Here is a 72089-nt window from a genome sequence, read left to right as displayed (position 1 = left end):
AACTTTTCATTAGACACCCATATTGTTCTTATCGGTCCACTTTTGATTTTGGGTGGTGTTTTGGGGTAAGGGGGAGGGTCCGCCCACGTCCCAATATCAAAAATTTATGTAGCTTATGTTTCCTTCCAGACAAACGTACACAATAAACGAAAATTTGAAGGAAATCGGTTCATCCATTTTTGAGTCTATACGGAACAAACAAATAAACCGACAAACAAACAAATATATATATATCCGAGGTGGTGGGTATTAAAAGTTCGGCCTGGCCACATATATATGTTCGTCCGATTTTCAGTAATAATGCAATAAAATGGTCATTTGTTAACTGATTCTCTCGAAATTTGGCAGGAAAGATTTTCTAATGGCTCTCGACATTACTGGTGAATTTCTTAGAAATCTGTTCAGATTTAGATATCGCTGACATATATGTACATCGCCCGATTTTCACTTCTAGAGCCACTGAAAGCGCATCTATTGACCAATTTTGCCAAAATTTTGCACAACGCTTTCTTTGGTGACTACCACAATATCTGAGAAGCTTGCTCGAAATCGGTTCAGATTTAGATATAGCTCCCATATATATGTTAAGCCGATTTAGAGAAATATTGCAATAAAGTGCTCATTTGTTAGCCGATTCTCTCGAAGTTTGGCAGGAAGGGTTTATAGAAATCGGTTCGGATTTACATATAGCTCCCATATAAATATATACAGCTCGATTTTCACTCGTATAGCCACTGCAAGTGCATTTATTGACCAATCTTGCAAAAATTGTGCACAAAGCATTCCACGACTATAACGCACAATATCTGAGAAGTTTGCTCTAAATCGGTTCAGATTTAGATATACCTTCCATATATATGTTCATCAGATTTTGGCTTATTTGCAATAATGTTGTCATTTGTGAACCGTAGTTATTACAGTTTGAACATATTTGCTTGAAACTTGATACGGATTGTTCCATAACCCATCTGAAAACATCCGCCGATCCATTCGTCCATCAACATTGGTTTAGAAATTGATGTAGCTCAAACTTTGAATCTATAGATTAGGTGTAGAGTATTATAAATTCGGCACCACTCGACTTTTGCTTTCCTTACTGGTTTTTAATAGTTTTTGTACCTACCACCATAGGATGGGGGCATACTTATTTCGTCATTCCGTTTGTAACACCTCGAAATATGCATCTGAGACCCTATAAAGTATATATATTCTTGATCGTCATGTCATTTTAAGTCGATCTAGTCATGTCCGTCCTTCTGTCGAAAGCACGCTAACTTTCGAAGGAGTAAAGCTAGCAGCTTGAAATTTTGCACTTTTCATTAGTGTAGGTCGGTTTGGATTGTAAATGGGCCAAATCGGTCCATGTTTTGATATTACTGTCATATCAACCGATCTGGGGTCTTGACTATTTGAGCCTCTGTAGGGAGCATTTCTTTTGCGATTTGGCTAACATTTTGTATGAGGTATTTTGTTATGACTTTCAGCAACTGTGTTAAGTATAGTCAATATTGGTTTATAACCTTATATGTCATAGGTCGATTGGGATAGTAAATGGGCCATATCGGTCCATGTTTTGACAACTTGAGCCTCTAGATGGCTCAATTCTTATGCGATTTGGCTTAAATTTTATATGAAGTGTTTCGTAAAACTTCTATTTTAAGTGGTGCTACTCAGCGGCACGTTGTTTGTACTTTGTATTCCCTTATCATTGAGCTTAACTTTGAAAACCACAAAAAATCCACTAAAAATCCATTACATATTAAAACCCCATTGATTTGTATACTTAGTTAACTTGTTTCTTGCCTTAAAGATCTTTGCCTCTGAAATTCTTTTTTGTAAACTTTTCGTTGAAATTTACTTTCATATTTTTTGTCACTCTTATTCAGCACACCTTGCTTTAGTTACTGCCAGTACAATTTCATAATGAAAACTTGTTTTAACTTTTTTTTCCACATCATGTTTGTTTATAACATGTTTTACTTAAGGTATAAATGGCGGGAACACGCAAATTTTGAACTCACGAAAATGTTAAGGATTTTAAAGCGCGTATTATGACAAAGAACGACGTAATTGTACACCTTACAGCCAAATAATTGAGGACTAGGTTATTAACTGCCTCTTCAATACCCAATATTTAGAAACATTTAATTTCTTTACTTAAAAGTTTCACATTATAACGAACTTGGCATATTTCGGGGCATAAATATTTCAAAAAAATTTTACAACGTTGAATTATATTGAATTATATTTAAAAAAAAAATACACGCGTCAACTTCCGTTTCCTTGCAACCGTTTGCCGGCAAAGTTATCGTTAAACTGACTTCAGCTCAACACAATTTCTCATTCGTTGTCCCCATAAAGGCCAAAGGCATTCGTTAACAACAACAACAACAACTCAGCTTCGCTTTGGCACTCGGGCAACCAACACGAAGTGGTTTAGGTTTTGCTCAGCTTAAGCGAAATCATCACAAGAGAAGAGTGTGTAGAAGTTAGGTTGTTGGTGTGTGTCTATGTGTGTGTGTGTGTGTGTGTGCGTTTTGTTATTGAAAACAACAAAAATCCATCAAATCAAAGAAAACGAAGAAAAACTCTCTTCTTTTTGTTGAACAACAAATACCGCAGAAGGACGAATCACACAACTGTGATTTTTTGCTTAGAGCTTCATTATATTGTACAGTGTATAGGTGTGTGAGTGTTTGCATGAGTTTTTATGTGAGTTCACAAGTGTGCGTGAGAGCATTTGAGAACTCATTGAATGTTGTTTTTTTTTTTTTTTTTTTTTTTGCGGAATATAGCTCTAAGCACGTGCTGTGTATGATTGTGTGTTTTGATTTTTTGTTGGCTTTTACAGGCATGTGCCTTGTGTGTTTGTTGTTGTTGTTGTTTTCCTTTTGAGTATATAAGGTGAGATTTGTTTTGCTTATTTTCTTTTTTTTTGTGCTCTCTAATGAGCTTTGAGGCAATAACAAAATCTGTGGTGCTAGAAAGCAAAGAAATATATGGAACTTTGTTTTTGCCCCAAACACACAAACACACACACACACACATATATGTACATTTTAACTGTCTCATTGCCTTGGTTTTCGCCCTGTATGTTGGGGGTGGTTGTAACATTAATAAGATAACGATGAACAACGAATGAACACTCACCGTCTTGTGTGGTGAATATCTCGAATGTAGGTCGTTTGTTTTGATATGAAAAGGGGAAATGGCATTAAGGGGAAATGCTATGGGGAAATGAGGTATTTGGAATATACTTCAGAACACAATGCACAATAGACTAGCATAGGTATCATATTTTTACAAAATTGGTCTTAAAACCTAGATCTTTTTCTGAGTAGCAGAGCTTAAAATTAGAAAAATTGTGTAAGGGAGATAAAAAACAAGTAAAAAAGTGATAAGTTCGGCCGGGCAGAACCAACCACCATGGATTCTGCTAATATATGGAAGCACGTCTGTTTATAAACCGCGCCTTGTAAAGATCAAGAAGTCAAATCGGGAGATCGGCTTATATGGGAGCTATATCATGTTCTTGACCGATTTGGTCCGTACTCGGCACAGTTGTTGGAAGTTACAACAGAACACTATATGCAAAATTTCAGCCAAATTGCGCCTTGTAAAGCTTAAGAAGTCAGATCGGGAGATCGGTTTATATGGGAGCTATATCAGGTTATAGACCGATTTGGACCGTACATGGCACAGTTGTTGGAAGTCATAACAGAACACTATGTGCAGCTACATCGGACAAAAATTGGGGCTTCCAGGGGCTCAAGAAGTCAAATCGGGAGATCGGTTTATATGGGAGCTATATCATGTTCTTGACTGATTTGGACCGTACTCGGCACAGTTGTTGGAAGTCACAACAGAACACTATGCAAAAAAAATTCAGAGAAATCTGGGGAAAATTGAGGCTTCTAGGGGCTCAAGAAGTCAAATCGGGAGATCGGTTTATATGGGAGCTTTATCAGTTTATAGACCGATTTGGACCGTACTTAGCAGAGTTGTTGGAAGCCATAACAGAACAGTATGTGCAAAATTTCAGCAACATCGGATAAAAATTGGGGCTTCCAGGGGCTCAAGAAATCAAATCGGGAGATCGGTTTATGTGGGAGCTATATCAGGTTATAGACCGATTTGAAACGTACTTGGCGCAATTGTTGAAATTCGTAACAAAACACTACGTGCACAATTTCAGCCAAATTTCAGCCAACACGGATAAGAATTGCTCAATCTGGAGGCTGAAGAAGTCATGTTTCGAGATCGGTTTAAACGAGGGTTGTATTTCGCGATTGGACAACCCTTTTGTTGCAACTTGCCAACTGACATCTCTATCATAAGGCTTGACATCTTTGTGGTTATACGACTCAGAACATTTTGACACACGAGCGCTATTTGTGTTATTTACAGTAACTCTAAAGATTCATCTCACCCAAAAAATGCAATTAAATCGTGAACATTTTTGTGCGATTATTTTTTACAACTTTCGACATGGATTTACTCAACAACAGGGCAACGATGAACTTAATTCAATGTTTGGCGATGAAGCTCCTTCAAGGACCATCGATGGTATGGTCAATTCAACCGAGGTCGTAGTTCTGTCCAAGACGAATTTCGTGAAAGTCGTCCAAAATCAGTTGTTGTTCCAAAAACCATTGATGCTATGCGCCAACTGATATTGCAAGATCATCACATGACCTATCGTGAGATTGAGACAAACTTAGGCATTAGTCGGAACAAGCATCCATTCAATATTGCATGAGCATTTGAGTGTCAAAAAAATTTGTTCGCGTTGGATCCCACACAACTTGTCAATCGCTCAATAAAAGCTCATGACGATTGGTCGAAATAAATGCTCCAAAATTACGGTCGGGGTGCTTCGAAACAGTTCTATGACTTCGTGGCAGGTTATGAATCGTGAATTTACGCATATGAACCCGAAAGTGAACAGCAGTCGACTGTCTGGGTGTTTCAAGATCAGCCAAATCCAACACAATTTTCTCGCGCATGAAGCACTTCCAAGCAAATGATCGCCTGTTTTTTTCAGAAAAACTGGACATGTCGCAAGTCACTGGTACACAACTATTTGTTTGCCAGTTGTCTTCCAAGAAATCAGGAAAACCAACCGCCGAAGACGGATCACTCTTCACCACGACAATGCGAGCATTCAAAACATCGAATTGGTAATTCAACCGCCATATGGTCCTGACATGGCACCGAATGACTCCTTTCCCGTACGTAAAAAATAAAATGAGAGCGGTTGATGCATTCAGAATGCATATTTTGGAGATACCTCAATCCGAGTGGCAAAAGTGGTTCGACAATTGATATAAACGCATGCAAAAGTGAATAAATCTTAAAGGGGAATATTTTCAAAACAATGAAGAGATTTTCGATGCTTAATATTTGTTTTTGTGCGCTCTAATCCCGAAATATAAAAGGCTACCCTCGTATGACTTCCCACAATTGTGCCCAGTGTGGTTTAAATCAGACCATACATAACCTGATATTGCCGCCATATAAGCCGATCTCCCGATTAGACTTCTTGGGCTTATTTCGCATTTGTCGTTTTGGTATGACTTCCAACAACTTTTCTAAGTATGGTCTAAATTGGTTGATAACCTAATGAAGGTGCCATATAAACAGATCTCCCATTTTGACATTCCGAGCATCTGGAGGGTGCACTTATTACACCTTAAGTAGAACTTTTTCAGACTGTCAGCGCGGGACACATACAGAAGGTGTTCTTTAGTCTCTTCCTCTACGATGTTCTCACAGCTTCTGGAAAAGTCGTTGCTGGCAACCTTTAGTCTATCAACTTGTTTTCCGATTATACAGTGACCTGCCATGACGGACACAATGACTGAGACATCTGCTAAAGCCAGTGACAGCAAAGCGGTAGACCTCTGGAAGTCTAGGTTAGGCCACACAGTTTTGGAATGCTCACAGTGATCGCTCAGCAGTGGTCGCAGCAATTTTTATAGCCACAATATCCAGTGGCATTAGATGTAGCACTAAATTCAGTGCATCAGATGGTGTCGTGCTTAGTGTGGCCGTGATACACAAACAAGGCGTCAATTAGATCCGGTTGAGTATTGAACAGTAGGTGCACTTTTGAAGCGCCGTCCACCAGACCACAACACCATATAGCGTTATAGTCATACAAAGAACTTTACAAATGCGATCCATGGTGGAGGGTATATAAGATTCGTCCCGGCCGAACTTAGCACGCTTTTACTTGTTTTTTTTTTAGAATACTGCACTTAAGGGGCCTGCCAGGGGACGCCCTGACCACCGAGGCCAGCTGATCTCGATAACTATTCCAAAGATATCCCAACCCATTCTAATAGGACAAATATTTTACCAGTTTTTTTTTGTGATTTTCTCCCATTGTGCCTCATAGGAAAATCTATCAAAGTTCTATTCGATATCTCAATATGTGTGCAAAATTAAAGTCTGACTGGATTTGCAGATAAGTTCTATATATTTAAAGTAGTATGTAGACGCGTTGTTATCCGTCATTTGGCTTTTCTTACTGGTTCACGTTACAATTCTTATGAGACAATATTAATAAACGCCTAAAAGTATGCTTTACAAATGTAATTACCCAACTTTATTTAAATATGGCACAATGAATTTGGTCAGGACCCTCGACATCCTTGGCGGTTTTTATCGGACCATAATATAATACAGCTTTGTATTTCCCTACCTATCTCCTTAAAAAAAAATATGGGTTCATAAATGGCGAATAATTGGTTTGAGTAAGACGAAATAAGAGAGTTGAAATTAATAACCATGGTGGTGGGTATCCAAATTTGAACCCGGTCGAACTTAATGCATGATTGCTTTTTCTTTTGTAAAAGTAACTCCCATTTCAATTGAATCATACGACTTAACTCCTGACCACAAGGAGGAATGAATTTGCATTCCATTTGGTTTAACATGATTTGAATATGGTATTCTGTTCAGATAAACAATAACCGTGTAGCGGTCTAACCAGCCGGTTCATTGGATTTTAAATCTCTGGCTCCTCTACAGTAACTTTTTAAAAGTGTCAGTTGACTTAACCCATATCAGATCGTGAGAAGACAAGGCTTTTACTGAAAGGAAGCAAGAAGGAGGTCAGTATAGCTATTGGTATCATAACGGGACATATAGGACTACGAGCTCACTTATGTAACATCGGTGCGGCAAGTTATAGCATGTGTAGGGCATGCGGCGAAGATGATGAGACATTGGAGCATTTCCTTTGTCATTGCCCGGTTTTCGCGTACAACAGATACCGGCACTTAGGTGGAGACACAATACCAGACATGAACCAATTTAGGGGAGTGGTATTGAAAACAATTAAGTATTTTGTAAGTAGCAAGGGATTCCTAACTTTAAATTTTCTTTTTATACCCTCCACCATAGGATGGGGGGCATACTAATTTCGTCATTCTGTTTGTAACTACTCGAAATAATCGTCTGAGACCCCATAAATTATATATATTCTTGATCGTCGCGACATTTTATGTCGATCTAACCATGTCCGTCCGTCTGTCCGTCCGTCTGTCTGTCGAAAGCACGCTTACATCAGAAGGAGTAAAGCTAGCCGCTTGAAATTTTGCACAAATACTTCTTATTAGTGTAGGTCAGTTGGGATTGTAAATGGGCCATATCGGTTCATGTTTTGATATAGCTGCCATATTAACCGATCTTGGGTCTTGACTTCTTGAGCTTCTAGAAGGCGTAATTCTTATCCGATTGGAATAAAATTTTGCACGACGTGTTTTGTTATGATATTCAACAACTGTGCCAAGTATGGTTCAAATCGGTCCATAACCTGGTATAGCTGCCATATAAACCGATCTTGGGTCCTGACATCTTGAGGCTCTAGAGTGCGCAATTCTTATCTGATTGGAATGAAATTTTGCACCACGTGTTTTGTTGTGATATCCAACAACTGTGCCAAGTATGGTTCAAATCAGTTCATAACCTGATATAGCTGTTATATAAACAGATCTGGGGACTTGACTTCTTGAGCTTCTAGAAGGCGCAATTCCTATCCGATTTGGTAGAAATTTGAATGACGTATAAGGTTCAAATCGGTTCATAACCTGATATAGCTGCCATATAAACCGATCTGGGATTTTGACTTCTTGAGCCTCCATAGATCGCACTTATTATCCGATTTGCCAGAAATTTTGTACGACAGATCGTCTCATGGCCAACAACATACTTTTTTATTATGATCTGAATCGGTCTATAGCCCGATACAGCTCCCATAGTTATTGATCTCTCTATTTTATTTCTTGAGCCTCTAGAGGGCGCAATTCTTATTCAATTAGGCTGACATTTTACACAGGTCTCCAACATGTAATTTAATTGTGGTCCAAACCGGCCTATATCTTGATATCGCTCTAATAGCAGCGCAAATCTTTTCTTATGTTCTTTTCTGCCTAAGAAGAGATGCCGGGAAAAGTACTCAACAAATGCGATCCATGGTGGAGGGTATATAAGATTCGGCCCGGCCAAACTTAGCACGCTTTTACTCATTAGAGGTTACTTTATAGTTTTTAGAGCGCACAACAAGCCGATTACTGGCTTAGGTGTATGTCCATAGTGCCATGGATTGGATTAATAGCTGCACTCTTTTCAACCTAACCTAACCCAACCTAACCTAACCCAACCTAACCTAACCCATATGATAGTAATAAGGCTTGTTTAATACATTTACTATTCCCATGACATTGCAGATCCTTCTTCATACCTTGAATTAAAATTACAAGAAGTCTCTCTAAACTCTGGCATGAGGGTAGCTTTCCTTGCCAATCGTAGAATATTCTTGGGAACAACTACAAACATTTTCCAAAATTAATCACTTTTTTCGTAATGCGGTAACATTTGATTTGATATGTGCAATAAATCCTTCACATTTTCCTTTTTCTGTTTTTTATTTCGCATATTAATAAAACTAAATAAACAATCTGATATCATGTTATAATTCATGTAAATCTTTGTTATATTGTGTTTTTATTGTCACTCCGGGATACAACAAACTGAACTCTTCTACTTTTGTTTTTTCTCTTTTTTTATTTTCTAGCTAGGGTGAATGATTTTTCAAACGGGATTGCATGCATTGTCAAAATAACACATTTTCTAATAACTAAAAGCGAAACAAAAAAAAAGGAAACTTTTCGCCATAAAGCAAAACGAAACGATGAAAATTCTATTCACAGCCCTCCACACACACACACACACACACACACACACACACACTCAATATTCGGTAGCTAGTGCGGGTCTTTGTCTAACTGGTGCTTGAGGAAGAGCTCACATTAGTTCCGGTCTCCCATGGAGGGAAAAAAGCAATTATCAGGTGTCAAATTTCCAAACAATCAAAAGAAGTTCTTCAGCAAAGTGTACGATGGGGTATGGGTGTGGGTGTGATTATTCCTATCTCACAAGACACAAGCTGTGCGATATGAAAATTAACCCTTTTTCTGCCAACGCGAGTTGGTATGCACACGCAAGGAGTCGTTATTATATTCCTTAATATACAAAGGGGTTACGAGCACTCTTGACTTTGGGGAACCAAAGGCATGCCATGTCCTACCATCTGTTGGTATTACGCTTCCTTTTTTCCTCAGCGAGGGGTAAGAATAGTGTCGCATTGCTGGTATTTAAGGGGTCGAACCTAAGGTCAATACATTCACTAGGGAAACAAATTGCCTTACTATGAATTGGAATAAAACCGTTGGAAAGGACATTCAGATGTAAGGATATCAGACTGGATTGCGGCTGAAACCAAACTTCCCATCGTTCTCGCTAGGGTATACGCGAAAAGGATGGAAGACGCATCGCTGGTTTTTAAGGGGTAGAACCTAAGGTCAGTACACTCATTAGGAAAAGAAATTGCCTTACTATGAATTGGAATAAAACCATTGAAAAGGACATTCAGTTGTAAGGATATCAGACTAGATTGCGGCTGAAACCAAACTTCCCATCGTTCGAGTATCTCGCTAGGGTATACGCGTAAAGGATGGAAGACGGACTAGTAGAAATGGAAAGAGGGCCATAAACGCTCGCTGCAGTATCTGAAGACGATGAAAGGTTTAGAGCCATCCACTTTCAAATTCTGTGACAGGAGTCTAATGCATTAGCTTAGGTACCTGATCAGCAAGTATTCAAGGATGTAGGCGTCCAGCAACAGGCTTAGAAAAGGGCAAAACCGAGACCTTTCATGGAATCTGGTACTAAGAGTGCTCTTTGGGTTACGATATCTCACCCTTATGGCAAGACCTTGCCTGGAGGTAAAAAGACCGAGACCTTTCATGGAACCTGGTACAAAGAGTGTTCTTTGGGCTAGGATATCTCACCCTTATGGCAAGACCAAGCCTGGAGGTAAGAAGGCCGCGACCTTTTATGAAATCTGGTACTAAGAGTGCTCTTTGTGCTAGGATATCTCATCCCTATGGCAAGACCAAGCATGGAGGTAAAAAGACCGAGACCTTTCATGGAATCTGGTACTAAGAGTGCTCTTTGGGCTAAGATATCTCACCCCTATGGCAAGGCCAAGCCTGGAGGTAAAAAGACCGAGACCTTTCATGGAATCTGGTTCTAAGAGTGCTCTTTGGGCTAGGATATCTCACCCCTATGGCAAGACCAAGCCTGGAGGTAAAAAGACCGAGACCTTTCATGGAATCTGGTACTAAGAGTGCTCTTTGGCCTAGGATATCTCACCCTTATGGCAAGACCAAGCCTGGAGCTAAGAAGACCGAGACCTTTCATGGAATCTGGTACTTAGTGTGCTCTTTGGGCTACGATATCTCACCCTTATGGCAAGACCTAGCCTGGAGGCAAGAAGGTAAATGGTTCAGTTTGTTATCGACGCCTGAACTGCAAGTGACTATCCTGGATCAGAACAATGGTAATCGAAAAACGCCTCAAAGATCCATCGCGGAGTTTGATGTCTCAAAAGGGGCGTTTAAGCTTTTAAGCCATCCACTTTCATTCTCTATTCTATGACAGGAGTCTAATGCATTAGCATAGGTACCTGGTCAGCAAGTATTCAAGGATGTAGGCATCCAGCAACAAGCTTAGAAAAGGGCAAAACCGAGACCTTTCATGGTACTAATTGTGCTCTTTGGGCTAGGATATCTCTCCCTTATGACAAGACCAAGCTTGGAGGTAAGAAGACCGAGACCTTTTATGAAACCTGGTACTAAGAGTGCTCTTTGGGCTAGGATATCACACCCCTATGGCAAGACCAAGCCTGGAGGTAAGAAGACCGAGACCTTTCATGGAATCTGGTACTAAGAGTGCTCTTTGGCCTAGGATATCTCACCCTTATGGCAAGACCAAGCCTGGAGCTAAGAAGACCGAGACCTTTCATGGAACCTGGTACTAAGAGTGCTCTTTGGGCTACGATATCTCACCCTTATGGCAAGACCAAGCCTGGAGGTAAAAAGACCGAGACCTTTCATGGAATCTGGTACTAAGAGTGCTCTTTGGGCTAGGATATCTCACCCTTATGGCAAAACCAAGCCTGAAGGCAAGAAGCTAAATGGTTCAGTTTGTTATCGACGCCTGAACTGAAAGTGACTATCCTGGATCAGAACAAGGGTAATCGAAAAAGGCCTCAACGATCCTTCGCGGAGTTTGATGGCTCCAAAGGGGCGTTTAATCCATCCACTTTTATTCTCTATTCTATGACAGGAGCCTAATGCATTAGCATAGGTGCCTGGTCAGAAAGTATTCAAGGATGTAGGCGTCCAGCAACAGTTTCTTTACGAACAGCGTCTTCGTGCCAAAGTTGTTGATTCTCCGAGGGGAAGCAAGAGCTTTTGGTCATTCGTAAAAAGAGTAAAGGGCAACCCATCGGCAACTCTTGTTAAGGATGATCAGGTATTCACTGACCCGGTTGATAAGGCTAAATGTTTGCAGGAAATTCTTCCTTGCCGTTTAGCAATCAACCACTCCCCATGATTGATAGTGTACCCAATTCGATGCCTCAGATATTCTTTCGAACACGCGGAGTTAAAAGGGTCCTTGCGGATCTCGAAGTTAATAAATCTCCGTACCTGGACGGTATATCAACACTTGTCCATTGTAAGTGTTCTTCGACGCTTGCTCGTCAACTACGCAACCTTTTCAACCTTGCTTACCGAACGGAAGATCTCCCGGCGCTTTGGAAGGTTGCGAACGTTCAACCCATCCCCAAATTGCGATATGCCTCGCGCTCTCCAAGGTTATGGACAGTATGGTTAAACATCATCTTGTCAGATATTTAGAGTCCAATAGCCTTCTTAGCAACAGACAGTATGGGTTCCGCAAAAATCGCTCTATGGAAGACCTAATTGCATTTTTCTCGGAACGATGGAGTCGCTCTATTCACTAGTTTCACTCCAAATATCTCCAAAAGGGTCGGGCACGGTGCACTTTTATCAAAGCTTGTTGTTTTTGGAGTCGGTAATAACTTCGTTCGATTTATATCGAGCTTTCTCAGAGATCGCACTATACGAGTTGTTGTAGATGGGTTCTCATCAGATGAGTATACATTAACCACAGGTGTGTCACAAGGCTTTGTTCTTTCCCCTTCCCTTTTTCTTATTTTCATTGACGATTTATTGGGTCAGACTTCGAATCCAGTCTACTCATTTGCCAATGACTGTAGTCTGTCTTATTCATATTCATTTGACCATAGGCCCAGTCCTCAAAAATTTGGGGACAGGAGGCGTATTATGGATGAGACGCTCTCCCAGGATTGGATTTGTTGGCCATTTCAAAGTGGGATAGAATGAACAGAGTAGACTTTAACGCACAGAAGACGCAGTGCTGTTTTTTGTCTCACAAGCGATTCACCAACTCCATTGCTTCTCTTGAACATCGTCGGAATGTGGATAGCGTTGTATTGCTGTATCGTTATTTTCATGGCGTGTGTTCCAGGGATATTCGTCTTCTTATCCCTGACGTTAGGATGTTCACCAGGAATACAAGACATGCCAGGAACTCGCACCCGTTTGTAATCGATTGGCCAGTCGACCGAACCATGCATATTCGTATGTGGAATCGACTTTCGGCTAATGACGTTCAGAACATTGATGTTCAGAAATTAAGGAGAAATATCAATAAACACTACTCCCTCTTTCCCCCTCCAACAATTAACTTTCGTAATTGCCAACGCAATGCACTGCATATGTAGGGGACATCCCCTTCGTGTTGGTTCCATGAAAAAAAAAAAAAAATGAACTAACATCTGATTCGTGTGGTGAATGCATGTATGTGCAATCGAACTTGTGGTTGGTTCCAACATGTTCGTTGGCAGGAGTCATTGGCAACATACAACTGGCAACCTATAGCTCGATCATTACAAGCGTACAAGCATTCCCATTTAAATGTCTAATGTTAAGGTGTGTTTGATTGGAGATTCATCTTTTTTCCAGTGTGTTTTCAATTATTGAAGAGCTTGTTGGTAGTCATTCAGAGTTCTTCAAAATCTTCAGTGTGAAACAAATGACTGCCAATGATCAGCCCATGAATAGGAAATGAATGAACAGATTTTACGCAACCTGTTCCGGGCTTAAGGCATCAGAATTAACCCAAGAAGATCTAGAATGTCACGAGAGTTAAATCGTGAAATTGCAGATGTTTGGGGTCGGGTTAAACTTTACAAAAGGGAATCCACTCCTCTCAGTGAAGTGCCGGAAGGCAAGTGTGAGGTGTTAAAGAAACTTCATGTCGCCTCTACAGCCGACTGGTTCCTTAATCAGAGTTTTACCATTTCTGAAAGCTTCTTTCAATTCATCATAATTGCTCATCAATTCCTGCACAAAGAAATACCGAAAGTTTGGTGATCTAGGCTGTTCATTGAACAGCCCGCAACCAATGCAGATTAATCTACAACACTCTCAAGTAGATGCGGACAAGTTTCTGAGGACTACGAGAAGAGATGGCAATGAAGGGGTTTCATCAACGAACTGTGGTTAGGAGGTAACAAGGATTGTGGACTAAGTTCAGGTAATCTGAGTCTCATCTGTTCCCCTTGCAGCAGGTTAGATTAGAAGCTGTATCTTAGCCTGTAGTGATCTAAGCAAATGCAAATTTGCCCATGAACATTCCATTGGGGAACAGGGGCAAATTTCTGACTTATAAATGAATGCTGTCTGATTCAAGTTTAACCTCAATGATAAGCGGCCTCGAGTCCGAACGGCATGCTGCTGTATGAAACCTCTTTAGGGAGAAGTTTTTATATGGCAAAGTACCTCACAAATGTCGCCAGCATTAGGAGGGCATAACCACAGCTGCAAATTCTATGATGGTCTCGCCAGGATTTGAACCCAGGCGTTCAGCGTCATAGGCGGACATGCTAACCACTACGGCCGCATAGTTTAGGAGTTACAGTCAATTTAAATTTTTCATAGCTAAATTTCGATTTTTGATGGATTTTCGGCCAATTGTTGAATTTTTTGATGGAGTCTCGAATTAAGGCCCATCTCTCTTTAGGATGCATAGTTTAGGAGATACAGCCAATTTAAAGTATTCAATGTGAAATTTAGGTTTTTGATTGATTTTCGGTTAATTTTTGAATTTTTTGGTGGAGTCACGAATTAAGGCCCATATCTCTCTAGGACGCATAGTTTAGAAGACATAGTCAATTTTAAGTTTTCTCGAATAAAGGCTCATTTCCCTCTCGGACACATAGTTTAGAAGATACGGCCTGTATAATGTTTACATATTGAAATTTTGATTTCTGAGGGCTGATTTTGGAGCTTTTGACAAATTTTCGGCCCATTTACCTCTATGACCCAAAGTTTAGAAGAAACAGCCTATTTAAATTTTTTAAACTAAAATTTCGAACGTATTTTGAGTTTTACTGAGATTTTGATCTTTGAGGGATTTTCGTTATAAGTTTGAATTCTTCGATGGAGCCATACAATAAGGCATATTTATAGAAACTTGTTTTGCTAAAATTCCGATTTTTGATGGATTTTCGATGAAATTTTGCAATTTTTTTATACAGTCACGAATTAATAGCCGTTTGCACGCCCTAGAGTGTAGTTTAGGAGATACTTCCACTTTAAAGTTTTCATACTTCAAATTGTTTATATCCTCCACCATAGGTTGGGGGCATACTACTTTCGCCATTCTGTTTGTGACTCCTCGAAATATACGTCTCAGATGCCATAAAATATATATATTCTTAATCGTCATGACATTTTATGTCGACCTAGCCATGTCTGTCCTTCCGTCCGTCTGTCTGTCCGTCCGTCCGTCCGTCCGTCCGTCTGTCTGTCTGTCTGTCTGTCTGTCCGTCCGTCTGTCTGTCGAAAGCACGCTAACTTTCGAAGGAGTAAAGTTAGCCGCTTGAAATTTTTCACAAATACTTCTTATAGGTATAGGTCGGTGGGGATTGTAAATAGACCCTATCGGTCCATGTTTTGATTAAGCTGCCATATGAACCGATCTTGGGTCTTGACTTCTTGAGCCACTATAGGGCCCAATTTTTATCCGATTTGGCTGAAATTTTGCACATTGTGTTTTAGTATCACTTCCAACAACTGTGCTAAGTATGGTGGGTCGGTCGATTACCTGATATAGCTGCCATGTAAACGGATCTGGGATCTTGATTTCTTCAGCCTCTAGAGGGCGCAATTCTTATGCGAATGGAATGAAATTTTTCATGAGGTATTCCGTTGTGATTTCCATTAAGTGTGCCAATTATGGTTCAAATCGGTATGAACCTGATATAGCTGTCATATAAACCGATCTGGGGTCTTGACTTCTTGAGCCACTAGAGGACGCAATTCTTATCCGAATTGGCTGAAATTTTGCATGAGGTATTTTGTTATAACTTCTAACAGCTGTATTAAGAATGGTTCAAATCGGTCCGTAACCTGATATAGCGGCCATATAAACGGATCTGGGATCTTGACTTCTTGAGCCTCTTTAGGGCGCAAATTCTATCCGACTGGGCTAAAAATTTGCATGAGGTGTTTTGTTATGACTTCCAACAACTGTGCCAAATATGGTTTAAATCGATCTATAACTTGATATAGCTGCCATATAAACCGATCTGGGGTCTTGACTTCTTGAGCCTCTATAGGGCCCAATTATTATGCGGTTTTAGCTGGAATTTTGTACAAGGTCTTCTCCCATGACCTCCAACATACGTGCAAAATATCGTCTGAATTGGTTTAAAGCCTGATACAGCTTCCCTATAAACCGATCTCAATATTTTGCTTCTTGGGCCCCTAAAAGGCGCAATTCTTATTCGATTTGGGTTAAATTTTACACAATGACGTCTACTGTGGTCTCCAACATTCAGTTTAATTAGCATAGCTACTCTTTTCGTTTATCCCTTATTTGTCTAAAAAGAGATACCGGGAAAGAACTCGACAAATTCCGATCCATGGTGGAGGGTATATAGGATTCGGCCCAGCCGAACTTAGCACGCTTTTACTGGATATTGATTAAATTTCGATTTTTGGATTGATTTTCGATGAAGTTTTGCAATTTTTTATGGAGTCACGAATTAATACCCGTTTGCCCCTAGGACGAGTAGTTTAAGAGATACTTCCGGTTTAAAATTTCTCATAACTCACCGTAGCGAAGAGGTTAGCATGTGCACCTATGACGCTAAACGCCTTGGTTCGAATCCTGGCGAGAACATCGGAAAATTTTTCAGCGGCAACATATGTGAGGTACTATGCCATATAAAACTTCTCTCCAAAGTGATGTCGCACTGCGGCACGTCGTTCGGACTCTGCTATAAAAAGGAGGCCTCTTATCATTGAGCTTAAAACTTGAATCGGACTTGATATGTGAGAAGTTTGCCCCAGTTCCTAAGTGGAGAATGTTTATGGGCAAAATTTTTTAAGGATTTTAAATGAAAATTTAAATGTTCATTTCCCTGTAGGACTTATAGTTTAAGAGATACAGCCATTTAAAAGTTTTCATACTGAAATTTCGATTTTTGAGGAATTTTCAACAAAGTTTTTAAATTTTTATTGGAGTCATAATTTGTTCTACCCAATAGTTTTACTGGGCTACCTTTTTTTATACCTTGTGCAGCTTATCCACCAATAAAGTATTTGCCCTCAACACTTATTTGCAGTTTACAAAGGATAACCACCTGCTAAGAGTTGCTTCTAGTTTTAATGTTTTTTTTGGTTTTTGATATATTGACGCAATTATTGTATTAGTTTTTCCAAAACAAAATTCTGGATTTTGCTGCAGCAACAACATGAGCAAGGAAAACCTTAAACCCATAGCTCATCAAAGTTTGTACATGGTTGCAAGCGTTATGCGTGTCAACCACACACTGGTACGGATATTGGAAATTTATGGCACACCAAGAATTGCAAACGGAAAATGCCAAACTCCATAGACCACCAATAGGGGCCAAAGCGAAGAGACAACAACAAACACAAAAACAATGGAAGAACGGTTGTTAAATATTACATTCTATTGATTTTGTTAGAGTTTGATGAGAGGAGCTTTATTTGCTACAAGCCTTTAGAATTTAGGAGATTTTTCCACCGCCGCCTGCACCACCACCTTCATCATGACAATAACTATCATTAATTTGAAGCGAAACGCTTTCATGTTTTCATTAAAAAAAAAAATCATTTTTCAAAATTGTTATGATTCGAGAGCTGAGATTTTGAATGACATGCTCGACAAAAAAGGCTCATTAAATTTTGAATCTGTTTGCGGCTATAATTTTCGCGCAATCATAAAATCTATATGAGTTGGGCCACATTTATTTGTATGATAGGCCGACTTTGTCCCCCCCCAAACAAAAAACGATTGTTCTCTTTTCCTATGTGGTATTTTAACAACACAAATACGAGTACAACCTCATTCACATGCAATATTGCAATTTGCAATTTGAAAAGCTTTGTGATTTTGGTTTCGCAGTATGTTTAAAATTCTAATGATGACATTACATTCCTAATGTTGGGTTTACAAGTTTGACATGCATGTGTAAAACATTAGCCCTCTAATGATGTCCATTTCAAAAATTAATTATGTATACATTATGTCTGTTGAAGAAGAGGAATATCAAAATTTTGAGCGCTATTGTCATTTGATGAAAAATAATCATCATAGAACGAGCAAACTAAGCATTATGAACTTTTTAATAACTCTTAACCTAAACTTGGGCGATTGATATGCTGACGAAATTGAAGAGAAATGGGCCTTAATTCGTGACTCCTTCAAAAAATTCAAAAATAGACCAAAAATGCTTCAAAAATCGAAATTTTGCAAAAAATTTTAAATGGGCTATATCTCCTAAACTATGAGTCCTAGAGAGAAATGGGCCTTAATTCGTGACTCCACCAAAAAAATTAAAACATTTACAGAAAATCCATCATAAAGCCAAATTTCATTATGAAATTTCTAAACGGGCGGTATCTCCTTAACTAAGCATCCTAGAGAGAAATGGGCCTTAATTGGTGACTTCACCAAAAAAAATTAAAAATTACCCAAAAATCCATCAAAAATAGATATTTCACTATGAAAACTTTAAATTGACTGTATCTCCTAAACTAAGCCTCATAGAGAGGAATAGGCCCTAATTCGAGACTCCACCAAAAAATTCAAAAATTAGCCGAAAATCCATAAAAAATCAAAACTTCGCAATGAAAATTTTAAATTGGATATATCTCCTTAACTAAGAAAAATGGGCCCTAATTCGAGACTCCTCTGAAAAATTCAAAAATTTACCGAAAATTCATTAAAAATCGAAATTTTGCAACAAAAATTTTAAATTGGCTATATCTCTTAAACTATGAGTCCTAGAGATGAATAGACTTTAATTCGTGGCTCCCTGAAGAAATTCAAAAACTGGCCGAAAATCCATCAAAAGTCAAAATTTCACCATAAAAACTTTAAACGGGCCGTATCTCCTAAACTATGCGTCCTAGAGAGAAATGGGCCATAATTCGTGATTCCACCAATATATTCAAAAATTTACAGAAGATCCATCAAAAATAGAAATTTCACAATGAAAACTTTAAATTAGCTATATCTCCTAAACTAAATTACGTAGAGAAAAATGGATTCTAATTCGACCTCCACCAAAAAATTCAAAAATTTACCGAAAATCCATCAAAAGTCAAAATTTCACTATAAAAACTTTAAACGGGCGGTATCTCCTAAACTATGCGTCCTAGAGAGAAATAGGCCATAATTCGTGATTCCAACAAAAAAATTCAAAAATTTAGAGAAAATTCATCAAAAATCGAAATTTTGCAATGAAAACTTTAAATTGACTGTATCACCTAAACTAAGCCTCATAGAGAGAAAGGGGCCCTAATTCGTGACTCCACCAAAAAATTCAGAAAATCCATCAAAAATCAAAATTGCACTCTGAAAACTTTCAACGGGCGGTATCTCCTAAACTATGCATCCAGAGAGAAATGGACGTTTATTTGAGACTCCACCCTAAAATTCAAAAACCGGCCGAAAATCCATCAAAAATCAAAAATTTTACTATGAAAACTTTAAACGGGCGCAGTAAGCCTCATAGAGAGTAATGGGCTCTAATTCGAGACTCCACCAAAAAAAATCAAAAATTGACCGAAAATTTATTAAAAATCTAAATTTGACTATGAAAACTTTAAATTGGCTGTTTTTCCTAAACTAAGCCTCGTAGAGAGAAATGGGCTCTAATTCGACACTCCACCAAAAAATTCAAAAATTTACAGAAAATTCATCAAAAATCGAAATTTTGCAATGAAAATTTTAAATTGGCAGTATCTCCTAAACTATGAATCCTAAAGATGAATGAGCCTCAGTTCGTGGCTTCCTGTAAAAATTCAAAAACTGCCCGAAAATCCATCAAAAGTCAAAATTTCTAAACTATGCGTCCTAGAGAAATATGGGCCTCAATTCGTGGCTCCCTGCAAAAATTCAAAAACTGGCCGAAAATCCATCAAAAGTCAAAATTTCACTATGAAAACTTTAAACGGACGGTATCTCCTAAACTATGCGTCCTAGAGCGAAATGGGCCTTAATTCGTGACTCCACAAAAAAATTCAAAAATGTACAGAAAATCCATCAAAAATCTAAATTTTGCAAAGAAAATTTTAAATTGGCTATATCTCTTAAACTATGAGTCCTAGAGTTGAAAGAGCCTCCCTGCAAAAATTCAAAAACTGGCCGAAAATCTATAAAAATCAAAATTTTACTATGAAAACTTTAAACGGGCGGTATCTCTCTCTACTATGCGTCCTAGAGAAAAATGGGCCTTAATTCGAGACTCCACCAAAAAATTCAAAAATTTACCAAAAAATTTTTTTAAAATCGAAATTTCGCAATAAAAATTTTAAATTGGCTATATCTCCTAAACTATGCACCCTAGAGAAAAATGGACCTTTATTCGTGACTCCACCAAAAAATTCAGAAATTCCATCAAAAATCAAAATTGCACTATGAAAACTTTAAACGGGCAGTATCTCCTAAACTATGCGTCCTAGAGGGAATTGGGCCTTAGTTCGTGACTCCACCAAAAAAATTCAAAAATTTACAGAAAATCCCTTAAAAAATAGAAATTTCACTTTGAAAACTTTTAACGGGCCAATTCGGCCAAATCGGATAAGAATTGCGCCCTCTAGAGGCTCAAAAAGTCTATTCGGGAGATCGGTTTATATGGCGGCTATATCAGGTTATGAACTGATATAGACTATACTTGGCGCAGTTGTAGGAAGTCATACCAGAACACTTTATGCAAAATTTCACCCAAATCGGATAAGAATTTCGCCCTCTATATGGTCTAGAAGACAAGACCCAAGGTCGGTTTATTTGGCAGCTATATCAGGTTATGAACCAATTTTAACCATACTTCTCAAAGTTATTGGAAGTCAGCACGTCATGCAAAATTTCAAGTAAATCGGATAGGAATTGCGCCCTATTGAGGCTCAAAAAGTCTATTCGGAAGATCGGTTTATATGGCGGCTATATCAGGTTATGTACCGACTTGGACCATACATAGCACAGTTGTTGAAATTCATAACAAAACACTTCATGCAAAATTTAAGCCTAATCGGATAAGAATTGCGCCCTCTAGTAGCTCTAGAAGTCAAGACCCAAGGTTGGTTTATATGGCAGCTATATCAGTTTATGCGCTGATTTTGACCATACCTGGCACGATGTGACTCCAAAACACCACGTGCAAAATTTCAGCCAAATCGGCTAAAAAGTGCGCCTTCTAGAAGCTCAAGAAGTCAAGACCCAATATCGGTTTATATGGCAGCTATATCAAAACATGGACCGATTTGGCCCATTTACAATTCCAATCAACCTGCACTAATAAGAAAAATTTGTGGAAAATTTCAAGCGACTAGCTTAACTCCTTCGAAAGTTAGTGTGCTTTCGACAGACGGACGGACATGGCTAGTTCGACTTAAAATGTCATGGCGATCAAGAATATATATACTTTATGGGGTCTTAGGCAAATATTTCAAGAGTTACAAACAGAATGACGAAATTAGTATACCCCCATCATATGGTGGAGGGTATAAAAACAATAAATTGGCGGTATCTCCTAAACTATGGGTCTTATATGGAAAACCACCACCCCAAAACTTATACCCACCAACCCAATTCTAATTATTTTTTCACTTAATAGTAACAAATGAATAGTTGGGAATGGATATATGTGAAATACGACTTCATTTGGTTTCTAGCAAAAGGAGTTCTAACTCCTTTGTATGGTGTTTGCTGCAAATGGATATCCGTGTGAATTTTTCTCTCACACTGCCTTCCTTGTATCGTATATCTTCTCAACCGGCCACACTTAAACTTGTAAAACAATGTTGGTTGTAAGTGCCTTGACTCTTTTTACACCGCATTGCGTGCCAATGCATGTTTGCAACAAATCATTTTTACTCCCTTCAATTGGTTTTCATTTCAACATTGTTGTAAATTCCGCCATCATTTGTCCAGAAAATAAAAAATGGTTTTAAGGAACCTTATTAAGAATTGTTATGCGATTTTTATACCCACCACCGGAGGATGGGGGTATATTCATTTTGTCATTCCGTTTGCAACATATCGAAATATCCATTTCCGACTCTATAAAGTATATATATTCTTGATCAGCGCAAAAATCTAAGATGATCTAGCCGTGTCCGTCCGTCTGTCTGTCTGTCTGTTGAAATCACACTACAGTCTCTAAAAATATAGATATTAAGCTGAAATTTTGGACAGAATCTTTTTTTGTCCATCAGCAGGTTAAGTTCGAAGATGGGCAATATCGGACTATATCTTGATATAACCCCCTATATAGACCGATCCGCCGATTTAGGGTCTTAATCCCATAAAAGCCACATTTATTATCCGATTTTGCTGAAATTTGGGACAGTGAGTTGTGTTGGGCCCTTAGACATCTTTCTTCAAATTGGTCCAGATCGGTACAGATTTGTATATAGCTGTCATATAGACCGATCCGCCGATTTGGGGTTTTAGGCCAATAAAAGCCACATTTATTATCGGATTTTGCTGAAATTTTGGACAGTGAGTTGTGTTAGATCCTTAGACATCTTTCTTCAAATTGGCCTAGATCGGTCCAGATTTGTATATGGCTGCCATATAGACCGATTTCTCGATTTAGGGTTTTGGGCTCATAAAAGGCACATTTATTGTCCGATGTCTCCGAAATTTGGGACAGTGAGTTGTATTGGGCTCTTCGACATCCTTCTTCAATTTGGCTTAGAACGGTTCAGATTTGCATATAGCTGCCATATAGACCGATTTCTCGATTTAAGGTTTTGTGCCTATAAAAGGCGCATTTATTGTCCGATTTCGCCAAAATTTGAGACAGAGAGTTGCTTTAGGCCCTTTGACATTTTTCTGAAAATTGGCTCAAATCGGTGCAATTTTGCATATAGTTGCCATATAGACCGATATCTCGATTTAAGGTTTTGGACCCATAAAATGCGCATTTAAAATCCAATTTCACTGAAATTTGACACAGTGACTTATGTTAGGCTTTTCGAAATCCGTGTCGCATATGATTCAGATCGGTTTATTTTTTTATATAGCTACTAAAGTGACCAATATTTTGTTATACTCATGAAAAATGACTTGTAATTATAAGTGTTTGGTCCAAAGCAGAACATATTTCGATATAACTGCTATGGGACATAAGGTCTGCAATTTTCACCAGATTTTGATGAAAGCTGGTTTACATATATACCCGAGGTGGTGGGTATGCAAAGTTCGATCCGGCTGAACTTAATGCCTTTTTACTTGTTATGAACAAATTGGAGTCAACTCTTAAAAACCTTTTATTTGATACCCATATTGTGCCAATCGTTTAACATATCCGTTCGGGTTGGTTTTGGGATGGGGCGTACCGCCAGGTTTTATGACCCTAAAATTGTATACCAATTTTGTATTTTTGGGGTAACATTATGTGGTATACAAAACTTTGCTTAAATCGTTGCATCCATCTCCGAGATCTGGCGTTTTTGAAAATTTGGGTTAGGGGTAGGGTCCGCTCCCCCTTTGGATATCAAAAAACGTAGTACCCTAGTTTCACCGGCGGCTCAAACTCTACCGTCTGTGAAAATTTCATGAAAATCAGATCAGTCGTTTTTGAGTCTATACGGAACGGACAAACAAAGCGCAACAATTTCATTTTTTTATTAAACACACCAGCACCTTCTCTGTGTTTGTCCCACACTGGCAGTCAAAAGGAGTTCCACTTTAGGTTCTCATTTCTTTGAGAACCTGTCTGATTTAGCGGATGTGAACGTTCGCCAGCTGTTAGGCTTTTTAAAGTGATCTGAATGGTTCAACGGTAGCAACTAGAAGGCATCTTCCTTCTTCTGTTCCTGTGGTATCACAATGAACGAAAACTACTAAGTGAGTCTGATGGCAGACTGCCACTTAAACCTAACCTAACCTAAGCTATCAGCATACCTAAGAATTGTGTCATCTTACCTATGTTAACCAAATAAGTATTCCAAAAACCAAATTCTACATTATAAGAGATGCATACAAATTAATCGTGTCAATACCAAAACCTTTTTAAATGATTATATGTTGAATGTTTGTGCTACCTCCCCACCACCCCCCTTCACGTTATCCGACCACTACGAATGGTTTGATGGCAACGAGCTACTAGCAAGCAGAGTGCTTGGTATGACTTGGGGTGTGTTTGTTTGGTTGATTACTGTGTTTGTGCGACCACTTTCGTCTGAGGCATAATAAAAATTCTAACAAAACCGGTTGCCGGTAGTGAGATAATAGAGCCGCTATATGTTCATCAGTCGGTCAGCCGGCGTATGATAAGTAAATGCGTTTATTATAATTTTGGGCGCGAGAGCTTTTATGCATAAATAAAGGCTTAAGTATTCCAATTTAATGTAATTCATTTGTATGATACAGCTAAAAAATTAGAAAAAAAAAAAAAAAATACAGAACCATTAACTTATACAAATGGAAAATGTGGTTTGAAATATTTAGAAAAGTATATTGGTGAATATGCAAGTGTTTGTTGAGTGTTTTGGAATATTTAGAAAATTTTGTTTTGGAATATCCAAACACCAATTGATTTCTAATTGCCAAATTATTTGAATTCATCTTAGTTTTGTATATTGCGAAATTGCTTCAACAAAACAAGTGAAACGGCGTTAAGTTCGGCCGGGCCGAACTTTGGATACCCACCGCCTCGGCTATATATGGAAACCAGCTTTAATCAAAATCCGGTGAAAATTGCAGACCTTATGTCCCATAGCAGTTATATCGAAAGATCCGATTTCGACCAAATACTAATAAGTACAAGTCATTGTTCATATACAACATGGATGTAGAAAAGCCTAACATAAGTCAATGTGTCAAATTTCGGTTAAATCGGATTATAAATGCGCCTTTTTTGGGGCCAAGACCTTAAATGGAGATATCGGTCTATATGGCAGCTATATCCAAATCTGGACCGATCTGAGCCAAATTGAAGAAAGGTGTCGAATGACCCAACACAACTCACTGTCCCAAATTTCGGCGACATCGGACAATAAATGGGTCTTGTATGACCCTAAAACTTTAAATCGAGTGATCGGTCTATATAACAGCTATATGCAAATCTTGACCGATCTGAGCCATTTTGAAGAAGAATGTGTAAGGGCCTAACACAACTCACTGTCCCAAATCTCGGCGACATGGGACAATAAATGCGCCATTTTATGGACTCAAAACCTTATACCGAGAGATCGGTCTATATAGCAGCTATATCCAAATCTTAACCGATCTGTGCCAAATTGAAGAAGGCTGTCGAAGGGCCTAACACAACTCATCGGCCCAAATTTCAGCAAAATCGGATAATAGATGTGGCTTTTATGGGCCTATGACCCTAAATCGGAGGAACGATCTATATGGCAGCTATATCCAAATCTGGGCCGGTCTTAGCCAAATTGAAGAAGAATGTCGATGGGCCTAATACAACTCACTGTCCCAAATTTCAGCAAAATCGGATAATAAATGTGGCTTATATGGGCCCAGGACGCTAAATCGGCGGATCAGTCTATATGGGGGCTATATCAAGATATAGTCCGATATAGCCCATCTTCGAACTTAACCTGCTTTTGGACAAAAAAATAATCTGTGCAAAGTTTCAGCTCTATATCTCTATTTTTGAAGACTGTAGCGTGAATTCAACAGACAGAGAGACGGACGGAAGGACGGACATATCTGGATCGTCTTAGATTTTTATTCAAAAATCAAAAATATTTATACTTTATAGGATCGGAAATGGATATTTCGATATGTTGCAAACAGAATGACAAAATGAATATACCCCATCCTTCGGTGGTGGGTATAAAGATCGGTGCAGATTTTGATACAGCTGTCATATATATCCTCCAATATCCAATATGCCCTTTTGAAGCTGTGGAAGTCACAGTTCTGGTTGGATCTCTATAAAATTTATTATGATTTGTTTCGTTTGAAGTCTTAATACATGCGAAAAATTCCATTAAGATCGGGTCAGATTATGATATGACTCCCATATATGTCTTTAATCTGATTTGGCCTTTCAGGCTGTAGAAGCCGCAACTTTAGCCAGATCTTTTCAAAACCTTGCACGAGGTATTCTATTTGACGTACCATTCTGTGCGGAAAATTTCATCAGAATCGGATCAGATTTAAATATAGCCCCCATACATATCTTTCACCCGATATGGCCTTTTGAGGTTGTACAAGCCCGATCTTTACAAAACCTTGCACGAGGTATTCTGTCTGACGTACTATTCTGTGTGCAAAATTTCTTAAAAATCGGAACAGATTTATGTGTAGCTCCCATTATAGTGTAGAATAGCCTCTGGGGGTGGGCTAAGCTCCACCCAAAAAAGTTTTAGCCTCCCTCCTTTTGCCCCAGAGAGAGCTGGTCTTGCTTCGTTAATATCTCCCATATATATCTTTCATCCGATGTGGTCTTTTAATGCTGTAGAAGCCATATTTTTTTTTTATTTTATTTAACGTCCCAATGTAAAATTTTATAAAAAGCGGTTCAGATTTATATGAAGGTTAGGTAAGGTAAGTGTGACAGTCCTTAACAGACTCACTTAGACAAATTTTAGTCCATAGTGATACCACAGTAGCGACAGACCATGGCCTCTGGTGGGAATCGAACCCGAGACCCCCGCTTTGGTAATCCGAGCATTTTGCCAACTCGGCTACAGAGGCCGTTTGTACTTTCCATATTTATTAGCCCATATTTCCCTTTAAAACAGCTATAACTAGAATTTGAGTCCTTTTATTAAAACATCTTGTTGCTCCATTCTATAGTTCAGTAGGTCTACAAAATGAAAGTCTGGCAAGATTTAGACATAGGTTTTATTTATTAAAAGAAGTCGGTATATTCGGTGTATAGGGTGTTATACAGTCGGCTGAGCCCGAATTTGGCGTTTCCTTATTGGTTTTAAGTTGTTTTTTTTTTTCATCATCTACATTATCACAGCTTGTCCACCCTCAACCACACACCCTTTGCTGGAACCTGCGCCAGGCTATGTTTGGATATCTCCATTACTTGGGGGGTCTTTGGTGAAATGGAAAACTTATATTGCCTAAGCAAAGCTATGAGGCCAACTTTTACTTGCATACGACCAAAACGTAGGCCAATACAATTACGGGGTCCATCACCAAATCCCAAAAATGCTTGCGGATGACGATTTTGAATTTCTTCGGGCTCAAATCTTTCAGGCAGAAATTCGTGAGGGTTCTCATATATCTGCGGGTCATAGTGTATGGCTTTCACGGGTATAGCTACAATTGTACCCTTTTCCAAGGTGATATCTGTGCCGGGTACTTGATAGTCTTCCATGCAGATGCGTTGTAGTGTAACCAAAGCTGGGTAAAGACGAAGAGTTTCTGAAAATAAGAGACCTTTTTACATACTGTTTGGTAAAATTGTTAATTTTTTTTTTTTTTTTGTAAGATTTCATCTTCCTAGATACTTTTGTAGAACTTTGGCAAAAATTAAAATAAAAAAATTTTTTAAGACAAAAAAAAATTGTAAAATGAAAGAAAAACAAATAGAACCGTGCTAAGTTTGGCAGCGCCGAATCTTATATACCCTCCACCATGGATCGCATTTGTCGAGTTCTTTTCCCGGCAACCTTCTTAGGAAAAACAAGACCCAAGATCGGTTTATATTGCAGCTTTATCAGGTTATGGTCCGATTTGGACCATACTCGGCATAGTTGCTGGAAGTCATATTAAAACACTATGGGCAAAATTTCGCTCTTCAAAATTGCGCCCTTCAGAGGCTCAAGAAGTCAAGACCCAAGATCGGTTTATATGGCAGCTATATCAAAACATGATCCGATTTGGCCCATTTACAATTCAAACCGACCTACAACAATAGGAAGTTACTGTGCAAAATTTCAAACGGCTAGCTCTACTCCTTCAAAAGTTAGCGTCCTTTCGACAGACAGACGGGCGGACAGACGGAGGGACATGGGAGTTCGACTTAAAATGTCACGACGATCAAGAATATATTTACTTTATGGGGTCCTAGACGCATATTTCGAGGTGTTACAAACAGAATGACGAAATTAGTATAGCCCCATCCTATGGTGGAGGGTATAAAAAGGCATGAACCTCTGGATCAGGGTTGGTTCAGAATCCTTGGTTCATTCCTGATTTCCTCTCCGGGAGCTGGACCTCTCCCGGCTTAAACCATGTGAGAATGGTCCGGCCTGCCGATGATGACGACGCCATTCAGTGTACCAGGCATTGCTGGCGTTCGTTAAAAGGTCTATGAGTACCTTGACATGGATCATAACCGTTCACTGTGCTATAGGCCGCATGGCGGCGCGCATGGGGATACCGCACAATGACTTCTGAAGAAGTTACCTCGATGGGGATGAAAAGGAGATTATTGAGGACTTGTTGTGTTCATGTCCGGAAGTGCAGCGACGTTTCTGGGGAACCATTTCTTCTGTGATCTGGGTGAACTTACGAACGTACCTCTGGTAGGTCTCCATAGATTTGATGCAGGGACCGGATGGTTCCGTCCATCTGTCCGTCTGTCTGTAAGATCATCTGTCCGTCCGTCTTTCCGCCCGTTTGTCCGTCCGTCTGTCCGTCCGTCTGTCCGTCTGTCCGTCTATCCGTCCGTCCGTCCGTCCGTCTGTACGTCCGTCTGTCCGTCTGTCCGTCCGTCTGTCCGTCTGTCTGTCCGTCCGTCTGTCCGTCCGTCTGTCCGTCCGTCTGTCCGTCCGTCTGTCCGTCCGTCTGTCCGTCCGTCTGTCCGTACGTCTGTCCGTCCGTCTGTCCGTCCGTCTGTCCGTCCGTCTGTCCATCCGTGTGTCCTTCCGTCTTTCCATCCGTCCGTTCATCTGTCTGTCAAAAGCACGCTAACTTTTGGAGGAGCAAAGCCTTGCGCATGAAAATTTTCACAAAATCTGGACATGTCCGTCCGTCTGTCTGTTGAAATCACGCTACAGTCTTTAAAAATAGAGATATTGAGCTGAAGCTTTGCGCAGATTCTTTCTTAGTCCATAAGCAGGTTAAGTTCGAAGATGGGCTATATCGGACTATATCTTCATATAGCCCCCATATAGACCGATCCGCCGATTTAGGGTTTTGGGCCCGTAAAAGTCACATTTATTGTCCGATTGGGCCGAAATTTGGAGCAGTGAGTTGTGTTAGTCCCTTCGACATTCTCCATTAATTTGGCTCAGATCGGTCCAGATTTGGATATAGCTGCCATATAGTCCGATCTCTCGATTTAAGGTTTTGGGACCATAAAAGGCGCATTTATTGTCCGATTTTGCTGAAATTTGGGACAGTGGGTTGTGTTAGGCCCCATGACATCTTTCTGCAATTTGGCTCAGATCGGTCCAGATTTGGATATAGCTGCCATATAGTCCGATCTCTCGATTTAAGGTTTTGGGCCCATAAAAGGCGCATTTATTGTCCGATTGAGCCGAAATTTGGAATAGTGAGTTGTGTTAGGCCCTTCGACATTCTCCATCAATTTGGCTCAGATCGGTCCAGATTTGGATATAGCTGCCATATAGACCGATCTCTCGATTTAGGGTTTTGGGCCCATTAAAAGCGCATTTATTATCCGATTTCGCCGAAATTTGGGACAGTGAGTTGTGTTAGGCCCTTCGATATCCATATTTCGATATAGCGATGAAAGGTGGTTTACGTATATACCCGAGGTGGTAGGTATCCAAAGTTCGGCCCGGCCGAACCTTACTTATTTTTACTTGTTTTAGTATGATTTTCACAAAAAATTTGTTGAAAGTTTCATTTTAATACATGAAAATGTGAAAATTTTTTTTTTATCTCTTTCATCTCACCCGTTATGACTTCATGTAAGTATGTCATCTCCATCATGGCCTCATAGCTCAGCTCGTTGTTGTAGCGCTTCATGACTTGACAAATTTCCTCTCTCAATTTTTGCTGTTTATCTGGATTTTTGGCCAACTCAAAGAGGGCATAGCTCATATTACTCGATGAGGTTTCAAAGCCAGCCGCAAAGAACACAAACAATTGGGCGGCCATCAAGTCAATGCTAAGCAAAGGTTTGCCATTTTCATCTCGACGATTTTTCAATTCAATCAAAATGTCAATGAAATCATTGCGATGGATATTTCGACGCTCTCGCTCCAACACAGTGTCATTGACTATGCGTAGGAAAAAATTCTCCAGAACATGGGAAAAGCGACGAGCTCCTAAAAATCGAAAATATTTGATATAGACCTGTTTAAATAGACGCCATCTAATGCCGGAAGGACTAAATCCAAAGGTTCTTCGGCCAATTTTACGAAACTCCCCATTGGGGTCATTCAGGCTGTTGCAGTCTATGCCAAAGACACAGCTGCCAATGACGTCAGTGGTAAAGCGGCCATTCCAATCATATATATCCACACATCTATCGGGAATTTTTTGCAAGCCCTCTTCAAAAGTTGCTATGAATTTTTGGGACACCTCCACCATGGTGGGAAACATGAAACGCATTTTGCCTGTAGTAAATGTGGGTGTTAGCTTGCCCCTTAGACTCTTCCATAGCTTGGTGTCCGCACTGAAGAGATGTTGTGATAAAATATCCTTGGGGTTGCTATAGGCCGAACGATCGGAAAACATATGGAAATCCTTTATCAGTATAGTTTTCACCAAATCCAAATCCAGTATAAGGGCTATGGGTCGGGTAAAAATGTAAGTGCCAGCCAGTTGAACTTTTCCTTTGAGTTCATCGTAGATCTCCTGCCAAACCTCACTGTTGTTAACCGAGGTCAGTTTATCAAAGTTACCCCAAAGGCGACCGGGCACCATCTGTTTCACTCCCCTTAGGTCCCAGTAACTGAATTTCAGCTTAAAGAAGGCGTATACCGCGGATATGCATATCCAACCGATCAAAAGCCAATAATTCATGTTTTAACCAAATTTTAAGCTTAAAACTATTTTTTGTAATATTTTTATAAATTTTATTTAAATTCCGTTTTGTTTTATTGTGAAGCGCACAAGATGACTATCCCATTCGGAATGAGTTTTCATGTTATTTTGTGGAATAATGCATTTGCTATCTTATCTGCTCATGTTCCAAATGATAAATGATGTATAAACAGCCAATGGTTTAGAGATTTAAATATTCTGAAATTGTTGACCTGCTAAAGTTTCTAAAATAAAGAGTCATTAACTACACTAGTCCGGGTGACTGTTGTGACAATGAATCAGCAAATACTGCTGTAAACAAGTTTAGCAGGTGGCTATCAAAGCAAAATGCAGACTTGGCAAGGAAAGTGAGTCGTGGGAAAAATGAGAAAATGTTCGGCCGTTTCGAATCTTCAAGGAGATTATTTTGAATAGCCTTTTACAATCGTAACTGACCGTTGTTTAATAACCGCCCTAAAATATTTATAGCAACCCTCGTATTTTGCTTAAATTCTAAAACATAAAATTTTTCTTATTTTACTTAACCTTTTACAGTTGTTGTTGTTGTGTTGTTGTAGCAGTTTATTGTGTTCTGTCTTTCGTCTGCTTCATTCTGTTGAGTGTCAAGATGCAGGAACTCTGCGACTAAGATGGGGTGCGTCCACAGGGATCTGGGTCTGTCGAGTCGAGTAGGTTTGGCCGGGCAGTTAAACAGGTGACGTGTATCGTGCGGTCCCTGGTTACAATCGGGACATACATCTTGCACGTCGGCATCAATCCTAGCTCTGTAGGAATTGAGGCGGCTGCATCTGCCGTTACGTAATTGAGCCAGAACTACTCTGGTTTGCCGGTGGAGGTCGATTTCTTCAGGTGCAATGAGTGGCGGTCGTTCTCCAAGGACTACATTCACCCGGTAGCCGATTACCGCATCTGCTACCGTGTCTGCATGAATGTTGTTTAGACCAGCTTGATATGCCGCTTGATCTAGAGGTTCTCTCTTGTAGCGTTGGACCTCACGCTCTAGATCGTGTAGATCTACCTTAAGGCTTCTGGGCGGTGGATATCTATACACAAGATGATGATTTGGATGGTTTCTGCGATAACAGCCCAAAAGGGATTGCTTAGACAGCATGAAGTTATGTCTTCGCACTGGTAGGATCTTTGTCTCCTGATGAAGGTGGTCCACATGAGAACTTAGAGACCACACTGGCACTGCATAACTTACCACAGACCGGCCAATTGCTTTGTACGTGGTCAACAAGGTTTCTTTGTCTCCACCCCAAGTGCTGCCAGCAAGTGACTTGAGGACCTTGTTTCTACTTTTGACTTTATCGCAGATTGCTGTGGCATGTGAGGAGAATGTGTAAGAGCTGTCAAATGTGACGCCAAGTATTTTGGGACACTTGATGGTCGGAATCATTTCTCCATCGACCATCACAGTCAGCTCAGTATTCACCTCACGCTTATTTGTAATGAACAATGTGGCTGAAGATTTGGTGGCGGATATCTTCAGATTTCTTGCAGCAAAATATGAGGCAAGTTCGTTGAGGTAGAAGTTCAACCTATCGCAGATGTCATCTATGGGTGGGGGTCCTGATGCCATGATCGTACAATCGTCCGCCTATGATACGATCTTCATCCCATCTGGAAGGGGTGGAATGGAGGATAGGAAGAGGTTAAACAGTGCCGGAGATATCACCCCACCTTGGGGAACTCCCTGTTTCACTCTACGGCGCTCCGACTTCTTATCCCTAAATTCCACAAATGACTGGCGACCACACGGATAGTTCGCCTGGCTGGAAGGACGTGTTGGCGATGTCCTCAAATAATTTGGCATGGCTGACCGTGTCGAATGCCTTCAATAGATCCAGTGTCACGAGGACCGTCCTATCACATGGCCTGGGCTGATTAAAGCTACGACAAATGTGTGCAGTGATGCCATGCAAAGTTGTTGTTGTGCAAAGCAGTTTCCGAAATCCATGTTGATGCTCTTCGAATGGAAATTGTCCTACGAGCCTCGGGAGGAGTAATGCCTCGAGCGTTTTTGCCACTGCTGAGAGAAGGGAGATCGGTCTGTACGACTCCCCAAAACTCGGGTCTTTTCCAGGCTTCAGTAGCGGGATCACTCTGTCAATTTTCCAGACATCGGGAACTATAAGAGTGTTCAATGACAGGTTGAGGACAGTGGTAAGGTACTCAACTCCAGGTGAATCTAGATTCTTCAACAGCAATGTAGAGATTCCATCGGGGCCCAATGCCTTGGATGATTGGACGCCACGGATGACATTGGTAACTTCGGCCACGGTAAATTGTGATGGCTGTTCATCAGCTCGGAGACCACGGATACGGCGAATGGTTCTCCTCCTTGCCCTGTCGCTCTCGGGATGCGCAATAAATTGACGGTTGAACAACCTGGCGCATCTCTTTGAATCAGTCACGGTTATTTCGCCAAAAGTAACTGAGGTCCTGTCATCCCGTCTACCGGGTTTCGAGAGTGACTTAACAGTAGACCACAGTTTGCCTATGCCGGTACCTAAGTTACATTGCTCCAAGTGTTCCTGCCACAAATTTCGCTTATGTTCGTTGAGTACCCTGTTTATTTCCAGATTCAGCTCGCTGATTCTGGGTTTGGAGGGGTCCATAGCTCGAATTGCATCACACTCATCTGCGAGTACCACTGCTTGGGCCGGGAACTTGAGCTGCACCTGGGGCATTCGACCGGCTGGTATAAAGCAAGCGGCTGCTGCGTTAATGATGTCTCGGAATTTCCTCTCGGCCACAACCACATCAGAGGGGGGTGGCAGTTCACTGAAGCGGCGATTGGTATACTCTCTGAAGCCAGTCCAGTCGGCCTTCTTATGATTGATAAACGTCCAGCGCTCAGAGAAATCAGGTAGTCGGTCGATGGTGAGAATTATGGGTTGGTGGTCTGACCCCAAAGATATGAAGGCTTGCTAGGATACGTCACTTAGAAGATAAGGGGTTGCAATTGAGGTGTCTGGCGAGCTGCTGCACCTCCTCGTAATCCTAGTGGGGGGATCCTCATTCACCGTGCAAAACGTGAGCTTCCAATTTGCTCTGCCAAAGCTATGCCACGCTGGTCGTTACCTAGGGGAGAATGCCATGATGCGGATTAAAGTCCCCTAGAACCAGACGATTATGGCCAGATAGCAAACCACTCATGTCGGGGTTGTAAGCCTGGCCATTAATCGGGACACAGCTACCAACCGGCGTTATGTACACGTTCTAACCCATGCATTCCATGTAGGGGTCACTAGCGCCATGCGCAGGCGAGATAGGTCTATATTGCACGGAATGGTGTATTACGAAGGCCAATACCCCACCTCCATTCCTTAACGATCCTTACGTAGCATTGTTACGTAGTCCACAATCTTGCCACGAAGTCCGTTGCAGTTTAACTGCAAGAACGATACACTTCCCTGCACTGGCCAGGCAATATTTGGGCTGCGACCAATATGCTCTTCCGACTCATAAAGTCCACTATCTCATCGATCTTGCCACGAAGTCCGTTGCAGTTTTACTGCAAGAACGATACACTTCCCGACACTGGCCTGGCAATATTAGGGCTGGGATGCTGCCGTTGCGTAAATTGCCGTACGGGAGAGGTCGGGCGGGGGGTCACATAGTCCGACGACGAGGACGCAGAAGGCGACGACGACGACGCTTGTGACCCACTGCTGGCTATGTCCGCACAGCACCACTTGACATAGCCAGTATGACTATACTCCCGTAGTGAAGTGAGGCCAGAGCAAGATCGGAAATATACCCACTCCATGCACCGGTTACACCTCACCGACACCGACCGATCATGATGGCGATTCTGGCAAACCGAACAGAACCAGGGTCCGGGGTTCCGGACCAGAAGCGTGCGGAGAAGGCACTCCGGGATGTGCCTCTCCCATGACGAAAAAAGACGAACACGTATACTGAGGAGTCAGCCCTTGCCGATGAGAATTCCACCGGCCACCCACGTATTTAGCAAAAAAAAAAAAACAAGTAAAAAGGCGTTAAGTTCGGCCGGGCCGAACTTTGGATACCCACCACCTCGGGTATATATGTAAACCACCTTTCATCAAAATTCGGTGAAAATTTCATACCTTATACTTATATACCTCATACCGATCTGAACTATATACGACACGGATGTCGAAAAGCCGAACATAAGTCACTGCGTCAAATTTCAGTGAAATCGGATTATAAATGCGCCTTTTATGGGGCCAAGACTTTAAATCGAGATATCGGTCTACATGGCAGCTATATCCAAATCTGGACCGATTTGGGCCAAGTTGCATAAACATGTCGAAGAGCCTAACACTAAGCACTGTCCCAAATTTCGGCGAAATCGGACAATAAATGCCTCTTTTATGGGCCCTAAACCTTAAATCCAGAGATCGGTCTATATGGCAGCTATATTCAAATCTGGACCGATCTGGGCAAAATTGAAGAAGGACGTCGAAGAGCCTAACCAAACTCACTGTCTCAAATTTCAGCGACATCGGACAATAAATGCGTCTTTTATGGCCCCAAAACCTAAAACCTAGATATCGGTCTATATGACAGCTATATCCAAATCTGGACCGATCTGTGCGATATTGCAGAAGTATGTCAAGGGGCTTAACTTAACTCACTGTTCCAAATTTCGGGGACATCGGGCAATAAATGAGCATTTTAAGGGCCCAAAACAATATATCAAGAAATCGGTCTATATGGCAGCTATATCCAAATTTGAACCGATCTGGACCAAATTGAAGAAATATGTCAAAGGGCCTAACACATCTCACTGTCCCAAATTTCAGCAAAATCGGATAATGAATGTGGCTATTATGGGCCTTACACCATAAATCGGAGGATCGATCTATGTGGTAGCTCTATCCAAATCTGGACCGATCTAAACCAAATTGAAGAAATATGTCAAAGGGCTTTACACAACTCACTGTCCCAAATTTCAACAAAATCGGATAATAAATGTGGCTTTTATGGGTCTAAGACCCTAAATCGGCGGATCGGTCTATATGGCAGCTATATCCAAATCTGTACCGACCTGGTCCAAATTAACGAAGGAAGTTGAAGGGCCTAACACAACTCACTGCTTCAAATTTCAACAAAATCGGATAATAAATGTGGCTTTTATGGGCCTAAGACCCTAAATCGGCGGATCGGTCTATATGGCAGCTATATCCAAATCTGTACCGACCTGGCCCAAATTAACGAAGGAAGTTAAAGGGCCTAACACAAACCCCTGTCCCAAATTTCAGCGAAATCGGATAATAAATGTGGCTTTTATGGGCCTTAGACCCTAAATCGGAGGATCGGTCTATATGGCAGCTATATCCAAATCTGAACCGATCTGGACCAAATTAAAGAAGCATGTCAAAAGGCCTAAGACAATTCACTGTTCCAAATTTCAGCGAAATCGGACCATAAATCTGGCTTTTATGGGCCTAAGACCCTAAATCGGAGGATCGGTCTATATGGCAGCTATATCCAAATCTGGACCGATCTGAGCCAAATTGACAAAGGATGTCGAAGGGCCTAACGCAACTCACTGTCCCAAATTTCAACAAAATCGGATAATAAATGTAGCTTTTATGAGCCTAAGACCCTAAATCGGCGGATCGGTCTATATGGGGGCTATATCAAGATATAGTCCGATATAGCCCATCTTCGAACTTAACCTGCTTATGGACAAATAAAGAATCTGTGCAAAATTTCAGCTCAATATCTCTATTTTTAAGACTGTAGCGTGATTTCAACAGACAGACGGACGGACATGGCTAGATCGTCTTAGATTTTTACGCTGATCAAGAATATATATACTTTATAGGGTCGGAAATGGATATTTCGATGTGTTGCAAACGGAATGACAAAATGAATATACCCCCATCCTTCGGTGGTGGGTATAAAAATATCAGCATCGTGTCTACTTTCAAATTTCTTTCAATTGTGACGGTGGACATTTATGCCCGTTTTGAGGGTTTTTGGGGTTGGGGAGCCTCGTAGACACCTTGGACCAAATTCTTATAACAGATGTGTACTCAGCTTTGGAATGTCTTTCGTTCGATACGCATACTGTCCCAATTGTTAGATATGACCTGTTGACTCGATTTGGGGGGTGAGGAGGAGCCTCAGACACCGAAGAATACATTTTTATATCAGCATTGGGCTTACCTTTAATAGCTTTCATTTGATATCCATAATGTCCCAATCGTTTAATTTGTCGTGCTGGTGGGTTTTACCATACCCATATTGCTCAAAGTGGTGAAAGTGTCCTCTTGAAGCTTTTTTTGGGCTGGGGGACCCCCCGAAAATTAAGACTGAAATTTGTATACCACATTCGTACTCTACTCTTAAATACCTTTCATTTGATATCCATATTGTCCCAATCGGTACCCATGTCCTTTTAGGGGGGTTTTGGGATGGGGCGTCCCCCCAGGTTATTTGACTCCAAAATTGTTAAACAATTTTGTGTTTTTGGAGTGCCATAAAATGACATACAAAATTTCTCTTGAATCGGTGCACGCATCTCCGAGATCTGGCATTTTTAAAATTGGGGTACGAGGTAGGGTCCGCCCGCCCTTCGGATATCAAGAAATGTGGTACCCTATTTTTACCGGGGGCCCAAACTCGTCTGTGAAAATTACAATACAATTCAATTTCATTTTTATATAATAAGATGGATTACTTTATTGCTATTAAAAACAAAAACAAAATAATTTTAAACACTAATTTCCCTTCAACTTCTCCACTCGCAAATAGACATCATTCAAACATCTATTATTGAAGACATGATCGGAAAATTGGAAATTTGAAACCGACTTCTCACAAAGGTAAAATTTGAAGTTACTCAGCAGTACAATGAGAGCAATTGACATCTGTGATTGTCCCATACGCATACCAATGCAATTTCTTGGCCCAGCACCAAAACCCAAAAATGACATGGGATGTCGTTTGGCAACTTCGGCGGGATCAAAGTGTTCAGGTCGAAATTCATTGGGGCTCTCATAGACTTCCGGGTCGTAATGTATGCTGCATACGGGTATAAGTACTGAACTTCCTTTGTCTAGGGTTATTTTGGTATTCTCTATTTTATAGTCCTCCTGAGATGTGCGTTCCAAGAAGGGAAGAATGGGATAGCGGCGCATTGTTTCTGAAAATCAAAGAAGAAGAACATTGGATTAGTATGAAAAGAAATAATAAGGATAAGAATTGAGACCTATAGAGATAAAAACAAGTAAGAGCAAGTTCGGCGGGGCCGAATATTATGTACCCTCCACCATGGATCGCATTTGTCGAGTTCTATGCGCGGTATCTCTTTTTAGGGAAACCATGAATATTGAATAAGAATTGTTATGCTATTGTTATATTATTTTTATACCCTCCACCATAGGATGGGGGTATACTAATTTCATCATTCTGTTTGTAACACCTGGAAATATGCGTCTGAGATCCCATAAAGTATATATATACTTGAACGTCATGTCATTTTATGTCGATCTAGCCATGTCCGTCCGTCTGTCTGTCCGTCCGTCTGTCCGTCTGTCCGTCTGTCCGTCCGTCTGTCCGTCCGTCCGTCCGTCCGTCCGTCTGTCCGTCCGTCCGTCCGTCTGTCCGTCCATCTGTCGGTCGAAAGCACGCTAACTTTCGAAGGAGTAAAGCTAGCCGCTTGAAATTTTGCACAAGTACTTTTTATTAGTGTAGGTCGAATCGGCTTGTAAATGGGTCATATCGGTCCATGTTTTGATCTAGGTGCCATATAAACCGATCTTGGGTCTTTACTTCTGGAACCTCTAGAGGGCGCAATTCTCGCCCGATTAATTTGAAATTTTGCACGTGGTGTTTTGGTATTACTTCCAACAACTGTGCTAAGTATTGCGTAAATCGGTATAGAACCTAATATAGCTGCCATATAAACCGATCTGGGATCTTGACTTCCTAAGCCTGAAATTGTCTGATATATAGCTGCCATATAAACCGATCTGGGATCTTGACTTCCTAAGCCTGAAATTGTCTGAAATTTTGCATGAAGTGTGCTAAGTATAGCGTAAATCGGTATAGAACCTGATATAGCTGCCATATAAACCGATCTTGGATCTTGACTTCTTAAGGCTGTAGAGGGCGCAATTCTCGTCCGATTAAACTGAAATTTTGCACGTAGTGTTTTATTATGACTTCCAATAACTGTGCTAAGTATGGCGTAAATCGGTCAATGTTTTGATATAGCTGCCATATAAACCGATCTGGGATCTTGACTTCTTGAGCCTCTAGAGGGCGCAATTCTCATCTGATTTGACTGAAATTTTGCACGTAGTGTTTTGGTATCACTTTCAATAACTGTGCTAAGTATGATTCAAATCGGTTCATAATCTGGTATAGATGTCATATAAACCGATCTGGGATCTTGACTTCTTGAGCCTCCAGAGGGGGCAATTCTTGTCCGATTTGACTAAAATTTTGCATGAGGTGTTTCATTATGACTTCCAATAACTGTGCCAAGTATGGCGTAAATCGCTATAGAACCTGATATAGCTGTCATATAAACCGATCTGGGATCTTGACTTTTTGAGCCTCTAGAGGGCGCAATTCTCGCCCGATTTGATTGAAATTTTTCACGTAGTGTTTTGGTATCACGTCCAACAACTACGCTTAGTATGGTTTAAATCGGTCCATGTTTTGATATAGCTGCCATATAAACCGATCTGGGATATTGACTTCTTGAGCCAATAGAGGGCGCAATTCTCATCCGATTTGGCTGAAATTTTGTGTGAGGTGTTTCATTAGGACTTCCAATAACTGTTCTAAGTATGATTCAAATCGGTCAATGTTTTGATATAGCTGTTATATAAACCGATCTGGGATATTGACTTCTTGAGCCTCTAGAGGGCGCAATTCTCATCCGATTTGGTTGAAATTTTGCATGAGATGTTTCGTTATGACTTCCAATAACTGCGCTAGGTATGGGGTAAATCGGTATAGAACCTGATATAGCTGCCATATAAACCGATCTGGGATCTTGACTTCTTGAACCTCTAGAGGGCGCAATTTTCGCCCGATTTGAATGAAATTTTGCACGTAGAGTTTTGGTATCACTTCCAACAACTGAGCTAAGTATGGTTCAAATCGGTTCATGTTTTGATATTGCTGCCATATAAACCGATCTGGGATCTTGACTTCTTGAGCCTCTAGAGGGCGCAATTCTCATCCGATTTGGCACACATTTTGAACAACGACTTCTCTCATGACCTTCAACATACATGTTTAATATGGTCTGAATCGATCAATAGCTTGATACAGCTCCCATATAAACCTATCTCCCGATGTAGTTTCTTGAGTCCCTACAAGGCGCATTTCTTATCCGAATGAACTGAAATATTGCACCATGACTTCTACAATGTTCAGCATTCATTTATGATCCGAATCGGACTATAATTCGATATAGCCCCAATAGCATAACAGTTCTTATTCAATATTCTTTGTTTGCCTAAATGGAGATACTGCGCATAGAACTCGACAAATGCGATCCATGGTGGAGGGTATATGAGATTCAGCCCGGCCGAACTTAGCACGCTCCTACATGTTTAATCGGTAGTTCCCCAATTTTCAGTTCATTTCTGTTGCCAGTTGGTTGAAGGCAATTTAAATTATTCACACTTTTGGCTTGACTTACAATAACAAATTTTATTGAGTTAGCTTTGATTATTTCATTAGAAAAGATATTTTTTAGTGCTAGCTGCTGCGTATGTTTAAAAAATCATTATTGCCTTATCAGCTCGAATGAATAGCCAGCTAATATCAGTGCGTGCACATATAGGCTTTGAAATAATCCAGCTGTGTTGGTTTTTTCTTTATGATTATCTATCTAGGTTTATTATAGATCACAATTTGTGTTGTCTTAGTTTTCTTAAATGCATATGATTAGAATCTTAATCAGATAAAAATTAGATAGGCTATTTAATTGATTGTGTCATTTTAATGGGGCACATGCCTACTGAATTAAAGAAAATATTAAAATTTTGTTTAGTGAGTTACCCATCCCAGTCTAGTACCCATTGTATGGGTACTAGACTGGGATGGGCTTATATCACTCAATTAATAGGTTAATGGGACTGTACTAAGAATTGGTTGGACTGTATTAATATTTGGATGAGATGTGTATTGGACTATAACAGGTGAACATTTATAGCCTCAGAAAAATTGGATAACAAATGCATCTTTTATGGGCCAAAGACCCTTAACCGGGGAACCCGTATATATTGGATTGCCCAAAAAGTAATTGCGGATTTTTTAAAAGAAAGTAAATGCATTTTTTATAAAACTTAGAATGAACTTTAATCAAATATAATTTTTTTACACCCTTTTTCTTTAGCAAGCTAAAAGTAACAGCCGATAACTGACGGAAGAAAGAATGCAATTACAGAGTCACAAGCTGTGAAAAAATTTGTCAACGCCGACTATATGAAAAATCCGCAATTACTTTTTGGGCAACTCAATATGATACTGCATCGATCTGCATCATAGTCAGAAAGGATATGTAGGAGTCTATTATAACGCTTTAGTCTTTATTTCAATGAAATCGTATAATAAATGCGTTCTTTTTGGGCCCTTATTCCCTCAGTGCGCCGAAACCCATGCAGAGATATATCTACAGCCCCACCCACCTTGCAAAGATTTGTAGGCCGCTCTGGTCTCACTCAAAAAAAGCCAAAACAACCGGCCGTGACAACGCACCTGCAGTACTGTTCCGGTATAGAGCACACCCCAATCATCAGCAAAGGCTGTATAGGAGTGCAAAAGTTTAAATCCGTTTCAAAGGAAAAGATAGCCAACCTTTGGGCCCTTATTCCCCCATTGCGCCGAAACACATGCAGAGATATATCTACAGCCCCACCCACCTTGCGAAGATTTTAGGCCGCTTTGGTCTCACTCAAAAAATGGCAAATCAACCGGCCGTGACAACGCACCTGCAGTACTGTTCCGGCATGGAGCACACCCCAATCATCAGCAAAAGGCTGTATAGGAGTGCTAAAGTTTAAATCCGATTCAAAGGAAAACAGAGCCAACCTTTGGGCCCTTATTCCCCCACTGAGCCGAAACACATGCAGAGATATGTCTACAGCCCCATCCACCTTGCGAAAATTTGTAGGCCGCTTTGGTCTCACTCAAAAAAAGCCAAAACAACCGGCCGTGACAACGCACCTACAGTACTGTTCCGGTATGGAGCACACCCCAATCATCAGCAAAGGCTGTATAGGAATGCTAAAGTTTAAATCCGTTTCAAGGGAAAAGATAGCCGACCTTTCGGGACCGTTAAAGGAGTAAGCTGGATTGCATCCTATCGCTAATGATATTTTTTATACCGCCCACCATAGGATGGGGGTATACCAGCATCGTCATCCCGCTTGTAAAACATCGAAATATTGGTCTAAGGACCGATAATCTATACATGTATATTAGGGTGGGGCAATTAAAATGGAAGGAAAAAAATCTTAATGGAACCTTCGCATTTCTGATTCCTGGGATTGCACTGACCAAAAAAATTCACTAGAACATACGTCTACTATGAAAATCGAGCCTCCATAGTTTGATGAAAGGTGATTGGAAGTAGAATACTACTTTCACTATATTCCCATACTGTCCCGTTTGGTATACAGGTCCATTTGGGGCATAATTTTAGGGTGGGGTAACTTGCAGGGGAAGAGACCTTAAATTTTTATATAAATTTCGTATTCTACTCTCAAGTACCTTTAGTTTCAATCCCATATGGTCGCGATCGGCCTTCATGTCCGTTTGGGTTGACTTTTGGATACCCACCACCTCGGGTATATATGTGAACAACCTTTCGTCAAAATCCAGTGAAAAATGCATACCTTATACCCCATAGCAGCTATATAGACATATCAAACGATTTAGACCAAATGCTTATAAGTCCAAGTCATTGTTCAACCGAGAGATCGGTCTATATGGCAGCTATATCCAAATCTGGTTCGATCTGAGCCAAATTTAAGATCAACATCGAAGAGCCCAATACACCTCATTGTCCCAAATTTCGGCGACATCGGACAATAAATGCGCTTTTTATGGGCCCAAAACTTTAAATCGAGAGATCGGTCTATATGGCAGCTATATCCAAATCTGAACCCATCAGAGCCAAATTAAAGAAAGATGTCGTAGGGTCTAAGGCAACTCACTGACCCAAATTTCAGCAAAATCGGATAATAAATGCGGCTTTAATGGTCCTAAGACCCTAAATCTGAGGATCGGTCTATATGGCAGCTATATCCAAATTTGGACCGATATGGGCCAAATTGACGGAAGATGTCGAAGGGCCTAACGCAACTCACTGTCCCAAATTTCAGCAAAATCGGATAATAAATGAGGCTATTATGGGCTTAAGACCCTAAATCGACGGATCGGTCTATATGGCAGCTATATCCAAATCTGGACCGATCTGGGCCAAAATGACGAACGATGTCGAAGGGCTCAACACAACTCACTGTCCTAAATTTCAGCAAAATCGGATAATGAATGAGGCTTTAATGGGCCTAAGACCTTAAATCGGAGGATCGGTCTATATGGCAGCTATATCCAAATCTAGACCGATCTGGGCCAAATTGACGAAGGATGTCGAACGGCCTAATGCAACTCACTGGCCCAAAATTCAGCAAAATCGGATAATAAATGTGGCTTTTATGGGCCCAAAACCTTAAATCGAGAGATCGGTCTATATGGCAGCTATATCCAAATTTGAACTGATCAGTGCCAAATTGACGAAGGATGTCGAAGGGTCTAACACAACTCACTGTCCAAAATTTAAGCAAAATCAGATAATAAATGTGGCTTTTATGGGCCTTAGGCCCTAAATCGGAGGATCGGTCTATATGGCAGCTATATCCAAATTTGGACCGATCTGGGCCAAATTGACGAAGGATGTCGAAGGGTCTAACACAACTCACTGTCCAAAATTTAAGCAAAATCGGATAATAAATGAGGCTATTATGGGCCTAAGACCCTAAATCGGCGGATCGGTCTATATGGGGGCTATATCAAGATATAGTCCGATATAGCCCATCTTCGAACTTAACCTGCTTATGGACAAAATTTCAGCTCAATAGCTCTATTTTTAAAGACTGTAGCGTGATTTCAACAGACAGACGGACAGACGGACGGACATGTCTAGATCGTCTTAGATTTTTACGCTGATCAAGAATATATATACTTTATAGGGTCGGAAATGGATATTTCGATGTGTTGCAAACGGAATGACAAAATGAATATACCTCCTTCGGTGGTGGGTATAAAAAAGTAAAATCGAAAAAGAAATTCCTTGCTGGAGGACGCAAGGGAACTGGAGACCGTAGTCGATCTGGTCACGAGATGAATGAACGAGGCCTTTTTAAAGGCATTTCCCGAAAGAGTACCGCCAGGCATAACCAGCCAGTAGTGGTGCTCACCGGAACTGAAGGTGCTCAGGTGGGAGAGCAGAAGACTTTTTAACAAGGCCAAGAGAGAGAGAGAGAGAGAGAGAAAACACGGCAGTGGGCTGGGACGAGTATCGTGACGCCCTTGGTAAGTTCAAAAAGGAGACGAGAAAGGCGAAGAGGAATTCCTGGGCGTAATTTTGTGGGGAATTGGAAAGCACTAGTGAGACATCTAAGTTCCGCAGAGTGCTTTCAAAGGATGCCATCACGCCTAGCTGCCTGAGGAGGGAGGACGGGACTTGCACTGAGAATGGGCAAGAGACGGTGGAATTCCTGTTGGAGGCTCATTTCCCAGGTGGCCAGGAAGAGGTCGGCAATGAGGACATCGCAATACCTACACATGTGGCCTTAACGCATGACCTCATCAGGGACATCGTGGACGAGGAGAAGATAGTGTGGGTGGTTCGCACTTTCCGGCCATTTAAGTCGGCCAGTCCTGACGGAATTATCCCGGCACTGGTGCAGGAGGCCACCGTAGCGCAGAGGTCAGCTGAACGCCTGGGTTCAAGTCCTGGAGAGACCATTAGAAAAAAATTTTCAGCTGTATTTTGTACCCTCCTAATGCTGGCCATGGCCACTATGCCATCTAAAACTTCTCTCCAAAGAGGTGTCGTACTGCGGCACGCCGTTCGGACTATCATTGAGCTTAAACTTGAATCGGACTGCACTCATTGCTATGTGAGAAGTTTGTCCCTGTTCCTTAGTGGAATTTTTATGGGTAAAGTTAGCATTTTATTTGCTGCAGGAGTCCCTTGGAGTCACCCTGCCATGGCTTGAGCAGATCTTAAGGGCGAGCCTGGCATTGTCTTGCATACCGAGCGCATGGAGGGAAGTCAAGGTGGTCTCTATCCCTAAGGCGGGAAGAATAAACCTCAGTACGACGAAGGATTATAGGCCTATTAGTCTGTCATCGTTTTTGCTGAAAACACTGGAAAGACTGATTGACCTGAAGGTGAGAGGGGGACTAACGCCGGAGAACTTCAGTGGGGCACAAAACGCATACCTCAAAGGCACGTCGGTTGATATGGCCCTTCACGAGGTGGTACAGGAGGTCGAGACGTCTCTCCTAAAGCGAATGATATGCTTTATTGCAGGATTATTAATGCGAACCTGGGAGATTATGTGGTCAGAAGGCAGGTGACCAGAGGAATCTCACCGATTCTATGCAACCTCGTGATTAATGAAATCCTGATGGATCTCAGTGGGGACGGCACGAGGTTTATCGCTTATGCGGACGACGTAGAGCTGCTGGTCCCAGGCAGGTTTCTCGCGACGATCAGCGAGATCATAGAAGGGTCTCTAAGGAGATTGTCAAGATGGGCTACCAGAAATGGATTGAGGACCAACCCAGGAAAGACGGAGCTGGTGCTATGGTTGCCCAAAAAGTAATTGCGGATTTTTCATATAGTCGGCGTTGACAAATTTTTTCACAGCTTGTGACTATGTAATTGCATTCTTTCTTCTGTCAGTTATCAGCTGTTACTTTTAGTTGCTTTTGAAAAAAAGTATATTTGATTAAAGTTCATTCTTAGTTTTATTAAAAATGCATTTACTTTCTTTTAAAAAATCCGCAATTACTTTTTGGGCAACCCAATATTTACGCGTAGATATAAGATACCGGAGTTCAGACTCCCGTCCTTGGACTGGATCACCCTGCCGCTGTCGAAGGAGGCGAAGTACCCAGGCATAGTCCTCGATTCGAAACTGTCCTGGAGAGGAACACCGAGGAAAGAAGTCGTAAGGAACTGTGCGCTTTTTACTCCTGTAGGAGGATTTTCTGTAGGAAGTGGGGGGGGTGACTCCCAAGATGATTTATTGGATCAGTGAGATCAGTGCTGGCCCTTGTTGCACTGGTATGGTGGGACGCCGTAAAGAAGAGGACTCCTGCGAGGGAGTTCGAGAAGGTCCAGAAACTGGCCTGCATCGGGGTCACAGGGGCACTGAGATCCACACCGCAGGCAAGCCTGGAGGCGATGCTGGATATGCAGACCATTGAGGCCTATATTAGGAAATTCGCTGGCAGGGTCGCCCTGAGGCTAAGGGAGCTCGGCATGCTTAAGGAGGATGGTTGTGGCCACAGTTCGATTCGATTGGGTGTTTTGGATAAGGAGGGTAGACTGAGGAGGATCTCGAAGTACCAGGCAACTGTGCCGATTGGAGTGGGGGCATTCGCGATTCGTTTTCCTGAGAGGGTCGAATGGAGGGCGAATGGTATACTTGAGGAGAATGAGACCTCGATCTACACAGATGTCTCTAAGATGGAGTCAGGGACTGGATTGGGGGTCTACTCCGATGCACTCAATATCAGTATGTCTCTGAGACTGCTGGAGTGTACGGTCTTTCAGCCAGAGGTCTGTGCCATTGCAGTAGCCGCAAGAGAAATTCTGGTAAGGGGCTTACGGCCCTCGAAACTCAGAATTTATGTTGACAGTATGGCGGCGCTCAAGGACTTTTGGTTGAGGATGGTGAGGTCCAGATGCGTGGTGGATTGTTTGGAATTCCTGAATAGGGTCCGGCCCCACGATGTGACGCTGACATGGGTTTCTGGGCATAAGGGGATTCCAGGGTATGAGAGGGAATCATGTATAACCTCTAGTACGAGATCTCATTTATTTTTTTTCTCTAGGTGAACTCACCTTTGGTGGATGACCCATTCAACCTAACCTAACCTAACAACAGAATTAAATATAGCTCCCATATATATGTTCGCCTGATTTTGGGTAATTTGCAATAATGGTGTCATTTGTCAACCGTAGTTATTATAGTTTGAACATATTTGCTAGAAATTTGATACGGATTGTTTAATAACACATCTCAAAACATCCGCCGAGGTCAATCAAGATTGGTTCAGAATTGGATATAGCTCACTATTGTACTTATAGGGTAGGTGTAGAGTATTATACCGGCGGCACCGCCCGACTTTTGCCCTTCCTTTGAAAAACTCATTCAAAGAACTTGATAAATGCCGAACTTTGTGAATCTCCGCCTGTCTGTCGTCCGTCACTCTGTCCATGTTAATTCTGTCTTCAAATTGAGATTGAACAAGTAAGAGCGTGCTAAGTTCGGCCGGGCCGAATCTTATATACCCTGCACCATGGATCGCATCTGTCGAGTTCTATGCGCGGTATCTCATTTTAGGCAAACAAAGAATTTGAATAAGAACTGTTATACTATTGGAGCTATATCAAGTTATAGTCCGATTCGGACCATACATGAATGCTGAACATTGTAGAAGTCATTGTGCGTTATTTCAGTTCATTCGGATAAGAATTGCGTCTTGTAGGAGCTCAAGAAGCTAAGTCGGCGAATCGGTCTATTTGGAGGCTGTATCAAACTATTGATCGATTCCGATCATATTAGACACGTATGTTGAAGGTCATGAGAGAAGACGTTGTACAAAATTTCTGCCAAATGGGATGAGGATTGCGCCCTCTAGAGGCTCAAGAAGTCAATAACGAGAATTGCGCCCTCTAGAGGTTCAAAAAGTTAAGATCCAAAATCGGTTTATATGACAGCTATACCAAATTATGAACTGATTTGAATCATGCTTCGCTCAGTTGTTGGAAGGGATACCAAAACACCACGTACAAAATTTCAGTCCAATCGAACGAGAACAACGCCCTCTAGAGGCTCAAAAAGTCAAAACCCAAGATCGGTTTATATGGTAGCTATATCAGGTTATGAACCGATTTGAACCATACTTAGCGCAGTTGTTGGAAGTGATACCAAAATACCACGTACAAAATTTCAGTCCAATCGAACGAGAATTGCGCCCTCTAGAGGTTCAAAAAGTTAAGACCCAAGATCGGTTTATATGGCAGCTATATTAGGTTATGAACCGATTTGAACCATACTTAGCTCAGTTGTTTGAAGTGATACCAAATCACCACCTCCAAAATTTCAGTCCAATCGAACGAGAATTGCGCCCTCTAGAGGCTCAAGAAGTCAAGACCCAAGATCGGTTTATATGGCAGCTATATCAAAATATGGACCTATTTGAACCATACTTAGCGCAGTTGTTGGAAGTGTTACCAAAACACTACGTGCAAAGTTTCAGTTAAATCGAACGAAAATTGCGCCCTCTAGAGGCTCAAGAAGTCAAAACCCAAGATCGGTTTATATGGCAGCTATATTAGGGTATGAACCGATTTGAACCATACTTAGCTCAGTTGTTGGAACTGATACCAAAACACCAGCTATTTCAAAACATGAACCGATTTGCACCATACTTAGCGCAGTTGTTGGAAGTGTTACCAAAACACCACGTACAAAATTTCAGTCAAATCGGACGAGAACTGCGCCCTCCAGAGGCTCAAGAAGTCAAAACCCAATATCGGTTTATATGGCAGCTATATCAGGTTATGAACCGATTTGAACCATACTTAGCGCAGTTGTTGGAAGTGATACCAAAACACCACGTACAAAATTTCAGTCCAATCGAACGAGAATTGCGCCCTCTAGAGGCTCAAAAAGTTAAGATCCACAATCGGTTTATATGACAGCTATACCACATTATGAACTGATTTGAATCATGCTTAGCAAAGTTGTTGGAAGTGCTACCAAAACACCACGTACAAAATTTCAGTTCAATCGAACGAGGATGGCGCCCTCTAGAGGCTCAAGAAGTCAAGACCCAAGATCGGTTTATATGACAGCTATTTCAAAACATGGAGCGATATGGCCCATTTACTATCCCAACCGACCTACACTATAAAGAAGTATTTGTGCAAAATGTCAAGCGGCTAGCTTTCCTCCTTCGACAGTTAGCGTGCTTTCGACAGACAGACGGACGGACATGGCTACATCGACATAAAATGTCACGACTATCAAGAACATATATACTTTATGGATTCTCTGACAAATATCTCGAGTAATTACAAACAGAATGACCTATGGTGGAGGGTATAAAAAGCAAAGGAAAAAATTTTTCAAAATTCTTAGGATTGAGATTTCTGGAACCCGTTTTTATGTCTTGTTGCATTTGATGGTTTCTATAAAATATAAATTTATGGCATAATCCTACGTCTTTTGACAGCAGGATCTATTTGATGCCAAAATCATTGAATCCTGCTTTCATCGCTACAAGGTCATAAAATATTAAGAAAATGATTTTTGACTCTAAGGAAATAGAGATAATTTTTTTTAAAAAATTGTAAGAATCAAAATATTTGAAAAAATTGCTACGTCAATAAAAATTCTCTAAATTATGAAGCTAGGTCGCTCCACTGCCCCTGATGGTACACTCGGGCCCGAGAGCCCCACCCCCTCCCCCCCCCCTGGCTACGTCCCTGGCTCCCATATAAACCGATCTCCCGATATGACTTCTTGAACCCATGGAAGCCGCAATTTTCATCCGATTTGGATATTATTTTGCACGCAGTATTCTATCATGACTTCCACCGACTGTGCCAAGTACCGTCTAAATTGGTCAAGAACCTTCTATAGCTCCCATATAAACCGAACTCTCGATCTGATTTCTTGAGCCCCTTGAAGCCGCATTTTTGGTCCGATTTGGCTGAAATTTCGCATCTAGTGTTCTGCATTTAACGTTCAATAACCGCACCAAGTACGGTCTAAATCGGTCAAGAACCTGATATAGCTCCCATATAAACCTATCTCCCGATTTGACTTCTTGAGCTCCTGGAAGCCACCATTTTCATCCGATGTGGCTAAAATTGTGTTTCATTATAAATTCCAACAACTGTGTTAAGTACGATTTTAATCGGTCTATAACCTGATATAGATCCGATATAAACTGATCGCCCGATTTGAATTCTTAAGCCCTTACAAGCCCCAGTTTTTCCGACTTGTTGCTGCTGATTTCCCATTTCTTTGCCAACTCACCTGATATAACTTGATCCAAATATGGCATCTTCATGCTAACCTCATGTGTTAACTCATTATTGTTCTCCTGCAACACCGTCTGGATTTCCTCTCTCAGCCTGTCCTGTATCTCAGGGTGGCGAGCCAATTCGTAAAGGGCAAAACCAACAGCAGCAGCGGCAGATTCGTGGCCGGCCAAAAAGAACATAAACAATTGGGCAGTCATTTCGTTGTAAGTGATCTCCGGCTTGCCCTCCGCCTTTTGGGAGCTGCGCAAATCAAACAAAAAGTCCACAAAATCATTGCGTCTTATACCCATTTTCTCACGTTCCAAAATGATTTGCTTAATGGAGCCCATAAAGAAATCCTCCACATATTTGGGGAAAATTTTCACATCGACTCCGAGGGGTTGAACCAAGTTGGCATAGCATTGCTTGAATAATTGCCAGCGTACACTAAAACTTGTGTCGGAGGTTATTTTCGAGGCAATTTGTCCACATTCGTTTTTGTGATCTTTCAGCGAACACATTTCGATGCCAAAAATGCAGGTGCCTATGGTATCGACGGTATACAGAACCAATAATTCGTTGACATTTATCACACTGTTGGTCTCCAAACACTGATCGAAGGCATCTTTGAGATTTAGGGAGGCGTTCTTAATGGGCGGGAACATGGATTTAATTTTTGCCGGCGTAAAAGAAGAAGTCAATTTACTTCTAAGGGGACGCCATCTTTCGGACTCCCAAAAGAAAATATTCGAGGTCAAGATGTCCTTTTCATTGTGATAGCCACCACGATCGGAAAATTTATGAAAGTCCTTGACCAATATGGACTTTGCCAATTCCAAGTCCAATACCACTGCCACCGGTCTGGTGTAGACATAGAAACCGGCAATTGGCTCATGACCCTTGAAACTATCGTAGATCGCTTTCAATGTGGAGGTGTGATGCATGCTCTTCAACTGCAGCCAATTGCCCAAGGGGGAGCCGTGCTGCAGTGTCTTAATGCCTTTGCGTTGCCAATATTTCTGCTGATGCATCAAATATAGGCCAAAGAGGCCAATCACTGCCGTTATCAATAGCAGTGCTATCACCATGATTGCGAATTGAAACCGAGCGGACAACCAAGCGACCGTTAATGTGAAGAGCTAAGCTAAGACTTAGTGCCGAAATTTCTATGCACATCTTTTATAAACTAAGTCATAGCATTTGAATTTTATTGGCCATTATTTTTTTTTTTTGGTTTTGGTGTTGTTTTCTTTCTTTGTGAATAGGTATAGAAAATATTGATAACTCGTCATTTTGCTCAAAGAGCCACATGAAATAATTGAGAGACTTGAGTTCATACTTCTTAAGAGAAAAAGGCAAAGAAGTCCCACACTTAGGTGCTAATTGGCAATGCGTGCCGTAGAAAGGCACTCTTCTACCTGAGGAAACCCCCTTGGCCAATAGAAAAATGCCTATAAAGAGTTTTGGCAAAAAAAAAAAGGCTTTGAATTAAAAATTTTCTATTACCTGTTTTTGGTTGCCTCAGAATGTTTGTTCTAACAATTTGCTCATTGCACATGCGAAATTTCAAATTCTATACAAAACGAGAAGTACCCCCTTTGTTGCTAAAGATATGCGGTATTATTTATTTTCTTATTTTGGTTTTTTATTATTTAAGCATATATAAACTCATTAAATCAGGTAAAAAGAAATAAAGAAAAATTGAGTCATTAGGCTTAGTCGAACTTGTACAACCTGTACTTAGTAGTGATAATGTGATGGTAAACAAGTAAAAAGGCGTTAAGTTCTGCCGGGCCAAACTTTGAATACCCACCACCATATCCATATCCAAATATAAACCGACCTGAAACATAAACGACAAAGATGCCGAAAAGCCGTATATAAGTCACTGTGTCAAATGTCAGCGAAATCGGATTAAAAATGGACCTTTTATGGGGTCAAGACTTTAAAGCGAGAGATCGGTCTATATGGCAGCTATAAACAAATCTGAACCGATCCGGGCCAAATTGGCGAAGGATGTCAAAGGGCTTAACAGAACTCACTGTCCAAAATTTCAGGAAAATCGGATAATAAATGTGGTTTTTATGGGCCTAAAACCCTAAATCGGAGGATGGGTTTATATGGCAGCTATATCCAAATCTAGACCGATCTGATCCAAATTAACGAAGAATGTCGAAGGGTCTAACACAACTCACTGTCTAAAATTTCAGCAAAATTGGATAATAAATGTGGTTTTTATGGGCCTAAGACCCTAAATCGGAGAATCGATTTATATGGCAGCTATATCCAAATCTGGACCGATCTGAGCCAAATTGAAGAAGGATGTCGAAGGGCCTAACACAACTCACTATCGCAAATTTCAGCAAAATTGGAAAATAAATGTGGCTTTTATGGGCCAAAGACCCTAAATCGGAGAATCGGTCTATATGGCAGCTATATCCAAATCTGGACCGATCTGGGCCAAATTGAAGAAAGATGTCGAAGGGCCTACTACAACTCACTGTCCAAAATTTCAGCAAAATTTGATAATAAATGAGGCTTTTATGGGTCAAAGACCTTAAATCGGAGAATCGGTCTATATGGTAGCTATATCCAAATCTGGACCGATCTGAACCAAATTGACGAAGGATGTTGAAGGGCCTAACACAGCTCACTGTCCCAAATTTCAGCAAAATTGGATAATAAATCAAGCTTTTATGGGCCAAAGACCCTAAATGGGAGGATCGGTCTATATGGCAGCTATATCCACATCTGATCCGATCAGGGCCAAATAGAAGAAGGATGCCGAAGGGCCTAACACAACTCACTATACCAAATTTCAGCAAAATTGGATAATAAATATGGCTTTTATGGGACCAAAACCTTATATCGAGCGATCGATCTATATGGCAGCTATATCCAAATCTGGATTGATCTGAGCCAAATTGACGAAGGATGTCGAGAGGGAATAACAGAAGTCACTGTCCCAAATTTCAGCAAAATCGTATAATAAATGTGGCTTTTATGGGCCAAAACCTTAAATCGGAGAATCGGTCTATATGGCAGCTATATCCAAATCTGGACCGATCTGGGCCAGATTGAAGAAAGATGTCAAAGGGCCTAACACAACTCTCTGACCCAAATTTCAGCAAAATTGGATAATAAATGTGGCTTTTATGGGCCTAAGACCCTAAATCTGCGGATCGGTCTATATGGCAGCTATATCCAAATCTGGACCGATCTGAGCCAAATTGAAGAAGGATATCAAAGGGCCTAACACAACTCACTGTCCCAAATTTCACCAAAATTGGATAATAAATGTGGCTTTTATGTGCTTAAGACCCTAAAATGGCGGATCGGTCTATATGGGGGCTATATCAAGATATAGTCCAATATAGCCCATCTTTAAACTTAACCTGCTTATGGACAAAAATGAATCTCTGCAAACTTTCAGCACAATATCTCTATTTTTGAAGACTGTAGCGTGATTTGAACAGACAGACGGACGGACATGTCTAGATCGTCTTAGATTTTTACTCTGATCAAGAATATATATATTTTATAGGGTCGGAAATGTATATTTCGATATGTTGCAAATGGAATGACAAAATTAATATACGCCCATCCTTCGGTGGATGGGTATAAAAATTTCTGCTGTGGTTATTCCCTCCTAATGCTGGCGACATTTGTGGGGTACTTAAGCATGTAAGTACTTCTCTCCCGGCTATAAAAACGAGTCCCCTTATCAATGAGCTTTAACTTGAATCGGATAGCAATCAGTGATATGTGAGAAGTTTGCCTCTATTCCATAATGGCGTAGTCTTGGGCAAATTTTCAATGTGCAATTGTTAAAAACCGTTCTACAAAATTTCATCAAAATCGGATAATAATAGCGGGCTTTAGAGGTTCAAGAAGTCATGATACCAAATCGGAATATATGACGGGTATCTCAGGTTGTGAACCGATTTGAAGCATACTTGGAACAGTTGTTGGAAGTCATGACGGGACACGTCATGCAAAATTTCAGCCAAATCGGATAAGAATTGCGCACTCTAGAGGCTCAAGAAGTCAAGACCCACGATCGGTTTATATGGCAGCTATATCAAAACATGGACCGATATGGCCCAGTTACAATCCCAATCGACCTACCCTAATAAGAAGTATTTGTGCAAAATTTCAAGCGGATAGCTTTACTCCTTCGAATGTTAGCGTGCTTTCGACAGACAGACAGACGGACGGACGGACAGACAGACGGACGGACGGACAGACGGACGGACATGGCTAGATCGACATAAAATGTGGCATAGTAGTTGGAAGTCCTAGCAGAACATCGCATACATATTTCGGACAAATCGCGGCTTGTAAGAGGTCAAGAAGTCAAATCAGGAGATCAGTTTATATGGGAGCTATATCAGTTTATAGACCGGTTCAGACCGTAATTGTTGGAAATCGTAACGGGACACTTCATGCAACAAACCCCAGTGATCTACATCGATATTAAGTATCTGTGCAAAATTTCAAGCTGCTAGCTTTACGCGTTCGACCTCTATCGTGATTTCGATAGACGGACGGATGTTCGGACGGATGAATGGACGGACATTGCCAGATCGATTCAGAACGACGAGACGATCAAGAATATATATACTTAATGGGGTCTTAGAAGAATATATCGAGGTTTTACAAACGGAATGACTAGATTAGTATATCCCCATCCTATGGTGGTGGGTATAAAAACGTGCCCTCTATCCTAAAATGGCAGATAGATGTTGTTGTAGCCACATTTGCATGTGGATATAGCGATATTTGTCAAGCTAATACAGATGAACAGCTCGTTCCGGTCTACAGGACTGATCGCCGATGGAATGTCGTATCCATTGATTAGTTAAAGGCATAAATAATTCGCCTTGTCATATCATCTATCATGAGAACTCAGTTATTAAGCACTGAGTGCCCATGAGAATCTTGGGTCTATACCGTTAATTGTTTTCCATACCACTCCCCTAAGTTGGTTTATATCTGGTATCGTATCCCCACCTAAGTACCGGTATCTGTTAGCTGCGCAAGCCGAACAATGACGTAGGAAATGCTCCAACATCTCATCATCTTCCCCACACTTGCCCAACACATGCTATCACTTGCCGCACCGATTTTGCACAAGTCAACTCGTAGCCCTATGTGTACCGTTATGAGGCAGAAAGCTATACGGACCTCCTTTTTACTTCCTTTCAGTAATAGCTTCCTCCTTTCACGATCCAGATCATCCCCATAGGATTTTCGCCATCCTACCGACCGTTTCGCTGTTCCGCAACGCTCCGTCGACCCGAAAGGCTTCGGCTTAACCAAGTTTATCGACGGCAGCTCGGAGGCCACCGTAGCGCAGAGGTTAACATGTCCGCCTATGACGCTGAACGCCTGGGTTCGAATCCTGGCGAGACCATCAGAAAAAATTTTCAACGGTGGTTTTTCCTTCCTAATGCTGGCAACATTTGTGAGGTACTATGCCATGTAAAACTTCTCTCCAAAGAGGTGTCGCACTGCGGCACGCCGTTCGGATTCGGCTATAAAAAGGAGGCCCCTTATCATTGAGCTTAAACTTGAATCGGATTGCACTCATTGATATAGGAGAAGTTTGCCTCTTTTCCTTAGTGGAATGTTCATGGGCAAAATTTGGTTTGTTGTTGTTATCGACGGCAGTTCTCTGGCCTTCACTGCCAAATCGTCTGCCCTTTCATTCCCCCTCACTCCGTTACGACCCGGCACCCAAACGTTGTGGATTGTGCCATCCTCGGAGAAGGCGTTAATCTCCTTCTTACACTGCAAGCCGGTTCGTGGCCTTACCGTACTGCTTGTTATTGCCCTTATGGCAATTTTACTGTCGGTGAAGATGTTTACAATCGACGTCATCGCGTTAGTACCACACCTCACGCATTCCGTGATCGCCCAGATCTCCACCTGCAGCGGCGTATAATGGTCAGGCAGTCAAAAACCGATCTCAGTCCTTGGGTTCGTAATGTAGACTTCCAGGCCCACTCTGTCACCTTGCTTTGATCAATCCGTATAACATGATCTTCCAGAGAGCAATACTAGAGTTCCGTGAGTCCTCGATTATGCCGCTGACAGCAGTGGCTTGCATCTCTCTGGATCTCCGACTGCAGGGGCGTATAATGGTCAGGCAGTCAAAAACCGATCTCAGTCCTTGGGTTCGTAATGTAGACCCCCAGGCCCACTCTGTCACCTTGCTTTGATCCATCCGTATAACATGATCTCCCAGAGGGCAATACTAGAGTTCCGTCAGTCCACGATTATGCCGCTGACAGCAGCGGCTCGCAAGTCGTGCACACATTCAATGAGTTGCTAAGGCCCTCATGTCGTCGCAGTGAGCTTATCAAGTTTTTGCCAGTTCAAACCACTTTTGCCAAAAAAACGAAAGAACAAACAAACGAGAAGAGAAGAAATTGCCAAATTCACAAAATTGTTACTGCATTTCATTCGTTATTCGATTGTTTCTGTTGATGGGGAGCTTTGCCATATGAATTTTTGCTTCGCTTGTTTGTTTGTTTGGAGAACTTATTGGCGGCTAGAATTCGAATTCAGATTACGAAGAATTATTGGGTTGCCCAAAAAGTAATTGCGGATTTTTTAAAAGAAAGTAAATGCATTTTTAATAAAATTTAGAATGAACTCTAATCAAATATACTTTTTTTACACTTTTTTTCTAAAGCAAGCTAAAAGTAACAGCCGATAACTGACAGAAGAAAGAATGCAATTACAGAGTCACAAGCTGTGAAAAAATTTGTCAACGCCGACTATATGAAAAATCCGCAATTACTTTTTGGGCAACCCAATATAATACAATGAACGAAATTTTAAAAATTATTATACCCACCACCATAGGATAGGGGGTATATTCATTTAGTCATTCCATTTGCAACACTTTGAAAAATCCATTTCCGACCCTACAAAGTTTATATATTTCGGATCGTGGTAAAATTCTTAGGCGATTTAACGGTGTCGTTGTATTTGTCCGTGTATCTGTCCGTCCATCTGTTGTATTCACTATACTGCCTTCATAAATTGAGATGTTGAGCTGAAATTTGGCACAGATACGTTTTATGCAGCATGCAGGTAAACTCTTTGAACGGGCCAAATCCGACTATGTTTGGATATAGCTGCCAGATAGACCGATATGCCGACTTAGGATCTGAAACCCATTAAAGCTGCATTTATTACCCGATTTCGCTGAAATTTGAAATGGTGAGATTTTTTAAACCTCCCCTTGGCAGAAATTTTACACAATGACTTTCACAATGGTCTCCATCATTTAAATCAAGTTTACCCCGAATCGGTCCATAACCTGATAAAGCTTCAATAGTGGTGGGTGGATATTTTATACCCACCACCATAGGATGGGGGTATACTAATCTAATCATTCCATTTGTACCACTTCGAAATATTGATCTATGACCCCATCTTATATATAAAAATCAATTTGTGTTTGTTTGTTTGTATGTTTGTGTGTTCCTTATAGACCCTCCCCCTTATCCTAATTTTCAGAAACGCCAGATCTCGGAGAAGGGTGTTGCGATTTAAGCGAAATTTTGTGTGCTCTCATATAATGCCCTTAAAAATAAAAATTTGGTATCCAAATTTCGGATGGGGTACCTAGGGGAGCTGCCCCACCCTAAAATCTACCAAACATATATTTAGACCAATCACGACAATATGGGACTCAAATGGAAGGTATTTAGGATAAGAAAACGTACCTGATATCCAATTGTCGGACTAAATGCTAAGGGGGGCGGACCCTCCCCCTTACCCTAATTTTCAGAAACGCCAGATATCGGAGATGGGTGGTGCGATTTAAGCCAAATTTTGTGTGCTCTCATATAGTACCCTTAAAAATAAAAATTTGGTATCCAAATTTCGGATGGGGTACCTAGGGGGGCTGCCCCACCCTAAAATCTACCAAACATATATTTAGACCAATCACGACAATATGGGACTCAAATGAAAGGTATTTAGCATAAGAAAACGTATCTGATATCCAATTGTCGGACCAAATGCTAAGGGGGGCGGTCCCTCCCCCTTACCCTAATTTTCAGAAATGCCAGATCTCGGAGATGGGTGGTGCAATTTAGGCGAAATTTTGTGTGCTCTCATTTAGTACCCTAAAACTAAAAATTTCTTTTCCATATTTCGGATGGGGTACCTAGGGGGGCTGCCCCACCCTTAAACCCACCAAACATATAATTATAACAATCATGACAATATGGGACTCAAATGGAAGGTATTTAGGATAAGAAAGCGTATCTGATATCCAATTGTCGGACCAAATGCTAAGGGGGGCGGACCCTCCCCCTTACCCTAATTTTCAGAAACGCCAGATATCGGAGATGGGTGGTGCGATTTAAGCCAAATTTTGTGTGCTCTCATATAGTACCCTTAAAAATAAAAATTTGGTATCCAAATTTCGGATGGGGTACCTAGGGGGGCTGCCCCACCCTAAAATCTACCAAACATATATTTTGACCAATCACAACAATATGGGACTCAAATGAAAGGTATTTAGCATAAGAAAACGTATCTGATATCCAATTGTCGGACCAAATGCTAAGGGGGGGCGGTCCTGCCCCCTTACCCTTATTTTCAGAAACGCCAGATATCGGAGATGGGTGGTGCGATTTAGGCGAAATTTTGTGTGCTCTCATTTAGTACCCTAAAACTAAAAATTTCTTTTCCATATTTCGGATGGGGTACCTAGGGGGGCTGCCCCACCCTTAAACCCACCAAACATATAATTATAACAATCACGACAATATGGGACTCAAATGAAAGGTATTTAGGATAAGAAAACGTATCTGATTTCCAATTGTCGGACCAAATGCTAAGGGGACCACCCCAAGCCCCAAAACACCCCTAAATCGGACATATTTATCGGCCATGGCAATGTGGGACTCAAATGAAAGGTTTTTGGGAGTAGTATACGAATCTGATATCTAAATGTGGGACCACGTCTCTGGGGGTCAACTTCTTTCCCAAAACACCCCCCAAGCATGACTTATTTACTGACCATGGGAATATGGGGCTTAAATAAAAGGTATTTGAATGTAGAATACGATTCTGATATCCAAATATGGGACCAAGTGTTTGGGGGGCCGCCTCTCACCAAAAACATTCCCCAAAGGCGAGAAATTTACCACCATAGCAATATGGAGCTCAACTGAAAGGTCTTTGGGAGTAAAGCACGAATTTGATATCAATATTGGGGAAAAGTGTCTATGGGGCCACCCCACCCCCACAATACCACCCAAATAGTAAGTATTTTCTGACTATAGCAATATCAGGCTCAAATAAGAGGGCTTTTAAAGTAGAATAGGAATCCGATATATATTTTCAAGGCAAACTTACTGAGTGGCCGCCCATCTCCCAAAACACCCCCAAGCCAGTCATGTTTGCCGACTATGGAAATATGGGGCTCAAATTAAATGTATTTGGGAGTAGACCATGAATCTGACATCAACATTCGGGACCAACTGTCTAGGGGACCACCCACCACCCTTACAACCCCCAAGTAGGACGCATTTCCTCACCAAGACAATTTGGGTCTTCAAGGCTGTGGAGCTCGATATTCATAGTTTTTAGGGCCCATACCCCAAACCGGACTTATATTCTGGCGTTATCATTAAGGGGTTTAAGTGAATGGTATTTGAGATTAGAAAACGAATTTCATATCCAATTTCGAGGCCAATGGCAATATGGGGTACAAATATATGAGAATAGAGCACATTGCTGATATATTTTCAGAGCTTAGGCTTTGGGGGACCACTTCACTCCCCAAAACACTCCTAAATCGTTTATATTTATCGACCATGTCAATGTGGAGTTTAAATGAAAGATATTGGGGGGTAGAGCAAGAATTGATACTCACTTTCGGGACCAGTTTTCTGGGGGTCTACCCCTTACCCTAAAAACCTCACAAGCAGCAATTTTTTACTGACCATCGCAATATGGGGCTCAAATAAAGGTATTTGGGAGTAGAATACGAATTTGATTTCCAAATGTAGGACCATGTATTTAGGGCATCACCCCTCCCTGTTGATTTCTTGAGCCTCTAGAGAGTTCAAATAACCCATTTGTGTAATATTTTCAGTAACTTTGATTACTCATTTGATACTTGATGCTAGCGAAAGACAGGCGGACGGACTTGGCTTAATCAATTTAAGGGGGTGATTTTCAATCGATCGCTGTAACTAAAGTTGGGTCAAGCTCTTTACCCTCTTAGCGTTAGAAACAAATGCACAAGATAACAAATAGCATATGCCCCAGTAGTAAGGCAGGTTAATAATAGCCATTTAACATTGTCTTTAGGCTGCTTATTAAAATTATTGCCCTTTGCGCTTAAGATTTGCTCGACTAAATCTTACATTATTATACCCTCCACCTTGGGATGGGGGTATACTAATTTCGTCATTCTGTTGGTAACACCTCGAAATATGCGTCTAAGACACCATAAAGTATATATATTCTTGGTCGTCATGACTTTTTAAGTCGAACTAGCCATGTCCGTCCGGCCGTCTTTCTATCGAAAGTACGCTTATTTTTGAAGGAGTAAAGTTATTCGCTTGAGATTTTGCACAAATAATTTTTTTCAGTGTAGGTTGTTTGGGATTGTAAATGGGCCATATCGGTCCATGTTTTGTTATAGCTGCCATATAAACCCATCTTGGGTCTTGACTTCTTGAGCCTCTAGAGGACGCAATTCTACTAAAACAATTTGACTAAAATTTTGCACGTGGTGTTTTGATATCACTTCCTAAAACTGCGCTAAATATGGTTCAACTCCCATATAAAGCGGGATTGTAAATGGGCCAAATCGATCTATGTTTTGATATAGCTACCATATAAACCCATCGTGGGTCTTGTCTTCTTGAGCCTCTAGAGTGCGCAATTCACATACGATTTAACTGAAATTTTGCACGTGGTGTTTTGGTATTTTTGCCAACATTTGTCCTAAATATGGTTAAAATCGGTTCATTATCTGATATAGCTGCCATATAAAACGATCTGGAATTTTGACTTCTTGAGACGCTAGAGGGCGCAATTCTTATCCTATTTGGCTGATAGTATGATTGAGGTGTTTTGTCATGACTTCCAACAACTGTGCTAAGTATGGCGCAAACCCGTACTTTACCTGGTATAGCTACCATATCCACCGATCTGGAATCTTGACTGCCCTCTTAACTTGACTTGGCTCTCTGTAGTTCTCGCTTTCATCCGATTTCTTCTAAATCGGATGAGAGCGCAATCCTTATCCGATTTAGAAGAAATTTTGTACAATAGCTTATCCCATTATCTTCAACATACGTATCCAATGTGGTCTGAACCGATCTATAGCCTAATACAGCTCCCATGTAAACCGATCCGCCGATTTTGCTGCTTGAGCCCCCACAAGGTGCAATTCTTATCCAAATGGGCTGAAATATTACACAATGACCTCTACAATGTTGAGCACCCAATTCATTTATGGTCCGAATCGGTCTATAACATGACATAGCTCGAACAGCATAACAGTTCTTGGTTAGCATTCTTTGTTTACCTAAAAAGTGATACCACAACAAGAACTTGACAAATGCGATCCAGGGTGGAGGGTATATAAGATTCAGCCCGGCCGAACTAAGCACGCTGTTACTTGTTTTTATACCCACCATCCAAGGATAGGGGTACCTTCATTCTGTCATTCCGTTTAAAATACATCAAAATATCCATTTCTGACCCTATAAGGTATATATATTCTTGATTAGGGTAAAAATCTAAGACGATCTAGCCATCTCCGTCCGTCTGTCTGTTGAAATCACGCTACAGTCTTAAAAATAGAGGTATTGAACTAAAACCTTCCTCAGATTCTTTCTCTGTCCATAAGCAGGTTAAGTTCGAAGATGGGCTATATCGGACTATATCTTGATATAGCCCCCATATAGACCAATCCGCCGATGTAGGGTCTTAGGCTCATAAAAGTCACATTTATTATCCGATTTAGCTGAAATTTTGGGAAAATGAGTTGTGTTAGACCCTTCAAGATCTGTTTTCAATTTGGCCCAGATCGGTTCAGATTGGAATATAGCTGTCATATAGACCGATCCGCCGATTTAGGGTCTTAGGCCCATAAAAGCCACATTTATTAACCGATATTGCTAAAATTTTGGGAAAATGAGTTGTATTAGACCATTCAAGATCTTTTTTCAATTTGGCCCAGATCCGTCAAGATTTGGATATAGCTGCTATATAGACCGATCCTCCGATTTGGGGTCTTAGACCCATAAAAGCCACATTTATCATCCGATTTTGATAAAATTTGGGAGAGTGAGTTGTGTTAGGCTCTTCAACATCCTTCACCATTTTGGCCCAGATTGGTCCAGATTTGGATATAGCTGCCATATAGACCGATCCTCCGATTTAGGGTCTTAAGCCCATAAAAGCCACATTTATTATCCGATTTTCCTGAAATTTGGGATAGTAAGTTTTGTTAGACCCTTCAACATCCTTTTTCAAATTGGCCCAGATCGGTTCAGATTGGGATATAGCTGCCATATATACCGATCCGCCGATTTAGGGTCTTAGGCCCATAAAAGCCTCATTTATTATCCGATCGTGCTGAAATTTGGAACAGTGAGTTGTCTTAGACCCTTCAAGATCTGTTTTCAATTTGGCCCAGATCGGTTCAGATTGGGATACAGCTGCCATATATACCGATCCGCCGATTTAGGGTCTTAGGCCCATAAAAGCCTCATTTATTATCCGATTTAGCTGAAATTTGGCACAGTGTGTTGTGTTAGGCCCTTCGGCATCCTTCTTCAATTTGGCACAAATCGGTTCAGATTGGGATATAGCTGCCATATAGACCGATCTCTCGATTTAAGGTTTTGGGCCCATAAATGGCGCATTTATAATGCAATTTCTCTGAAATATGACACAGTGACTTCTGTTAGGCATTTCGACATCCGTGTCGTATATGGTTCAGACCGGTATATTTTCAGATATAGCTACTAAAAAGACCAATGTTTTGTTATACACAATTGAACAATGACTAGTACTTTTTGGTATTTGGTCCAAATCGAAACATAATTCGATATAGCTGTTATGGGGCATAAGGTATGCATTTTTCACTGGATTTTGACGAAACGGTGTTTACATATATACCCGAGGTGGAGGGTATCCAAAGTTCGGCCTGGTCGAACTTACCGCCATTTTACTTCTTAATAATAGTTGTTATCTTGTAAACAAGACAAATTAACTGATGAAATTGTTTCTGCAATCTGTTAGAAGTATTAATTATTTCGAGTAGTTATATAGACAAAGTAAAAGTAATCAAGTAACAAGTAAAAGCGTTCCGAGGTCGGCCGGGCCGAATCTTGGGAAACCACCACCATGGTTTCTGTGAAAATATGGGAGCTATATGTGGTTATTGACCGATTTGGACCGTACTTGGCACTGTTGTTGAGAGTCATAACAGAAGACTATGTGCGAAATTTCAGCCAAATCGGATAAAAATCGCGGCTTGTAAGGATTCAAGAAGTCAAATTGGGGGATAGGTTTAAATGGGGGTCAAGAAGTGGTTCAAGAAGCCAAATCGGGAGATTGGTTTAAATGGGAGCTATATCATGTTCTTGACCGATTTGTGCAATACTTAGCACAGTTGTTGAGTGTCATAACAGAACACTATGTGCAAAAATTTCAGCCAAATCGGATAAAAATCGCGGCTTGTAAGGGCTCAAGAAGTCAAATCGGGAGATAGGCTTATTTGAGAGCCATATCAGGTTCTTGACCGATTTCGATGGTACTTGACACAGTTGTTGGAAGTTCTACCGGAACACTGCGTTCAAAATTTCAGCCCAATCGGAGAAAAATTGCGACTTCCAGTAACTCATGAAATCAAATCGGAAGATCGGTTTACATGGGAGCTATATCCAAATTTGAACCGATATGGCCCATTTGCAATCTCTAACGACTTAAGTGAATGTTAAGTATTTGTGCAAAATTTCAAGCGACTAGCTTTACGCGTTCGACCGCTATCGTGATTTCGACAGAAGGACGGAGAGACGGACATGGCTAGATCGAATCGGAATGACGAGACAATCCAGAATGTATATGTTGGGTTGCCCAAAAAGTAATTGCGGATTTTTTAAAAGAAAGTAAATGCATTTTTAATAAAACTTAGAATGAACTTTAATCAAATATACTTTCTTTACACTTTTTTCTAAAGCAAGCTAAAAGTAACAGCTGATAAATGACAGAAGAAAGAATGCAATTACAGAGTCAAAAGCTGTGAAAAAATTTGTCAACGCCGACTATATGAAAAATCCGCAATTACTTTTTGGGCAACCCATACTTTATGAGGTCCCAACATATCGATCAATATATCGAGGTGTTATAAAAGGAATGACTAGATTAGTACACCGCCATCCTATGGTAGTGGGTATAAAACTGTGTTGAGTCCTGCCGGGCCGAATCTTGGGAATCCACCACCATGAATTCTGCAAAAAAAAATTCCCAGGAGTACTCAGTTTTCAGTCACAAATTACAGTTTCTAGGGGCCATAGAAATTACTAAGCGTAAGATCGGTTTATATTGAAGCTATATTAGGTTGTAAACAAATTGGACCGTATTCGGTACAGTTGTTAAAATTCATTACAAAATACACCGTGCAAAATTTCAGCAAAATCGGATAACATTTGCGGCCCCCAGGGGCTAAAGATATCAAATCGGTAAACCGGTTTATATGGAATCCTTATCAGGTTCTTGGGAGATTTGTACCGTACTTGGCACAGTTCTTGAAAGTCATAGCAAAACACTTGGTGCCAAGTTTCAGCCATATCGGACAAAAATGTTCTGCTCTAATGGGCTCAAAAAGACAAGTCGGGAGATTAGTTTAAACGGGAGCTAAATCCAAACTTGAACCTATATGGCCCATTAGCAATTCATAAAGTCCTACATCACTAGAAAGATATCATCATCACTAGGCGGATATTTTTTTTTCGTTGAACTGCTATCGAGATTTCGACAGACGTAGCGACGGACGGACGAACATGGCTAGATCGACTAAGAATGGCACGATGATCAAGAACACATTTACTTTGTGGGGTCGCAGATCAATATTTCTTGGTGTTACAAACGGAATGGCTTGTTTGATATACCCTCATCCTATGGTGGTGGGTATGAAAAAAAAGCATTGTTCGATTTTATAATAACCCTGGTTTAATAAATTAATGTGTTTAGTTTGTATCAGTCAATTTGTGAGTTCAGTTGAGCGAAAAATATTAACCATGTTATCATGGTTGGGTTACATTTTGATCGTTATGTCCTTGATGGGGGCATTTTTGTACCACAAATTTCTATATTGGCAACGTAAAGGTGTTAAAACATACCGCAGCCATAGCATCTGGGGTAATTTTTTTCAATTGCAAAGCATTCATCACACAAACATAGTGGAAGAACTTTACAAGCGTTTCAAGGGTAAAGAGAAGATGGTGGGATTTTATGTCTTCACCCGACCGGTGGCCCTTATACTCGATCTGGACTTGGTGAGACAAATTTTGGCCAAGGATTTTGACCACTTTTCCAGTCGTGGCTCCTATCACAATGATAAGGATTTGCTGATGTCGAATATATTCTTTTGGGAAGCCGAAAGATGGAGACCTTTGAGAAATAACATGAGAACCTTATTTAAACCAGCAAAGATGAGATCCATGTTCAACAGCGTTCAAAAGTGTGCCAAGAATCTGATAGAGGCCTTCGATGAGGCTTTGCAATTGCAGGAGAATGTGCACATCAATAAACTGAGTGTTCTGTTTACAGTGGATACCATCACCCATTGTTTATTTGGCCTTGAGAACTCCGCTCTGAGGGACCAACAAAATGAGAGTGGCCGAATAGCTTCCACAATCACTGCAAGGACCAATTATTGTGTGATTAAGCAATTGCTGGGCTTAAATTATTATGGACTACTACAGGCTCTGGATATGGAGGTACGACTTTTTGGCAAAGAAGTTGAATTATTTTTTATGGGATTTTTAAAACAAATTTTCAATGATCGAGAAAGAAGTGGTATTAAAAGACATGATATGGTTGATCTCCTACTGGAGATGCGACATAACCAGGGGCAACCTAGCATGAGCAATAACGAGGTGATTGCCCAAATGTTTATATTTTTCCTGGTTAGCCATGAATCAGGAGCTGTGGCCATAGCCTTTGTCTTATATGAACTGGCCCATCATCCCCACATACAGGACAAGGTCAGAGAAGAAATTCTAGGAGTTCTAAAACAACACAATAACGAGCTTAGCTATGAGGCTAGCATGAAATTGCCTTACTTGGAGCAAGTAATAGCAGGTAGTTTGTAGAAAAACAAAAATTTAAGAAAAAAATTTCAAAGTTCCCCATTTTACAGAAACCAATCGTCGTTATCCCATTTTAAACTTTTTGGAGCGCACTGTTACCCAAGACTATCGTGTTGAGAACTCCAACATTGTCCTTGAAAAAGGATGCACCATCTATATACCACTTCAAAGCATACACTATGACCCGGGGTTTTATGAAAGTCCTCAGGAATTTCGCCCTCAACACTTTCATCCCAGCGAGGCAGCCTCCAGACATCCCATGGCATTTTTGGGTTTTGGTGAAGGTCCTAGAAATTGTATTGGCATGCGTATGGGTCAAATGCAAATGATTTTGGGCCTTGTGGCTCTGTTGTCGAAATTTAGATTTTCAGTTTGTGAAAAAACTGTTCAGAAATTTAAAATATCCGATCATGTATTTAATACCAGAGTTTTGGATGAGATCTGGCTGAAGGTGGAGAAGTTAGAAAAATTGTAAAAATAAACCTGTAAGGAAAGGCGAAAGTCGGGCGGAGCCGACTATATAATACCCTACACCTACCCTACAATTATAAATTCGGGCAATATATAAATATATATGTATATGAGAGCTATATCTAAATCTGAACCGATTTTGATGAAATCCAGCAGATATGTTAAGATCAGTAGCAAAAAAATCCGTGCCAAATTTTGTGCAGATCGGTTGAAAATTGTAGCTACTAGGGCCATTTAAGTGAAAATCGGGCGACAAATATATATGGGAGCTATATCTAAATCTGAACCGATTTTGATGAAATTTTGCAAATAAGTTAAAATCGGTATCGAAGTAATCTATGCCAAATTTTGTGCAGATCGGTTGAAAATTTTAGCTAGTAGGGCCATTTAAGAGCAAATCGGGCGATACATATATATGGGAGCTATATCTAAATCTGAACGGATTTTGATGAAATTTTGCAAGTATGTAAAGATCAGTAACAAAACAATCCATGCCAAATTTTGTGCACATCGGTGGAAAATTGTAGCTACTAGGGCCATTTAAGTGGCCCATATATATGGGAGCTATATCTAAATCTCAACCGATTTTGATAAAATTTTGTAAATATGTTAAAATCAGTAGCAGAACAATCCGTGCCCAATTTTGTGCACATCGGTGGAAAATTGTAGCTACTAGGGCCATTTAAGTGGAAATCGGGCGATACATATATATGGGAGCTATATCTAAATCTCAACCGATTTTGATAAAATTTTGCAAATATGTTAAAATCAGTAGCAGAACAATCCGTGCAAAATTTTGTGCAGATCGTTTGAAAATTGTCCTTACTATGGCAATTTAAGTGCAAATCGGGCGATACATATATATCGGTTATATGGCAGGTATATCGGGTTAGCTATATCAGGTTAGGGACCGATTTGAACCATTGTTAAAAGAGTTGTTGAAAGTCATAACAAAACACCTCATGCAATATTTCAGCCAAATCGGATAGGAATTGCTCCCAGTAGAGGCAAAATAAGTCATGACCCCAGATCGGTTTATATGGCAGCTATATCAGGTTATGGACCGATTTGAACTATTCTTAGCACAGTTATTGAAAGTCATAGCAAAACACCCCATGCAAAATTTCAGCCAAATCTGATAATAATTGCGTCCTCTAGAGGCAAAAGAAGTCAAGACCCCAGATCGGTTTATATGGTCCATATCAGGTTATGGACCGATTTGAACCATTCTTAATACAGTTGTTGGAAGTCATAACAAAATACGTCATGCAATATTTCAGCCAAATCGGATAGGAATTGCTCCCAGTAGAGGCAAAATAAGTCATGACCCCAGATCGGTTTATATGGCAGCTATATCAGGTTATGGACCGATTTGAACTATTCTTAGCACAGTTATTGAAAGTCATAGCAAAACACCTCATGCAAAATTTCAGCCAAATCTGATAATAATTGCGTCCTCTAGAGGCAAAAGAAGTCAAGACCCCAGATCGGTTTATATGGTCCATATCAGGTTATGGACCGATTTGAACCATTCTTAATACAGTTGTTGGAAGTCATAACAAAATACGTCATGCAATATTTCAGCCAAATCGGATAGGAATTGCTCCCTGTAGAGGCAAAAGAAGTCATGACCCCAGCTCGTTTTATATGGCAGCTATATCAGGTTATAGACCGATTCAGGCCTTACTTAACACAGCTGTTAGAATTCATAAGAGAACGCTATGTGCAAAATGTAAGCCAAATCGGATGAAAATTGTGGCTTCCAGGGGCTCAAGAAGTCAAATCGGGAGATCGGTTTATATGGGAGGTATATCCAAATCTGAACCGATATGGCCCATTTGCAATCCCTAACAACCTACATTAATATTAAGCATCTGTGCAAAATTTCAAGCCGGTAGCTTATGCGTTCGACCGCTGCCGTAATTTCGACAGACGGACGGACGGATGGACATGGCCAGATCGAATCTTTATGGGGTCTCAGATCAGTATTTCGAAGTGTTACAAACGGAATGACTAGATAAGTATACCCCCATCCTGTGGTGGTGGGTATAAAAACGTGTTAAGTTCGACCGTGCCGAACTTTGGATACCCACCACTAAAGATTTTATAATCATCTTACAATATTTTATTATAAATCCACTACTATGGTCCGCTTCGCTAGCCCCCTTTTTAATGCTGGCGACATTTGCAAAGTGCATTGCCATGTAAAAACTTCTCCCCAAAAGAGGTGTCGCTCTTTTCAGCTCGCCATTCGGACTCGGCTATAAAAAGAGATCCCTTATAATTGAGCTTAAAATTGAATAGGACAGGACTCATTGATTTGTAAGAAGTTTGCTCCAGTTCCTTAATGAAATGTTCATGGGCAAATTTGCATTTGCATAGATCGGTCTGCCGATTTAGGATCTTTAGACCACAAAGGCCACATTTATTGTCAGATTTCGCTGACATTTTAAAAAGTGAGTTGTTTTAAGACTCCCTTCATCTGATTCCATATTTAGAAAGAGCTGCTATTTAGGCTGTTCTTTCAATTAAGGGTCTTAATCTCGTAAAAATCGGATATATTGTCCAATTTTGCTGAATCTGTGACTTGTATACAAGTTCTCGGCACCTGAATGAAATATGATCCAGACTAGGTCATATTTGGATATAACTATGGATATGGAAGCGGAGTTGAAATAGAATAGGTTGATGAATATATCGACGTTGTTGGGTATCCAAAGTTTGGCAATGCCGAATTTTATACATATTTTTTATACCCCTACCATTGGATGGGGGTATACTAATATCGTCATACTATTTGTATCATATCGTTATATTGGTCTTAGACTCCATAAAGTATATATTGGGTTGCCCAAAAAGTAATTGCGGATTTTTTAAAAGAAAGTAAATGCATTTTTAATAAAACTTAGAATGAACTTTAATCAAATAAAAGTAACAACTGATAACTGACAGAAGGAAGAATGCAATTACAGAGTCACAAGCTGTGAAAAAAAAAATTTGTCAACGCCGACTATATGAAAAATCCGCAATTACTTTTTGGGCAACCCAATATATTCTTGATCGCCATGACATTTGAAGTCGATCTAAATATGTCTGTCGGTCCGTCCGTTTGTTCACCCGCTCGTCTGTTTGTCCGCCCGTCTGTCTCTCTGTCCGACCGTCTGTTGGTCCGTTCATCTGTCCGTCCGTCTGTCTGGATTTTTGAAGGAGTGAAGCTAGGCTCTTGAAATTTGGCACAAATTCTTCCTATGAGTGTAGTTCGGTTGGGATTGTAAATGGGCCATATCGGTTCATTTAAGGATATGGCTCCCATATAAACCGATTTCCCGATTATACCACTCGAACCTTTAGAGGGCGTAACTCTTATAGGATATGGCCAAAATTTTGCACGGTGACCTTTTTATGACTCTAACATACCTGTCATTCACACCCTCTGAATGGGTCCATAAACAGGTATAGCTCCCAAATAAACCGATCTTCTGATTATAAAGGGTTATTTTTTAGCTTATATATTTTTGGTAAAACCAGTTTAAACAGCCCACGCTAGAGGGCGTAATTCTTATCCGATTTGGCTGAAATTTTGCACAGCGTCTTTTTCTATGATATACGTATCAAATATAATCTGAATCGGTCAATAACCTAATACAGCTCCCATATAAACCGATCTTTCGATTTTAGTACTTGAGCCCCTTAAAGGGTTCAATTGATATCAGGTTTGGCTGAAATTTTGAGTGAAGAGTTTCAGTTTGACCATCAACAAATATGCCAAGTACGGGGCAAATTGGTTCATAACCTGATATAGCTCCTATATAAACCGATTTCCGATCTTGTTTTCTTGATCTGTTAGAGGGCGCAATTACCTTGACAATCAACAACTGTACCAAATATGGTCTAAATCGGTTCATAACCTGATATAGCTCCCACACAAACCGATCTCAGATCTTGACTTCTTGAGCCGCTAGAGGGCGCAATTATTATCCAATTTAGCAGAAAATTTGCATGAAATATTTTGTTTCAACTTCTAACAACTGCGCTAAGTATGTCCTAAACCGGCTCATAACCTGATATAGCTCCCACACAAACCGATCTCGTATCTTGACCTCGTGAGCCTCTAGAGGGCGCAATTATTATCCGGTATGGCTGAAAATTTGCATGAATTGCTTTGGTTTAACCATCAACAACTATGCCGAGTATGTGATATAAATCCCATATAAACCGATCTCGGATCTTCACCTCTTGAGCCGCTAGAGGGCGCAATTATTATCCGAAAATTTGCATGAAGTGTTTTGTTCTTACCTTTTTTTAACAACTGCGCTAAGTATGTTTTAAATCGGTTCAAAACCTGATATAGCTCCCATATAAAATTTCTTGAGCCGCTAGAGGGCGCAATTATTATCCGGTTTGGCTGAAAATTAGCATGAAGTGTTTTGTTTTAACTTCTAACAACTTTGCTAAATATGGCCTAAATCGGTTCATAACCTGATATAGCTCCCATATAAAACTATTTCCGATTTTGACTTCTTGAGCCGCTAGAGGGCGCAATTATTATCCGATTTGGCAGAAAACTTGCATGAAATGTTTTGTTTCAACTTCTAACAACTGTGCTAAGTTTTGTGCTTAAATCGGTTTATAACCTAATATTGCTCCCACATTAGTCGATCTCGGATCTTGACTTCGTGAGCCTCTAGAGGGCGCTATTATTATCCGGTATGGCTGAAAATTTACATGAAGTGCTTTGGTTTGACCATCAACAACTGTGCCGAGTGTGTGGTATAACTCCCATATATGCCGATCTCGGTTCTTCACCTCTTGAGCCGCTAGGGGGCGCAATTACGCGCCAAGTATGGTCTAAATCGGTTTACAATCTGATGTAGTTCTGATATAAACCAATCTGCCGATTAAAGTTCTTGAGCCTCTAGAAGGAAGAAACACTTGACAAATGCGATCCATGGTAAAGGGTATGTAATATTCGGCCCAGTCGAACTTTTACTTATTATTTGTTTAATTACTCACTCCAAAGACATTCTAAGATAATTACCATA

At 40.7% G+C, this 72089-nt stretch overlaps 2 protein-coding genes across 2 annotated transcripts; one reads left to right on the top strand and one right to left on the bottom strand.

Moving 5' to 3' along the window:
• Positions 1-26859: 26859 nt before the first annotated feature.
• On the bottom strand, positions 26860-51336 carry LOC106093434 (probable cytochrome P450 6a14). Its single transcript, XM_013260485.2, has 4 exons — positions 50217-51336; positions 37621-38044; positions 29802-30877; positions 26860-27357 (listed from the first exon to the last, which is right to left on the bottom strand). The coding sequence occupies exons 1-4, from the start codon at positions 51289-51291 to the stop codon at positions 26942-26944; spliced, it is 2991 nt and encodes a 996-aa protein (XP_013115939.2). The 5' UTR covers positions 51292-51336; the 3' UTR covers positions 26860-26941.
• Positions 51337-65502: 14166 nt separating this feature from the next.
• Positions 65503-67051, top strand: LOC106093428 (probable cytochrome P450 6a13). The gene is made up of 2 exons (XM_013260480.2): positions 65503-66568; positions 66627-67051. The coding sequence occupies exons 1-2, from the start codon at positions 65503-65505 to the stop codon at positions 67049-67051; spliced, it is 1491 nt and encodes a 496-aa protein (XP_013115934.2).
• Positions 67052-72089: the final 5038 nt, after the last annotated feature.

Source organism: Stomoxys calcitrans, chromosome 3, assembly GCF_963082655.1.
Source record: "Stomoxys calcitrans chromosome 3, idStoCalc2.1, whole genome shotgun sequence".
Lineage (NCBI taxonomy): Eukaryota > Metazoa > Arthropoda > Insecta > Diptera > Muscidae > Stomoxys > Stomoxys calcitrans.
Note: the sequence above shows the minus strand (reverse complement) of the source record. Positions and strands in the feature narration are given on the sequence as shown.

Coding starts and splice junctions, on each gene's coding strand:
- LOC106093434 (XM_013260485.2), bottom strand. CDS start 51,291: ATGGTGATAGCACTGCTATTGATAACGGCAGTGATTGGCCTCTTTGGC. Junction 38,045..50,216: donor TTTGGATCAAGTTATATCAG/GTGAGTTGGCAA, acceptor TTTGATTTTCAG/AAACAATGCGCCGCTATCCC. Junction 27,358..29,801: donor CTTACATGAAGTCATAACGG/GTGAGATGAAAG, acceptor TCTTATTTTCAG/AAACTCTTCGTCTTTACCCA.
- LOC106093428 (XM_013260480.2), top strand. CDS start 65,503: ATGTTATCATGGTTGGGTTACATTTTGATCGTTATGTCCTTGATGGGG. Junction 66,569..66,626: donor CTTGGAGCAAGTAATAGCAG/GTAGTTTGTAGA, acceptor CCCATTTTACAG/AAACCAATCGTCGTTATCCC.